The sequence below is a fragment of the Nicotiana tabacum genome, chromosome 22 (genome assembly GCF_000715075.1).
Source record: "Nicotiana tabacum cultivar K326 chromosome 22, ASM71507v2, whole genome shotgun sequence".
In the NCBI taxonomy this organism is placed as follows: domain Eukaryota; kingdom Viridiplantae; phylum Streptophyta; class Magnoliopsida; order Solanales; family Solanaceae; genus Nicotiana; species Nicotiana tabacum.
Window position 1 is genome coordinate 57411187 of NC_134101.1, and position 72089 is coordinate 57483275.

Sequence of the window (72089 nt, forward strand, 5' to 3'; positions counted from 1 at the left end):
GTGGAAAGGAACTCCTGGTCATTCAGCCAGCAGGGTTATTTTTTATATGAAAGCTCGGCGTATGGTAGAGAAAGGGTGTCTAGCCTATTTGGCTTATATTCGCGATCCAGTGCAGATGTTCCTTCTATGAACTCAGTACCAGTTGTTCGTGAATTTCCAGAAGTATTTCCTACAGATTTGTCGGGGATGCCACCCGATAGAGATATTGATTTCTGTATTGATTTGGCTACGGGCACTCAGCCCATTTCTATTCCACCATACCGTATAGCCCTGCCAGAGTTGAAAGAATTAAAAGAGCAGTTACAAGACTTGCTTGATCAGGGATTTATTAGACCCAGTGTCTTACCGTGGGGTGTACCAATATTATTTGAAAAGAAGAAAGATGGCTCTATGCGGATGTGTATAGACTATCGGCATTTGAACAAGGCCACTATCAAAAACAAATATTCGTTGCCAAGAATTGATGACTTATTTGATCAGCTTCAGGGTGCCAAGTTATTTTCGAAGATCGATTTGAGGTCTGGTTACCATCAGTTGAAGATTAGGGCATCTGATGTCCCTAAAATAGCTTTTTGAACGCTGTATGGGCATTACGAATTCCTAGTGATGTCATTTGGGTTGACAAATGCCCCAGCAGCATTTATGGATTTGATGAATCGGGAGTTCAAGCCTTATTTGGATTCTTTTGTGGTTGTATTCATTGATGATATCTTTATTTACTCCAGTAGTTGAGAGGAACATGAGCAACATCTTCGAAGTGTGCTTCACACCTTGAAGAATAATCAGTAATATGCCAAGTTTTCAAAATGTGAGTTTTGGTTAGACTCAGTTGCCTTTTTGGGGCATGTTGTATCGGCAGAAGGCATAAAGGTGGATCCTAAGAAGATTGAGGCTGTTTAGAATTGGCCTAGACCTACTTCAGTCATAGAGATCCGGAATTTCCTAGGTCTAGCGGGTTATTATCGCCGGTTCGTATAAGGGTTTTCATCTATAGCAAGTCCATTGACCAGATTGACCCAGAAAGGTGTCCCATTCAGATGGTCAGACGAGTGTGAGTTGAGCTTTCAGAAGCTCAAGACCGCTTTGACTACGGCGCCAGTGTTGTTATTACCCACAGGTTCAGGATCGTATACGGTATATTGTGACACATCTCACATTGGGCTTGGTGCAGTATTAATGCAAGATGGCAAGGTAATTGCATATGCGTCGCGGCAGTTGAAAGTTCACGAGAAGAATTATCATGTTCATGACTTAAAATTAGAAGCCATTGTTCATGCACTGAAGATTTGGAGGCATTACCTCTACGGTGTATCGTGTGAGGTATTTACTGATCATCGTAGCCTTCATTATCTGTTCAAACAAAAGGATCTTAATTTGAGGCAGAGAAGATGGTTGGAGTTGTTGAAAGACTATGGTATCACTATTTTGTATCACCCGAAAAGGCCAATGTGGTGGCCAATGAGTATGGGCAGTCTTGCGTATATTCGGGTTGGTGAGAGGCCATTAGCTACAGATGTTCGGACTTTGGCTAATCAATTCATGAGGTTAGATGTTTCAGAACCCAGTCGGGTTCTAGCTTGCATAGTCGCTCGGTCTTCTTTATATGAGCGCATCAGAGAGAGGTAGTATGATGATCCTCATTTACTTGTCCTTAAGGACACCGTGCGGCATAGTGATGCCAAACAGGTTGTTGTGGGGGAAGATGGGGTTCTGTGAATGCAGGATCGTATTTGTGTGACTAATGTGGATGGGATTCGTGAATTAATTCTTGAAGAAGCACACAGTTCCAGGTATTCTATTCATCCAGGTACTGCCAAAATATATCAAGATTTGCGGCAACATTATTGGTGGAGGAGAATGAAAAAGGATATAGTTGCATATGTAGCTCGATGTCTGAATTATCAGCAAGTTAAGTATGAGCATTAGAGACCTGGTGGTTTGCTTCAGAAGTTAGAAATTCCTGAATGGAAGTAGGAGCGTATCACTATGGATTTTGTTGTTGGGCTCCCACGGACTCAGAGAAAATTTGACGTAGTTTGGGTCATTATGGATAGGTTGACCAAGTCAGCACATTTCATTCCAGGGGTTGTTACCTATTCTTCAGAGAGGTTAGCTGAAATTTATATTCGTGAGATTGCCCGCCTTCACGGTGTGCCCGTGTCTATTATTTCAGATCGAGGTACGCAGTTTACCTCATATTTCTGGAGGGCTGTATAGCGTGAGTTAGGCACGCGGGTGGAGTTGAGTACAACATTTCATCCACAGACAGACGGACAGTCAGAGCGCACTATTCATATATTGGAAGATATGCTTCACACTTATGTTATAGACTTTGGAGGTTCTTGGGGTCATTTCTTGCCACTTGCGGAGTTTGCTTATAATAATAGCTACCAGTCGAGCATTCAGATGGCTCCATATGAGGCATTATACGGAAGGCGATGCCGATCGCCAGTTGGTTGGTTTGAATCGGGAGAGGCTCGGTTGTTGGGTACAAATTTGGTACAGGATGCCTTGGATAAGGTCAAGATTATTCGGGATCGACTTCGCACAGCTCAGTCTAGGCAAAAGAGTTATGCCGACCGTAAAGTTTGTGATATTGCATTCATGGTTGGAGAAAGAATATTTCTCCGGGTTTCACCTATGAAAGGTGTAATGAGGTTCGGAAAGAAGGGCAAGTTGAGCCCTAGGTATATTGGACCCTTTGAAATTTTGAATGGGTGGGTGAAGTAGCCTACAAGCTTGCATTACCACCTAGTTTATCAGCGGTTCATCCGGTGTTCCATGTGTCTATGTTCTGGAAATATGATGGTGATCCGTCCCATGTGTTAGATTTCAGCGCAGTCCAATTGGACAAAGATTTGACTTACGAGGAAGGGCCGGTGGCTATTCTAGCCCGACAGGTCCGACAGTTGAGGTCTAAGAGTTATCCTTCAGTTCGGGTGCAATGGAGAGGTCAGTCGGTAGAGGCATCTACCTGGGAGTTCGAGTCGAACATGCAGAGTAAATATCCACACCTTTTCTCCAGCTCGGGTACTTTTTCTAACTCCGTTCGAGGACGAACGTTTGTTTTAGAGGTGGAGAATGTGATGACCCAATATCATCTTTAAATTTAATAAGTAATTCTATGTTCTAAGACCTCAAAAAGCACCATTTTTTATTTCTCGACTTGCGTGCGCAGTCCGAAAAATTTTCCGAAATATTTTCATGTGAAAAATGGATTAAAATGTGATATAGAGCTTTAAAACTCAACTGAATTGACTTTGTTCAACATTTTTAGCAAACTGACCCGGATCAGTGTTTTGATAGTTCCGGTAGCTCCGTATCATAATTTGGGACTTGGGCGTATGTCCGAAATTTAATTTGGAGGTCCCTAGATCAAGTTATGACCATTTAACGGAACTAGCAATTTAAAGGCTAAAGATTCTAAGTTTGACCACGGGGTTGATTTTTTGATATCAGAGTCGGAATTCGATTCTGAAAATTTGAACAGCTCTGTTATGTCATTTATGACTTGTGTGCCAAATTTGAAGTCATTCTGGATTCATTTAATATGTTTTGGCACGAGATTTGCAAATTGAAAAGTTTAAAACTCAAAGTTGAATCGGGGTGTGAATTGTAATTCTGTCACGACCCAAACTTTCCCACCGACGGGACCGTGATGGCGCCTAACATTTCACTTGCTACGCAAGACAAGGTTAGAAAATCGTTAAACCAATTACTTATTTCCATTCAGTAAATAACAATAACTAACTAAGATGAAATATAATAAGTGCGGAATATCGTAACACTATATTAATTACTACCACCCGAATTTGGAGTCATAATTCACGAGCATTCTAGAATTTACTACAAGTAATAGTCTGAAAGAAATACAACTGTCTGAATGAAAGAAAAAAGTAGGACATAAAAAGATAGATAGGGACGTCAAGGTCTGTGAACGCCGACAGATCTATCTTGAGTCTCCGAACAGCGGACCAATAGCAAATCTCGATCAACCTGAGCCGGTATCCAAATCTGCACAAAAAGTGCAGAGTGCAGTATCAGTATAACCGACCCCATGTACTGGTAAGTGTCGAGCCTAACCTCGAAGAAGTAGTGACGAGGCTAAGGCAAGGCACCTATAAATCAACATGTACAATTCAACAGTGTATACACAAATAACAGGAATGAAGAACTAAACAGGAAATGTCGAGAGGGAAAATATACTGAGGGGAATACAAGATATAGAACTACAACAGAATGATCACCGGAGCAGTCAATATACCATGAATCAACAGAAATAGTGAATACAGTAAGGAAAAATGCATGACATCACCCTTCGTGGTTTTACTCTCAATCTCACCATAAAATTAATAGAAATGGCACGGCATCACCCTTCGTGCTTTTACTCTCATATCATGGCACGACATCACCCTTCGTACATTAACACTCACAATATGGCACGGCATCACCCTTCGTGCATTAACACTCACAATATGGCACGACATCACCCTTCATTCATTAATACTCACAATATGGCACGACATCACCTTTCGTGCATTAACACTCACAATATGGCACGGCATCACCCTTAGTACATTAACAGTCTCCCATAATGCAATGCATAAATATCAACAGGGAGATAGAATAACAAGTACAAACTTTACCTCAATATTTGGTTCCATAACATCAATCTCAACTTAGAAATAAAAACTCAATTATCACCTGAAAATCCGTAAACATGATAAGAACAACAAATTGAACAACACTGATATGACGCATCACAATTAGGCATATGAATGAGACAATATAAGTAAAACTGAGAAACATGGAAAACATGTAAATTTGGCGGTGCATAAGTACTCGTCACCTCACATATACGTTGTTCACATGAATTTCACTTAGCAAGTAATCTATTCAAAAATGACTCAATAATATCAAATATTGCTAAAGGAATCAATTATATTGCATAAATTAAAATTTTTATTTTTTTCTCCAAAAAGTCGAAAAATCAACCCATGGCCCGCTTGGTCAAAACCCGAGGTTCGGACCAAAATCTTTTGACTCATTCAGCCCCGAGCCCGAATATATAATTAGTTTTGGAATCCGACCTCAAAGTAAGGTCTGAATTCCCAAATTCCTGAAATCCCTATTTTCTACCCTAACCCCTAATTCTACGATGAAAACTCTAGATTTTAGGTTGAAAATTCAAGAAATGTAATGGGTAATTGAAAGAAAATGGTTTAGAATCACTTACCAACAATCTAGGGAAGGAATGGCTCTTGAAAAGTCGCCCTTCACCGTTTGATTTTTGAGAAAAATGAATTTTTGGCAAAAATTTCGTTTTGGATTCTGTTAAGTGCTGGGTGACAGTGTTTATCGCGTTCGCGAGGCAGTGCTCGCGTTCTCGTAGGCTACCCTTACCTGGTCTTCGCGTTCGTGAGACACTGCTCGCGTTCGCGATGAAGAAAAGGCTGACTCCCCTTTCCCAGTGCCTAACACTACGCGTTCGCGATGGGCTTGTCGCGTTCGCGAAGGGTAATGCCCCCCATCGCTTCACGATCGCGACCAAGCCTTCACGTTCACGAAGAAGAAATCCTCAGCTGCCCAGTTTACTCTTCGTGTTCGAGAGTACCTTCGCGAACGCGAAGAAGGCCATGCCAGAACACATATTCTGCAGAAAAACCAGATTTCCAAAGTCCAAAACATCCCGTGGCCTATAAGAAACTCACCCGAGCCCTCGGGGCTCCAAAACAAACATGCACCCAAGTCTGAAAACATCATACGAACTTGCTCGCGCAATCAAATCGCCAAAATAACACCTAGAACTCTAAATTTAGCACCAATTCAAATGAAATTCTCAAGAACACTTTAAAACTTCTAATTTCTCAACTGGAAGTCCGAATCACGTCAAATCAACTCTATTTCTCACCAAATTTCACACACGTCTTAAATATCATAATGAACCTGTACCGGACTCCAGAACCAAAATACAGACCCGATACTAACAATGCCAAATACCAATCAATTCATAAAAACAAATAATTTTCAAACTTTTAATTTTCATCAAAAATTCATAACTCAAGCTAGGGACCTCCAAATTCGATTCCGGGCATACGCCCAGGTCCCATAATTCGATACGGACCTACCAGGACCGTCAAATCACGGATCCCGGCCCGTTTACCAAAAATGTTGATCGAAGTCAATTAAAATCAACTTTTAAGGTAAAATTCTTATTTTCATTAGTTTTCAACATAAAAGCTTTTCGGAAACCTGCGCGGACTGCGCACGTAAATCGAGAAGGGTAAAAATGAGTTTTTTAAGGCTTAAGAGCGTAGATTCGGGTTTTAAAACATAAGATGATCTTTTGGGTCATCACATTCTCTACCTCTAAAACAACCGTTCGTCCTCGAACGGACATAGAAAAATACCCGGGCTGGTGAAAGGTGGGGGTATCTACTCCGCATATCGGACTCGGACTCTCAAGTAGCTACCTCAATAGGCTGACCTCTCCACTGCACTCGAACTGAAGGGTAACTCTTTGACCTCAACTGACGAACTTGCCGGTCTAGAATGGCCACCGACTCCTCCTCGTAAGTCAAATCCTTGTCCAACTGGACAGAACTGAAATCTAACACGTGGGACGGGTCACCATGATATTTTCGGAGCATAGACACATGGAATATCGGATGAACTGAGGATAACCCCGGAGGCAACGCAAGTCTATAAGCTACATCCCCCACTCTCTAGAGGATCTCAAATGGCCCGATATACCTAGGGCTCAACTTGCCCTTCTTCCCAAATCTCATAATACCTTTCATGGGAGATACCCGAAGCAATATACTTTCTCCAACCATGAATGCAATATCGCGAACTTTACTGTTAGCATAACTCTTTTGCGTGGACTGAGCTATGCGAAGTCGATCCTGAATAATCTTGACCTTATCCAAGGCATCCTGTACTAAGTCTGTACCCAACAGCCGAGCCTCTCCCGGCTTGAACCACCCAACAGGCGACCGACACCGCCTACCATATAATGCCTCATAGGGAGCCATCTGAATGCTCGACTGGTAGTTGTTATTGTTGGCGAACTCTGCAAGGGGTAAGAACTGATCCCACGATCCTTCGAAGTCTATAACACAAGTGCGGAGCATATCCTCCAAGATTTAAATAGTACGCTCGGGCTGCCCGTCCATCTGAGGATGGAATGTTGTGCTCAACTCAACCCGCATACCCAACTCGCGCTGTACTGCCCTCCAAAAGTGTGAGGTAAACTGTGTACCTCGATCAGAAATGATAGACACGGTCACACCGTGAAGACGGACGATCTCACCAATATAAATCTCTGCTAACCGCTCTGAGGAATAAGTAACTGCCACAGGAATGAAGTGCGCTTCTGTCCACAATAACCCAAACTGCATCGAACTTCCTCTGAGTCCGTGGGAGTCCAACAACAAAATCCATAGTGATACGCTCCCACTTCCACTCAGGAATATCTAACCTCTGTAGTAAACCACCAGGTCTCTGATGCTCACACTTTACCTGCTGGCAATTTAGGCACCGAGCTACATAGGAAACTATATCTTTTTTCATTCTCCTCCACCAATAATGTTGCCGCAAATCTTGATATATTTTGGCGGTACCTGGATGAATAGAATACCTAGAATTGTGTGCTTCTTCAAGAATTAATTCACGAAGTTCATCCACATTAGACATACAAATATGACCCTGCATCCTCAAAACTCCGTCATCTCCAACAGTAACCTGCTTGGCACCACCGTGCCGCACTGTGTCTCTAAGGATAAGTAAATAAGGATCGTCATCCTGCTAATCTCTGATGCGCTCAAATAAAGAAGACCGAGCAACTGTACAAGCTAGAACTCGGCTAGGCTTAGAAACATCTAACCTCACGAACTGGTTGGCCAAGGCCTGAACATCCAATGCAAGCGGTCTCTCACCAACTGGAATATACGCAAGGCTGCCCATACTGACTGACTTTCTACTCAAAGCATCAACCACCACATTGGCCTTCCCGGGATGATACAATATGGTGATATTATAGCCTTTCAATAGCTCCAGCCACATCCTCTGCCTCAAATTGAGTTCCTTCTGCTTGAACAAATACTGCAAGTTCCAATGATCAGTGAATACCTCACATGGCACACCGTAAAGATAGTGCCTCCAAATCTTCAACGCGTGAACAATGGTTGCCAGCTCTAGATCATGAACAAGGTAATTCTTCTCGTGAACCTTCAGCTGCCATGAACCATATGCAATAACATTGCCACCATGCATCAATACCGCACCCAGACCAATACGAGATGTGTCACAATATACTGTATAAGATCCTGTACTTGTGGGTAACAACAATACCGGTGACGTAGTCAAAGCTGTCTTGAGCTTCTGAAAGCTCGCTTCCCACTCGTCTGACCACCTGAATGGGGACAGATCTCAAATCAATCTTTGAAAATACCTTGGCACCCTAAAGTTGGTCAAATAAATCATCAATTCTCGGCAATGCATATTTGTTCTTGATGGTGACTTTGTTCAAATGCCGATAATCTATACACATCCTCATCGATCCATCTTTCTTCTTCACAAACAACATAGGTGCACCCCAGGGTGAGACACTAGGTCTAATGAAGCCCTTATCAAGCAAATCTTGCAACTACTCCTTCAATTCTTTCAACTCTGGCGGGGCCATATGGTATGGCGGAATGGAAATGGGCTGAGTGCCCGAAGCCAAATCAATGTAGAAATCAATATCCCCGTCAGTGGCATCCCCGGCAGGTCTGCATGAAACACCTCTGAAAACTCACGAACAACCGACACTGAATCCATGGAAGGAACCTCCGTACTAGAATCGCGGACATAAGCCAAATAAGCTAGAAACCCCTTCTCGACCATATGCCGAGCCTTCACATAAGAGATAACCCTGCTGGCAGAATGGCCAAGATTCCCTCTACACTCTAATCGAGGCAACCCCTGCAAGGCTAAGGTCACCGTCTTGGCGTGAAAATCTAATATAGCATGATAAGGTGACAGCCAATCCATACCCAGTATGACATCAAAATCAACCATGTCGAGAAGTAGAAGATCTACATGAGTCTCAAGACTCCCAATGGTGACCATACATGAACGATAAACATGATCTACAACAATAGCATCTCCAACTGGTGTGGACACATACACATGAGCACTCAAAGAATCGCGGGGCACAACCAAATAGGAAGCAAAATAGGAGTAAATAGATCCCGGATCAAATAGAACTGAAGCTTCTCTATTGCAAACTGAAACAGTACCTGTGATAACAGCGTCAGATGGCTCAGCCTCAGGCCTGACTGGGAAAGCATAACACCGGGGCTGGGCCCTACCACCCTGAACTACGTCCCTAGGACGGCCTCTAACTCGGTGGTCTCCTCCTCTAACGGCCTGACCTCCACCTCTAACTGTCTGGCCCCTACCTCTGGCTGTTTGACCCCTACCTCTGGCAAGCTGAGTAGGTGGTGCAGCAACTGGTACCGGAACCATGGCACGAGAACTTTGATGCTGTGAGTCGCCCGTTGCCCGAGGGAAAAATCTAGCAATGTGCCTCGGATCACCACAAGTATAACATAACCTCGGCTGTTGTGACTGTTGACCCTAAAACTGACCCTGTCGACCTGAATAACCACCTTGATAACTCTGGAGTGGAGGTGCACTAATAGGAGCTGGTGGTGCACTGTAGGCTAGCTATTCGGAATAATGCATCTGAGGGCCGCGACCACCTGAGGCACCGTGGGATGCCTGGAGCGCTGAATGAAACGGCCTGGGAGGATGGCCTCTACCAAAAGTACTCCTGCCTCTATATGAGGCACCGCTGAACTCACCAGAATGACGAGGCCTCTTGTCAGATCCATGACCTCCCTAAGTAAGAATTATCTCGACTCGTCTGGCGACATTAGCAGCCGCCTGAAAAGAAATCTCACTCCCAGTCTCATTAGCCATCTGCAATCTGATAGGCTGAGCAAGTCTATCAATAAACCTCCTCTCTCTCTCTCTCTCTGTGTGGGAAGCAGAATAATGGCATGACGGGCCAAATCCATAAAACGAGTCTCATACTGAGTAACAGTCATACTGCCCTGCTGGAGACGCTCAAACTAACGGCGACGCTCCTCTCTCAATGTGATAGGCAGAAACTTCTCTATGAAGAGCTGAGAGAACTGGTCCCAAGTAAGAGTAGGCGACCCAGCTGGTCTGGTCAACAAGTAATCTCTCCACCATTTCTTGGCGGAACCAGTCATCTGAAATGCAGCAAAATCGACCCCATTGGTCTCCACTATACCCATGTTCCGTAGAACCTCGTGACAGCTGTCAAGATACTCCCGGGGGTCCTCTGATTGAGCACCACTAAAGTGAACAGGAAAGAGCTTGGTAAACCTGTCCAATATCCATAAAGCCTCAGAAGTCATAGCTGGCCCATCTCCAACCTGTACCGCAATAACTGGCTGAACTAATCCGATTGGCTGAGCTGCTAGAGCCTGATACTGGGGAGCTATCTACTCTGGAGCGGGAGTGGTAGGAGTCTGGGCTCCTCCTCCAGCTTGAGAGACTGTTGGTGCCATGGGAAATGCTCCAGTCTGGGCCACACTCTCCATATAGCCCACCAAACAGACCAAAGCATCTTGAAGTACTAGGGTAGCAATGAACCGCTCCGGAACCTGAGCTGGTCCGATAGGAACAGTCTGGGCTGGAACCTCCTCGTGTATCTCTATCTGAGGCTCCACTGCTGGGGCTGCTGCTCGGGCCCTAGGCTGAGCCCTGCCCCTGCCTCGGCCTCTGGCACGGCCTCGGCCTCGACCTCTGCCCCGCGTAGGAGCTATCACTGGAGGCTCTGGCTGCTGCTCAGCTGAGGAAGCGGTACGTGTTCTCGCCATCTGCGGGAGAATAAGAGTAGAAGAGTTCAATCAGTATTGAGAAAGCAAAACCGCACGACAAAGAAGAATAGAAGTAAAACTTGTTCCTAAACTTCATAGCCTCTGGAAGATAAGCACAGACGTCTCCGTACCGATCCTCCAGACTTTACTAAGCTTGCTCGTGAATCGTGAGATCTAGGAAACCTAGTGCTTTGATACCAACTGTCACGACCCAAAATTTCCCACCGACGGGACCGTGATGGCGCCTAACATTTCACTTGCTAGGCAAGCCAACGTTAGAAAATCGTGAAACCATCCTTATTTCCATTCAGTAAATAACAATAACTAACTAAGATGAAATATAATAAGTGTGGAATATCATAACACTGTATTAATTACTACCACCCGGATCTGGAGTCACAATTCATGAGCATTCTAGAATTTACTACAAGTAATAATCTGAAAGAAATACAACTTTCTGAATGAAAGAAAACGGTAGGACGTAAAAAGATAGACGGGGATTTCAAGGTCTGTGAACGCCGATAAATCTACCTTGAGTCTCCGAACATCGGACCAATAGCAAATCTCGATCAACCTGAGCCGGTATCCAAATCTACATAGAAAGTGCAGAGTGCAGCATCAGTACAACCGACCCCATGTACTGGTAAGTGTCGAGCCTAACCTCGACGAAGTAGTGACAAGGCTAAGGCAAGGCACCTACAAATCAACCTGTACAATTTAACAGTGTATATGCAAATAACAGAAATGAAGAACTAAATAGGAAATGTCGGGAGGGGAAACATACTGAGGGGAATACAAGATAAAGAACTACAACAGAATGATCACCAGAGCAGTCAATATACCATGAATAGACATGAATAGAGAATACAGTAAGGAAAAATGCACGACATCACCCTTCGTGCTTTTACTCTCAATCTCACCATAAAATTAATAGAAACGACACGGCATCACCCTTCGTGCTTTTACTCTCATATCATGGCACGACATCACCCTTCGTGCATTAACACTCACAATATGGCACGACATCACCCTTCGTGCATTAATACTCACAATATGGCACGACATCATCCTTCGTGCATTAATACTCACAATATAGCACGGCATCACCCTTCGTGCATTAACACTCACAATATGGCATGGCATCACCCTTAGTTCATTAAAAGTCTCCCTTACCATAATGCAATGCATAAATATCAAAGGGAGATAGAATAACAAGTACAAACCTTACCTCAACATTTGGTTCCATAACAGCAATCTCAACTTTGAAATAAAAACTCAATTATCACCAGAAAATCCGTAAACATGATAAGAACAATAAATTGAACAACACTGATATAACACATCACAATTAGGCTTAGGAATGAGACAATATAAGTAAAACTGAGAAACATGGAAAACAGGTAAATTTGGCGGCGCATAAGTACTCGTCACCTCATATATACGCCGCTCACATGAAATTCACTTAGCAAGTAATCTAAGGATTCCTAATTCCTTCAAGTCAGGGTTAGACACAACACTTACCTCGCTCCGAAGGCCACTTAATTCTCAATCACAACTTTTCCTTTGGAATTCACCTCCAAACCACTTGTATCTATTCAAAAATGACTCAATAATATCAAATATTGTTAAAGGAATCAATTATATTGCATAAATTAATTTTTCCAATTTTTTCTCCAAAAAGTCAAAAAATTGACCCCGAGCCCGCTTGGTCAAAACACAAGGTTCGGACGAAAATCTTTTTACCCATTCACCCCCAAGCCCGAATATGTAATTAGTTTTGAAATCCGACCTCAAATTGAGGTCTAAATCCCCAAATTCCGAAATCCCTATTTTCTAACCTAACCCCTAATTCTACCATAAAAACTCTAGATTTTAGGTTGAAAATTCAAGAAATGTAATGGGTAATTGAAAGAAAATAGTTTAGAATCACTTACCAATAATTTGGGGAAGGAATGACTCTTGAAAAATTACCCCTCACCGTTTGGGATTTGAGAAAAATGAGTTTTTGGAAAAAATCCCGTTTTGGATTCTGTTAAGTGCTGGGCGATAGTGTTCATCGCGTTCGCGAGGCAGTGCTCGCGTTCGCGAAGGCTACCCTTCCCTGGTCTTCGTGTTCGCGAGACATTGCTCGCGTTCGTGATGAAGAAAAGGATGACTCCCCCTCCCCAGTGCCTAACACTACGCGTTCGCGATGGGCTTGTCGCGTTCGCGAAGGGTAACGCCCCTCATCGCTTCGTGTTCGCGACCAAGCCTTTCGCGTTCGTGAAGAAGAAATCCTCAGCTACCCAGTTTACTCTTCGCGTTCGCGAGAGTACCTTCACGAACGCGAAGAAGGACATGCCAGAACACAGATTCTGCAGAAAAACCAGATTTCCAAAGTCCAAAACATCCCGTGGCCTATCCGAAACTCACCCGAGCCCTCGGGGCTCCAAACCAAACATGCACACAAGTCTAAATGTATCATACGAACTTGCTCGCATGATCAAATCACCAAAATAACACCTAGAACTCTAAATTTAGCACCAATTCAAATGAAATTCTCAAGAACACTTTAAAACTTCTAATTTCTCAACTGAACGTCTGAATCACGTCAAATCAACTCCATTTCTCACCAAATTTCACAGACATGTCTTAAATATCATAATAAACCCGAACCAGGCTCCGGAACCAAAATACGGACCCGATACTAATAATGCCAAATATCAATCAATTCTTAAAACAAATAATTTTCATCAAAATATCATAACTCAAGCTAGGGACCTCCAAATTCGATTTCGGGCATACGCCCAGGTCCCATAATTCTATACGGACCTACCGGGACCATCAAAGCACGGATCCGGGCCTGTTTACCAAAAATATTGACCAAAATCAACTTTTAAGGCAATAATTCTTATTTTTATTAGTTTTCAACATAAAATCTTTTCGAAAACCTGCCCGGATTATGCACGCAAATCGAGGAGGGTAAAAATGAGATTTTTAAGGCTTAAGAGCGCAGATTCGAGTTCTAAAACATAAGATGACCTTTTGGGTCATCACAAATTCCAGCGTTGTTTGACGTGATACGAGACCCTGAATAAGTCCGTATTATGTTATTGGACTTGTTGGTATATTCGTACGGGGTCCCGAGTACCCCAAAAGTGGTACGGATTGAAATCAGATCAAGAATTGGACTTAAGCAAGATCTGCATTTTTGCCTTCTGTTATAATCGCACCTGCGGATTTTTGACCGCAGGTGCGAGCTCGTAGAAGCGAGACTTCCATCGCAGATGCGGGACTGGGTTGGGCTGGGGTCTTCGCAGGTGCGGCCTTTTTGCGCAAAAGCGGATGTCGCAGGTGTAACAGGGGTGTCCGCAAATGCGGAACTTCACCTGGCAGCCTGACATCGAAAATGCGAGCTTTGTCTCGCAAATGCGAGTCCACAAATGCGGAACTTTTATCCGCAGATGCGAAATGATTGGGCAGAGCCCATAAATTCGGAAGTCGCCATTTTTACTCATTTTTTTAAGTTTCAAGTCTCGTATTTGGGCGATTTCAAGGGAAATTTTCACGACTTTGAATTGGGTAAGTGTTCTTTAACCAAAAGTAATTATATTTCACAAATTCATGTCTATATTCATCATTTATTTCGGATTTAGTTGGAAGAAATTGGACTTTTTATAAAATCTTTAAAAAACGAAAATTTAAGATTTGAAGGTCCATTTGATATCCGAATTGGATAATTTCTATATGGTTGGACTCGTCTCGGAATGAGTGTTCGGATTTCGTAACTTTTTCGAGATTTGAGACGTGGGTCCCACTGCCGAATATTTTAATGAATTTCATATTTTTATCCAAAAAATTAGTAAATTCATATGGAATTAATTCCTATTATTTGTATTGAATATATCAAATTATTTGTGAATAGATTTGAAGCTTTCAGAGACAAATTTAAAAGGAAAAGTTGTGGTTGAATAATTGATTGGAATTTGCAAAGCGAGGTAAGTGTCGTGGTTAACCTTGACTTGAGGGAATAGAACCCTTAAATTATTTATTATGTGAATTGCATGTGAACGACGTATAGGCGAGGTGACGAGTGTCTATACATCGTCAAATTAATTGTTTGCTTGCTTACCTGAAAAATCATAAATTATTTTAAATCATAAATTAATTATTATAATAATTATTTCTCTCCTATTCTTTGTCAAATATTAATTCTTGAATTCCTGCATTAATTGTTACATGCTATTTGAATTATGTGTTTTAGTTGTTATTCGACATTTAGCATATTAAACTGCCTATTTTCTCCCTGATTTCCATGATAATTTGCTATTTGTCATTGTTTGTTTCATGATTAAATCATAATTATTGTATGCTTGTTGTCTTATAATTTTATATTAATTGTTACATTTATTGGGAAAATTTTTTCTATAAGAATTGGTAAATGAATATGTTGGAGGAGCGGGTTGCACGCCGCAACAGGATTGATTATAATGAATATATTGGAGGATCGGGTTGCAGCCACAATAGAATTAATTATAACGAATATATTGGAGGATCGGGTTGCATGCCACAACAGACTTATTCAAAGTCCATATTGGAGGATCGGGTTGCACGCCACAACAGAGGATCGGGTTGCACGCCGCAACAGACTTATTAAAAGTCCATATTGGAGGATCGGGTTGCATGCCGCAACAGATTGCCTTGGTCCAAAGCACGATATTGTGCTATTGGGGGATCGGGTTGTACGCCGCAACAGACTTGATTAAAATGAATATATCGGAGGAGCGGGTTGCACGCCGCAACAGAACCGAGTGTGAATATATTGTGAGAGTGGGTTGCACGCTGCAACAGAACTGAATGTGAATATATTGTGAGAGCGGGTTGCACGCTACAACAGAATTGAATGTGAATATATTGTGAAAGTGGGTTGCACGCTGCAACAGAATTGATGGAAATGATAATTGGTTATGACTGCTGAGTAGGCTTCAACTATTATAAATGTGTTACCTTATTTATTTCTATTATTGTTGTTGTTACTAATATTGCGTACAGGTAATGTAGGTGACCCGCCTTAGCCTCGTCACTACTTCGTCGAGGTTAGGTTCAGCACTTACCAGTACATGGGGTCGGTTGTACTGATACTACACTCTGCACTTCTTGTGCCGATTTTAGAGTTGGTCCCAGCGGCGTACTGTAGACTTGCTCGGATTTCAGCTACCAGAGGAGACTTGAGGTATAACTGCATGGCGTCCGCAGTTCTGAAGTCCCCGTCTATTTTACTTTAGCTGTATGTTTATTTCGAGACAGCTTTATTTTATTCAGACCTTTATTTGTATTATTCTAAAAGCTCGTGCACTTGTGACACCAATTTTGGGATGGTATTTAGACACCGTTGTATTTATGGATTATTTCACTATATTTCAAACTTTGCTTCTGCTTTTATTTTCTTGATTATTAATAATGTAAAGAGTGTTTAAAAATTGATTAATATTATTCTAACGTTGGCTTGCCTAGCAAATGAAATGTTAGGCGCCATCACGGTTCGAATATAGGAATTTCGGGTCGTGACAAGATTTTAGATTCTTTGAATATACCAAAATTGATAGTAAAATTTAACATATCCACATAAAAGAATTTAATTTAATAAAAGGGTCATTAAATGTTACCTATAATATTAAATTTTATGTAATTTATTTGTCTGTGTATTTATTCAATATGTGATGAGTGATAGTGGTATATATGAGTGTAGTGCTATCATATATGTAGTATCTTTACGGTATGATAAGGTATCGTATATATGTATTTGTTTATTTGTGTGTGCATATCTTATTAAATACACAATGTTTTAAGAGTATTTTCTAGGTTTATGTTTGTTTTATACGTGATATAATAATGGTATATACATGTGGAATACATAGATACACAGTATTATAATATATAATTATGTATAAACATACATCTACACAATATAATAATGATATTTAATAGTGTATAAATTATCATGATGTTCTAGAATATTTAATATATATCTTATCATATTAGTTCCTCTTTATTGTGCTTCAAGCCTTCTAGCCAAGTTGAAGCAGAAAAAGAAGAAGAAAAGGTCTTCCAAAACATTCCATGGCAGTGTAAAGACCAAAAAGATGGTGGAGTGTAACAGGGCTAATAGGCAAAGGTGAATCTTTTTTTCGAAAAGAAAGGAAAGATTGTTTCTAAATTTAGGAGATTTTTAGGGATGTGATAGATTTGGTCAAACTTTCAAGTTTAAATTTAAAATTAAATATGCTAAAATGGTTAAAAAGATATGTTATATTTGGAATAAACAAAATGTACTATTATTAATGAAAATACTTTTTTAAAAAGTAAGCTAATTGTATGCTATTTGTTTCCATGAAAGGTTTGGACTAATTAAAAATGATTTGCTTCAGTTTAATGTTAAATGGGATTAAGACGTTTGATAATAAGATAAACTTTTATGTGTATATATCTTAATATAAATTATTAATTAATGATAAATAAATTAGAAATAAAAAGAATCATGGTAATTATAAATATGATTTTAGTCTCCAAATGGACCTATGATTCTTTTGCGATAATAATCCTTATAAAAGATCTTATAGGTAAGGAGCTTCTTTTCTACTACTTGATAACGCCGCATTAGGGTTCTTCTTCTTCTTCCATCACAAATACAATGCCTAGCAACATCCAAAAATCATTATTAGATGAACCAATTTCTAGGCCAGAATTTTTTCCACGGTCACTTGATTTCCTTCTATATGTTGGAGCTTTTTCCTTGATTGCCTTCACCTTCCTCATGTTCTTCTTTTCGACCAAATCCATTCACACGATCCAACAACCTCAGTTCAACGTAGTCTCCATATCATTCTCTCCTTTTAATAATGCTTCAAACTATGTTATAGACTGGAACATCACCCTTTCCATCAATAACACTAATGAGGCGATTTTCACGTACGAAAACACTCAAGCTTGGCTTTATCACAAGGATGAATTATTTTCTGTTGGTCGTATGGAACCATTAATTTTTCAAGGTTCAAAGGAGCAAACTTTGGTGCAATTAAGGCTAACTACTTATGATCATGATGGTTGGCTAAGTAAAGGAATTGAAGGAGAATTTGAAAGAAATAAGGCAGTGGCTTTTGATTTGTTGTTGCAATCCAATGTTAGGCATAACCCTAAATTACTGTTTCGAGGCAATCCTAAGTTGTTGTTTTGGAGGAGTCCCCTTCTAGTGGTAGGTTGCAATGATTTGACAGTTGATTCGTTTAATAAGACCAATTGGATAATGACAGGTAAGGGAGGAAATTGCACTCAAGATTTATTTTGTTGATGTCCTAGAAATTGTTCCTCCCTTTTGTTTTAGTTTGTTTATATTTTTGATGTTATTGGGAATGTATTAGTGCTTTTTCCCTTTTTAAACTTTATGATCTTGGTCGGGTGGTATGGACTACATCAACAATAAAAACTTCAATCCGAAGCTAATTGATTTTTCTAAGGCCAAAATTGATATTTTCTGGTAGATTATGGATAGAAGAAAAAGAATTTGATATTGGTGATGATGTGATATGAGGAAACACCACATACATGCCGGAATACAAAACATAGTTTTTATCTTTATTTGACTTCGGTGGCCATTACATAGTACGCCTAAGTCTTAAGATTATAATCCTAAAATTGTTAGTACTAGTTTTTAGATACATTCTCATCATCACACTGAATTCCAATAAAAGCATGCTATTCTTTTGGGCCCTCAAGTACTTAACCATAGAGGATGTTTGATTATCGGGAACTGTCGGGATGGCAATGGGGCGATGCGGATTACATACTTTGCAGACTGGGCAGGGCAGGGATGTACTTATGCGGGTGCGAGGTAGGACGGGGCGAAACTTCAGTTTTTCTAAAACTATGCGAGGCGGGTGCGGGGTGGGTTATACCTCAATGCAATCTATCTCTTCTTGACTTTATCAAAAATCATGTCCTAATTATTTTATGAAACTGAGTATCTGTCCGGATTGATAGTGAATTTTCTTTTGAGTCTACAATTTTTTAATTGACAATAAAATTGGTCTTTTTTATCTTCAGGCATTTGGAAAATCTATGTGTAAGTATTTTTTTATAATTTATTTTGACATCATATGTCGTAAAACAATTAGTCATATATGATTAAACTAAAAATACTTTGTTCCATCAGACATGATAAAAACGGGATGAGGTCTAATTTTTTGTTTTTTTTTTGTTTTCGTTTTTTAAATTAGATAACAAAAGCAGTTTATTACAAATCGAACAAGAAACTCACGATAAAGACGAATTTGTTGTGATTCAGTGATGATTTTAATCAGTTGAATCTACTTCCAAAATCTATCTAAATATTTTTAAATTTATGAATTGGCAAATAACAAAGTAAAGGAAAAAAAAGTGTATGCAGAGCGGGGCAGGTTGAAATCATAGAAATATGCCATGAGGGGCGGATTAAATTTTTTGAGAGTGCTTAAAGCTAAACCCGCACTGCTCCGCTCCGTTTGCCATTCCTATGGGAAAGTGAAGGAGAATAACTTTAACTAGTGTTTTGTGTGCTTTGTTGACTAAAGAGAAATTGATCCCACACTTCCATAAATTTGTCAGAGAATAGAGATGCCGCCTCATTTTCCAGAAAACGAGTTCACAAAACCAGTCTTGCCAAACTATTAGACATGTAGGAAAATCTGTAAAAATTGCATCGGCTCCGTATTTGATCGCCCTTTTTTAACTTATACCTGTTTTATTTTTTCGTTTGTATTCGTATTCATTTTTTTGTTAAAAGTATTTTAAAAGACGATTTTGCCCTTTTTAATAAAAGACTATTGACAAACTGTAGGACAAAAAGTTAAGCATGTTTAGACTGAAGTTTTAGCAAATAAACTAAAAAATTTTAGCTTATTTAGACTGAAGTTTCGGATAAAACTCAGGACAAAATTGTAGACTGCGTTACAAAACTTCAGCATGTTTTGGTATGAAGTTTTAGCAAATGAACTAAATAACTCCAGGATGCATTAGCAAAAACTCTTTAGAAAATTACATATTGCAAATCAAAAACTTAAGCATGTTTAGACTAAATTTTAGCAAATGAACTAAATAACTTCAGCATGTTTTGTCTGAAGTTTTAGCAAATGAACTAAATAACTTCAGCATGCATTAGCAAAAACTCATTAGAAAATTACATACTACAAGACAAAAACTTAAGCATGTTTAGTTTGAAATTTTAGCAAATGAACTAAAAAACTTAAGCATGTTTCGTATGATTTTTCAGCAAATGATCTAAATAACTTAAGCATGTTTAGTCTGAAGTTTTAGCAAATGAACGAAATAACTTCAGCATGTTTAGACTGAAGTTTCGGATAAAATTCATGATAAAACTGTAGACTGCAGGATAAATAATTTCAGCATGCATTAGCATGAAGTTTTAGCTTCAATGTGAAACAACTTCATGCTATATTAGCATGAAGTTTTAGATTCAAGGTGAAACAACTTCATGCAAGTGTGATTCTGAACATAAATCTGGACAAGTTTATGATTTTTCTATAAAGTTGTTGAGAGGAGAGGAGGAGATCGTTTTATACCTTTTGCCAGAGGTTTATTGTCATATTATTATGGATTTTTTGTGAGATGGCTACCAAATCAATAGTTTTAAAAAATAGGGTACAGGTTAAAAGGTGACACAAATATAGGGTACGGTTGCAAATCCCCCTATACGAGGGTATAATATAAATATGTGTTTGGATTTATATTTACTGAGATTTTATAAATTAGAAATGAAGAAAATACGTGCAATCATAAATATGGTTATAGTCCTCAAATACACCTATGATTTTTTTTTTTGTGATAGTCCTCTTAAAGGGGATAGATCTAATAGAGGAGCTTCTTTTCTTCTTCTTGACAACGCCATTTAGGGATTTTCTTCTTCTTCTCGTCTTCTTCTCCCATCACCAATACAATGTCTAAGAACATCCAAAAACCATTGCTAGATAAACCAATCTCTTCTAAGCCACGAAAGGGTCCATTTTTTTTTTTTGCTTTATAGTCTTCGTCTTCCTTATCATGCTCTTTACTACCATATCCACTATAATATACAGATCACCTCAGATTCGAGTAGTCTCCATATCATTCTCTCCTTTTAATAATGCTTCTTCTCGTGATTCAAACTATATTTTAGATTGGAACGTCACCCTCTACATCAAGAAACCTAATGAGGATACAATTGTCACGTACGAAGAAATTCGAGCTTGGCTTTATCACAAGGATGATCTAGTTTCTGTTGGTCGTATGGAATCATTAATTTTTCAAGGTTCAAATGAGCAAACTTTGGTGCCAATAAGGCTAACTACTTATGATCAAGATGGATGGCTAAGTAAAGAAATTGAAGGAGAATTTGAAAGAAACGAGGTGATTTTTTATTTATTGTTGAAATTCATATTTAGGATTAACCCTAATTTACGGTTCGACGATAGTTCCCGTATAGTGGTGGAATGCGAAAATTTGATGCTTGATTCATTTAATAAGACCAATGGAATAATGACAGGTAAGGGAGGAAATTGTACTCAAAAGTCTTCCGAACGAGCATTCTAACAAAATGTTAGACTAATTTCAGGTTTGACGCAACCAAATTGGTTGAGGAAAAGAACTCCTAGCGCCAAAAACTCCCGCTCTCAAAAGCGGAGACCGAAGAACTGACTTTTGTTTTAGTTTAGTTTATTATTTGGTATTGGGAATGCGTTAGTGCTTTTTCCTTTTTAAATTTTGTGTATGTTATGGTGTGATATAGTCTATGTCAATAATAGAAAAGTACTTTTGAATAAGCTAATCATGGTATAGACTAGGTCTATTAACTCTGTGTTTATTATTTATTATTTACTTCTTTGGATTGATCATAATTGCATTATGAGTTTGGCACATTATACATTCAATTTATCCAATGTACGTTTTCAGCAACTTAAACAAAATTCTATACCATGTATCTGGCAGAATTTAAAAAAAAAAAAAAGAGATTATCTTTATTTAACTGCGTGGCCATTACATAGTAACTAGTAGTAAGTCTTAAGATTATATTCCTCAAGTTGTTGTTAGTTTTTAGATACGTTCTTCATCATCACATTGAATTCCAATAAAAGCATGCTATTCTTTGGTGCCCTCAAGTACTTAACCATAGAACAATTATTTGCTTCCTCAATTGAAAGGCTAAAGGCCCTTACCTGTTGGACAAGTGGCAACTCGATCCACAATCTCAGAATTAATATGAAAGGCTAATTTTTTTGGTGAGTTGATGTAATTGTTGTACATAATGACTGGATGGTGTAGGCACCACAGTCCAATTTTTCAAGGCAAATGGCCTCATTTGTAAACTCTATTTGCCTTGGTTATATGATATACATCCAATGGGTTGGGTGTTAAAGTAAAAAAGCCCCTAAACCCTAAAAGAAAAAGGAAAAAACCAAAATTGCACAAGAATAATGTTGCTGAGGATATGTTTTGATTATCGGGTCATTGAAAGAGAATAATTTTAACTAGTGTTTTCTGTGCTTGGTTGACAAAAGAGAAATTGATCCCACTTAATTAATTTGTCAGAGAATAGAGACGCTACATTTCCAGAAAACGATTTCGCGAAACCAGTTTTGCCAAACTAATAGACATGTAGGAAAAATCTTAACTGGTTAACCAACTAGGGGCTGATCTTCATCGAAGAATTACATTATGTAAATATGATAAAAACAATTTTTTTTGCCTATATATAAATTATTAAATTTTCTTGATACGAGAGTTGGGGATTACAATAAAAGAATAGTTAATGAAGAAATTATTTAGTGGATATATCTTTTTTGATAAATATTTGATTTATTGGATTAAAAATGAGATATACGGTGAAATAAAAAATATATTATTTGATTTTACATTATATAAACTTCAAATGATTTTCTAATGGAGTATTTATTTTAACGTCAAATGAGATTAGAACACCTAATAAAGTGTGCGCAAAATGTGTAGAAATTATAAATTTCAAAAGAATGATGGTTATAAGAAATAAAGACATTATGTGTAATTATAAACTTTTTTTTTTCTTAAAAGGGATATCTTCTAGGTAAGGTGCGTTTCTTGACAACGCCGCATTAGGGATTTTCTTCTTCTTCTTCTTCCATCACAAATACAATGTCTAAGAACATCCAAACCCATTGTTAGATAAACCAATCTCTAAGCCACAACGTGATCCGTCACTAAAAAAAATCTTTGAATGTGTTGCAATTTCTTGCTTAATAGGATTATCTTCTTCGTCTACCTCATCATCTTCTTTTCTATCATAACCACTACAATATACCAAGAACCTCAGTTTCACGTAGTCTCCATCTCATTCTCTCCTTTTAATAATCCTTTTTTCTCGTGATTCAAATTATGTTATAGATTGGAACATCACCCTCTCCATCAATAACCCTAATGAGGGTAAAATTTTCACGTATGAAGAAACTCGAGCTTGGCTTTATCACAAGGATAGATTATTTTCTATCGGTCGTTGTAACGATCCGACTGGTCATTTTGAGCTCTAACGCGTTGTTCGGCAGTTGGAGGCCTTGAGTAGCTTCACTTCATATATTATGATTTGTACGCGTAGTCGGAATTTGAAGAATTAAATCAAACACACAGTTTGTAGGATCATTGTATATGTTTCACTAGTCAAGTAGTTCAATCACATGTTAATACACGAATTAAACTATAAAGTTCACAGTCTATGATCGTACCTTGTTACAGAGATTCGTTCCAACTGTTTCGCAGAAGAAATCGTCACAAGATCTGCACAGTAATTCTTTAGAATTTTGAGAGACAAGAAAGATATATTTTTCTGTTGAAGGAGGAGAGAATTCAATACTAGAATTCTCACGCATATTCCTCCTTTTATTGAACAGATACGACATAACGGTTTAAGGAGTCCTAACCATTGTGTCTCTTCTTTGTTTTTTGTTTGTTTTCTCACTCACACATAGTGGGCCAACTCTCACTCATATTCTGTAACTTTCATACATAACAACTAGACTGTGTGACCGGTGCATAATTCGAGAGTTTCACTGCTATACATCTGTTAGGAATATATAGCTTCTCAATTTAATGGAATTTGGAGTAGATATAGTATGTAGTACCCTAGACCATTTATCACATTCATATCCCACAATCTCTTTTGTCTTAATTTGAGTTCATCATTATGTTTCTGCCCAAAGAACAAACATAATGGATCGATCAAGAACACAATTAATGTGATAATACTTAGTGATCTTCCTCATCTCATGAATCTCTCAATCTCAATCTGATATGCTTTTCTAGAGATATTCCGCCAGACCGAATCAAACATGATCTCTTGGCAACACTATAAGATTGCAAACACCAAACTAAATCTTAAGAAACTGGTCAAAGTCATTAGGGTACGATGTGAAAATTACTAATAATTTTCAGGATTTCACACGATAGCAAGCAGAGATTAAAACTTGTATCGTCCTTATAGGTCATTTTATATATACGTGGCATGAATCACGTATCACAGTATTGACTCCTTTCCCATGGAGCGTATGTCTTTTACAAATTCAATACTGTGCAGATGATAGTTCAGACAACTCATGTCTAACTTTGAGTTCATAAATCTACTCTTTATTTTATCAATCTATCATAACTCATATCTGGCATTAAGACAGACTATAATAACTTAATCACACATGATTAACCATAAATTCAAAAACGACATTCATATTATAAACATCAAGCTTTCTATTATTATGGCTTCTGATAATAATAAGTTTATAATTGTTTCATCTCTATTAGTCACTTGATAACAGAGGCGATTTCCTGTGTGAATAGGCAAATTAGTTTATCTGTCCGATATACTTTTTATATAAAAATATGTACTCAACATAAAAAAATATTATATGTATATGAATCAACAAGAATGAATAATTAGGCATCACTAATATAAACTTTAATAATGTAGTTTTACAAGAACATTTAAAAAAAAATATATATATATGAATACATTAGCATCTACGCAAACCTAATGAATTCACATGTCTTTCATAAGCATCACATGCTACAGGTTTTGTTAATGGGTCTGCTACCATATGGTGCGTAGAGATGTACTTTATGCTTACTTCTTTGTTTACAACCATGTCTTTGACAAAATTATACTTAATATCAATATGTTTCGTCATCTCATGGTACTTAGGATCCTTAGTGTAGGCTGTCACACCCCTTTTTTACCCCCCCTAAAATGATAAAGATAATGTGTGTTGGATTGTGGGTTAAAGAGTTTTTTCAATTAAAGTGACAATTTGAAATAGGGATTATTTTATTGTTCAGAGTCGCCACTTGGAATTGATTTTTGGGTGTTCCAAGTCACCTTTTATTTGAATCCCTAATCAAAAGAAAATTTGACTATTTTATTATTGGTCTGCGAAAACAAAGTCCGGGTAAGGAATTCTGTTGACCGGGGAGAAGGTGTAAGGCATTCCCCGAGTTCCGTGGTTCTAGCACGGTCGCTTTATTGACTACAACTTGGCTTGAATTAATTTTGGATAAACTCTGATTTATTGGTTTCCATGTTTTATATATGTACGCTTTTATTGCTTGATTAGATTTATGAAAATTATCTTAAAACGAACCATGTGTGTGTGAATCTGTTTTATTTAGTGTGTTAAATTCATGTCACGCGTACTTGTCCGATTAATAACACACTATTTATTAAGATTGTTTCGCTCAAAGTTGCGCGAACGCATACTTCGGTTTTAATTTGGGAATCATGGTCATGTCACGCGAAAGTATACATAATCATGATGATTAGATTAAAAGCGCGCCTAAAAGTATACTAGCGGTGTTCATTATGGATTATTTTTGAACTAATTTTAGATTATTGCGAACACAATTAATTTTTTTTTTAAAATTAAATATAGCATAAAATATCAATGATTAAACATGTAGCGTCGAAGAAGAATCTAACAAATATAATAACAAAGACTAATAGAATTTAAACCTACATCTCTTTTTACCGTATCATTGCACGTTTGTTTTTTCAATGGTCTTGCACTTCAATATAGCACCAAATAAACGGATTAAATATCAAGGAAACAAGCAACGGGATTACAAAGATATACTAACACCAAAGAAAACTAAACAGATCTAGCAAAGTTGAAAAGACAAAATAAAGTTGCAAATGAAAGAAAATGGACCTTTTACAGCTTTCAATTTATCAAAAAGCCTCATGTCGGTTTACAAAGAAAATCAGGCCGACGAAGCTAAACACGAACAGACCGTACCGGAAACCAGGTCAGAACCTTCAAACCTTCACCCCTTCGAACAACGACTTCCGACGATCATCATGAATGCGCCGGTGTTCTCTGTTTCGATGTTGAGCAAGGGACTGTTTTTTAGTAAACTTGGCAGCTGTGTTTTACCGCTTTTGATGGTTGTTTTGAGGAAGAAAAAAAGTATTTTCGGGGCTGATTTTCAGCAGTAACACAACTGAGTTTTGGGGTATTTTTTGGGTGATTTGAGGCTGGTTTCAAGACAGTTTTGCAGCTGTTTGTTAGAGGAAAAGGAGCTGGTTGGAGATGGTATAATTACGACGAAGACAAGGCTATTTCTGGGGTGTTTTGAGACTGTTTGCGGAGCTGTTTGGTGGAGGTTTTCAGCTCGTTTTTGGGGGCTGTTTTTGATGCTTTTTGAGCAGATTTTGTGGCTTTTTAGCTTCTGTTTTGAACTGATTTTTGCTGGGGCTTTGATGTGGAAACAGAGCTGGTTTATGGACTGTTTTTGGATTGGATTTTGAGTGAGAAAACAGTGCGTTTTAGCTCCGTTTTTTGGTGGATTTGGACTGATTTTAAGAGCTGTTTTGTTGCCTTTTTGGGGCTGAAATTTCCAGCTGCGATTCGTCGCTTTTTGGCTATTTTTGTAGCAAATTTTTGCTGGAAAAGGGCTGTTTTTCAGGTGCTTTTGGAGCCGTTTTGGAGTGATTTTCGGCTATTTTTCAGCTGGGTTTTTGGAGGTCCTTTTCTTTTTGTTTTTCTTGCTGGAATTTTTATGCTTTTTCTTATAGGAAGAAAAGGATTTAACTCTCCTCTTTTTGGGGCTCCTTTTGTCCGTTTTTCATGAGGAAGAAAAGAGTTAGGGGTTGTGAGTGGGGGACAAAGTGTGGAGGACAAAGTGTGGGAGACAAACATGGGGGGCAAGCGTGGGGGACAAGGAAAAGTGGAGTGAGAACACGCATGGGGGACAAAGAGTGGGGACACGCGTGGGAAGATGGGAGCGGGAAATATTCAAGCATGGTAAAAAATTAGGTGCTCACAGCATGCCCCTCTTTGCTTGGAAACATTAAAAGTTTTCAGGCAAAGATAAAGTGAGTCGTGTGACTAAGTTTTGACCATATCGTTATTCATAAGAGGAAGAAAATAAAAGAAAAAGGTGGAACCAAGTCCTGATTTTGGACAGCCTACATATCCCGGGTTATAAGGGAATCAGGTTGCGTGTAGTTCAAGAAAAATGATGGAGTGATGAGTTGGAGAGTCGAGTGAGGTTCCGTCGAGGCTCCTGTCTGTGGTCTTGCAATTACATCAAAATTGAAAGAAACTAAACAAGCCTATCAACTATGAGTTACAAGATTCCTATCTATAAGTCTTTTGAAGCTTGATCTTGAATCTTGACTGGTTGTTCATGCAAGCTCTGATCTGAACCTTGATGCTTGCTAGCTGTAAGTGCTAGTTCATTCTTCTACGGCTTCTTTTGAGCAAAACGGGAAATGTGAAGCTCGTAACTCCAGTCATGTCTTGAGTAGTCCATATCCTTTCCATCTGCTTCTTCATTTGGATTCACTTCTTTTCCTTTTCTTTTCTTTATTCTGGATTGAGACTTTTTCTTTTGTTCATCTCGAACACTGTGCCTCGTGGTAAAACCTACTCAGACATCACAACAAACAAACAAACAAAATTTTTCTGCCCCAGTTTTCACTAGGAAAATTTCGTGAGTTATTGTAACAAAAATTCTAAACTACTTCTTTATTGAAAGAAATAAAAGAACATGAATGGTGTACCCTGCATTTAAGCTCAAATCAACTAGGGAATGAAGTATCCTATATTGGAGAACACAGCTAGGGATTAGTGTAACCTATACTGGTAAGGAGATCGGGGATTGGTGTACCCTATACTGAAAAGGAAATATAACCAGGGGTTGGTGCCATGTATTACTGAAAAGGAAATGTAACCAGGGGTTGGTGCCCTGTATTACTTGGGAAAAAGAATGTTGAATCCCCTTGGTGAAAAAGTTTTACCTGGTTAAACTATGAAAAACAAAACTAGACAAAGAGTACTTCCACCCGGAACTATGAGATGGATCCCCCTAGGCGAAAAGGTTCTACCTGGGTTAAGCTATGAAAAGCAAGCTTAGGCGAAAAATACTTCTACCCGAAAATATGAGTTGGATCCCCATAGGCGAAAAGGCTCTACCTGGGTTAAGCTACGAAAAATAACCTGGGCGAAGAGTACTTCTACCCGGAACTATGAGCTAGATCCCCCTAGGCAAAAAGGTTCTACCTGGGTTAAACTACAGAAAACAACGTAGGCGAAGAGTACTTCTACCCGAAACTATGAGCTGGATCCCCCTAGGTGAAAAGGTTCTACCTGGATTAAGCTACAAAAAATAACTTGAGCGAAGAGTACTTCTACCCGGAACTATGTGCTGGATCCCCCTAGGCAAAAAGGTTCTACCTGGGTTAAGCAACGAAAAACAACCTGGGCGAAAAGTACTTCTACCCGGAACTGTGAGCTGGATCCCCCTAAGCAAAAAGGTTCTACCTGGGTTAAGCTACGTAAAACATCCTGAGCAAAGAGTACTTCTACCCGGAACTGTGAGCTGGATCCCCCTAGGCAAAAAGGTTCTACCTGGGTTAAACTACGAAAAATAACGTAGGCGAAGAGTACTTCTACCCGAAACTATGAGCTGGATCCCCCTAGGTGAAAAGGTTCTACCTGGGTTAAGCTACGAAAAGTAACCTGAGCGAAGAGTACTTCTACCCGGAACTATGAGCTGGATCCCCCTAGGCGAAATGGTTCTACCTGAGTTAAGCTACGTAAAACATCCTGAGCGAAGAGTACTTCTACCCGGAACTATGAACTGGATCCCCCTAGGCGAAAAGGTTCTACCTGGGTTAAGCTACGAAAATAACCTGAGCGAAGAGTACTTCTACCCGGAACTATGAGCTGGATCCCTCTAGGCGAAATGGTTCTACCTGAGTTAAGCTACGTAAAACATCCTGAGCGAAAAGTACTTCTACCCGAAACTATGAGCTGGATCCCCCTAGGCAAAATGGTTCTACCCGAGTTAAGCTACGTAAAACAACCTGAGCGAAGAGTACTTCTACCCGGAACTATGAACTGGATCCCCTAGGCGAAATGGTTCTACCTGAGTTAAGCTACGTAAAACATCCTGAGCGAAGAGTACTTCTACCCGGAACTATGAACTGGATCCCCCTAGGCGAAAAGGTTCTACCTGGGTTAAGCTACGAAAAGTAACCCTCGGCAAAAAGTACTTCTACCCGGAACTATGAGCTGGATCCCCCTAGGTGAAAAGGTTCTACCTGGGTTGAGCTACGTAAAACTACTTGGGCAAAGAGTACTTCTACCCAAACTATGAGTTGAATCCCCCGAGGCGAAAAGGTTCTACCTGGGTTAAGCTACGAAAACCAATCCTGGACGAATAGTATTTCTACCCGAAAACTATGAGCTGGATCCCCCTTGGCGAAAATGTTCTACCTGGGTTAAGCTACGAAAAACAACCTGGGTGAAGAGTATTTCTACTCGAACTATGAGCTGGATCCCCCTTGGCAAAAATGTTCTACCTGGGTTAAGCTACAAAAGACAGCCTGGGCAAAAAGTACTTCTACCCGGAACTATGAGCTGGATCCCCCTAGGTGAAAAGGTTCTACCTGGGTTAAGCTACAAAAACCAATCCTGGGCGAATAGTATTTCTACCCGAAAACTATGAGCTAGATCCCCCTAGGAGAAAATGTTCTACCTGGGTTAAGCTACCTAAAACACCCTGAGCGAAGAGTACTTCTACCCGAAACTATAAGCTGGATCCCCTTAGGAGAAAAGGTTCTACCTGGGTTAAGCTACTTAAAACAGCCTGAGCGAAGAGTACCTGTTCCGCTGAACCATGAGCTAGATCCCTTAGGCTAAAAGGTTCTACCTTGGTTAAGCTACGAAAAAAACAACCTGGGCGAAGAGTACTTCTACCTGAAACTATTAGCTGGATCCCCCTAGGCAAAATATTTCTACCTGGGTTAAGCTACGAAAATGATCTGTATGAACAATAGTGATGCATGCTGAAAATAAAAGAAAATGGAGATTTTGCGAAAACTTACCTTTGGTGACATTCGTCTTTTAGGAATCGACATTCTGCACTGCTTTGTTCCTGCTGCAAACAAAGAAAATATTTGTGAGTTTTTAAAGTGGTGGTCGGTTTGTGGCCTTGATTCCCTTAGTAGTTTGAATTCACCCCTCCGCTGTCGAAGAACTGATTTTGTCAATGTGATACCGAGGTTCCCGAATACTCTGTATCGCTTTCTAGAGACATTGTCTTTCTGACGTTTCCCCTGGTTGTTTCATACCCGGATGTCCATGGTACCGCTAATCCTTGTCCCTAAGGCAAGGCAATTTTTCTTTAAAATCAAACTTAGTTGTCTTTCACCTAGAACCAATGTTTGTCTGTAGTGCTTATCAACTTTTCCCATGAAGCAAGTCTTGCTTAAGCGACCTTTTCAGTTTCTTTGAGACACTTTGTCCGCCTTATCAAAAGAGATCACATATGGATTCCTGCCTTCATCAATGCCGTATATGCTCCAAATTATGCTTGGTATTACGGGGAAACTGTAGCCATTTTTGCAGCCATTTTTGCTTTGCTTTGGATGCAAGATTAGACCGGAAGGGAATCTAGAAAAAATTATGGAAAAGAATAGAAGAGCAATTGGAAATGAAAAAGGAATTGTGTCTAAATAAAAGGTGTCCCTTTCGGGGAAAGAAATAAGGAGACATATCTGGAGATATGTGCCGATTTCAATGAATCATGACATGCATTTTGGACTGGACGCCTGATCTGTCTGAGCTGTCTAATTCACAAAATACATCGTAAACGCTCATCTTGCAACTGTCTTAGTTGTGCTCATGCCGGAGCATCGAAGACCCTCATTCGGCTAGTAGCGCCCTTTATGGGTTTTCGCTAACTGACCTCTCTCATTTCTCTAATCAATGTCGCCTTACAGTGCCCATATGGGTTTTCACCGATAAGACTCTCTCTCTTTTTCTTTTTTTTTTTCTTTTTTTATTATTATTATTATTTTTATTTTATTTTTTTATTTTTTAGATACGGCACGCGGAAGGTTGGCCAATGCCCCTGGCAAGGGGACTTCAAGTATTCTCAAAGATCGATCAGAAGTTCTTAACAAGAAAAGGCAAAAGGAAACTTGAACTGAATTACAACCTTTGGAACTGTTTCTTCAGGAAAAAACTGTAAGATAAAAACAAACTTCTGCCCCAGTTTTGGAGTATTGGGAATATGGATTTTTGTTGCAATGGGACCGAACCCAGGGTAAGGCTGCCTACGTATCCTTTCGGAATCAGGTCGGACGTAGTTCAATGCACTTTGTTTTGATTTTCTTTTGTTGTTGTTGTTGTTGTTGTTTTTTTTTTTTCCATTTTCTTTTCTCTTTTTTTTCATAAAAACTTCTAGGATCCAAAGAGGGTAATCAAAGAAAAGTAACCGGCTCAAGAGGGTTTGCAAAGGTTTGATGGAGTTTGGGTGGCAAGAATGAAAGCCTTCGTCATCCCAATCAGAGAACATTAAAGATGCGTAAAAAGGGTCAAACATAATACCTTTTGGCAGTGTCTGTATAGAAAGTTGTCTCGGAGACATTTCCTTCGATATCTCCCAAATACAACGCTTCCTTTTGGCAGTAATCTTGTTACAATGTATGAACCAGTCCAATCTGGAGCCAATTTATTTTTTGGCTTCTTCATGATGCTAGAGGATACGTCTTAGGACGAGTTGCCCCACTTCGAACTTTTCGGGCCGCACTTTCTTGTTGTAGGCACGAGCCATTCTTTGTTAGTACAACTGCCCGTGAAAAACTGCGGCTATACGTTTTTCATCAATCATAGTCAATTGTTCCAAGCCAGTTCTTGACCTAATCTTTATCCTTAATCTCGGTTTCAACAATGATCCAAAGAGAGGGAATTTTAACTTCTTCCGATTTCATTTGGACTTGGCTTAGGCCTAGTGTTCTAATTCTTTGTTTATTTTCTCACAAGCCTTATCTTTAACACATTCTGCTTCTTGATTCATTATTTCGAGATCTGACGACGTTTTAGGATCTAGGCATGAAGTCCGCAAGCATGTCATGTTATTAAAATCAGCACTAACACAACTTCAAAAAGAGAATAAGAAAGGTGACAAGATTAAGAAAAGAGAACATTCCTAGGCAATGAAATATTAATTTCATTTAATTGATTTTTTTGATTTTTTTTTTCGTTTTGAATTTAAAAGATAGAAGGGGTTTCATCGGAAAGTAAGACAATAATGTAAAATATCCGGATTACACCCTGAAATAATCTGGACGCAAAAAAGATAACAAGACTGGCTACCGAGTCTCCCGTCTGATGGGGGACTTTCAGGTTTGGCTATCATTTTTTTGCTTTTCTTTTGACTCGGCAATGGATGCAATGGCTTTCAATGCCGGATCAAATTCCTCATCTTTAGGGATCATTCCAACTACTGGCTCATTGGTGTGAACATGCAAAGGATTGTTCATCATATTAAGGGCATCTTCATCCCTAAGCATTATTGCCTTGACCTCGATGAGGTCTTCCACTGCTCTCTTAAGATTTAGAGAGGGGGACTCTGGTCTTGGCCGGTTCGGGACCACTGGCTGCAACAGACCTAGCCTGACTAGCTTTTGGAACAAGCTCGAGTATGATTCACCAATAGGGGTGAACTGATTCTTTCTGAAAGGCTCTCTTGGGCAAGGATTGTATTGGGGATCATTTGGTTGGGGAATTATATGGAACTTGGTAAGAACGGGCATTTCTGGAAAGTGAATCTCGGTTTTGTGTATAATGTAGTGGCCGTATGTAAGGTTGCGCGTTCATCACTGCATGGGGAGGCGGTGTAACGACATGTGATGTGGCTTTAAAGGTAGCATAACTCAAGATTCGACCCGTTTTTTTTAAAATCATTTTCGATCATCTCCCCAATTTTGATAGCCTCGACGAACAGATTACCCATAGCGGACATCATGTTCTAGAAGTAGTCCGCCTCTTGGGCCTATTGGAAGACCGTAACTATTTCTGCTTCGTCCATATGAGTCTTTACGATGGCGGCTTGTTCGCGCCATTTGACAGCATATTCACGAAAATATTTCGCCGTTTTCTTTGTCAAACTGGACATGTAGTTCTTTTTCTTTTTCTTTTTTGGATTTTTACTATTGTTTTTTTTTTCTTGCTTTTTGTTTTCTTTGTTATTTGATGCAATGATCGAATCTGATGGGGATTACCTACGTATCATGACACCGCATGAATCAGATCTTGCGTAGTTCAGGAAGATTGGGAATAAACTGGCCCATTTTTATATTTTTTATTTATAAAGATTTTTAAATATATTTTTTAAGTTTTATTTTCTTTTTATGGAATTTTGAATTTTTTTTTTTTAAAAAAAAAGGCATTCTGAAGAAGGAAGAAAATATTTTGGATTTTGATTTTAAGATTCTTTTTGTTCTTTTTTTTTTTTTTCAAATGAAAGGCTTCGGAAAAGAAGGAAAACTTTTTTGGATTAATTTTTTTTTTTGAATTTTCTAAGGAAAGAATTCTAGAGAGGGAATCAAGGAAAGGGAAACTACTTTTGATTTTTTTATTTATTTTTAAATTGAGGCCGAAACCGATGAGTTTGCCTACGTATCTCATATTCGGTGAGAATCAGACCTGCGTAGTTCGGTGGATCAGAAATAAAATAGATAAACTAACTCTTTTTATTTTTCATATACAATTAATCCGACAAAATCTCCTAGCAAAGAAAATATATTCAAATTTTTTTTTCGATTTTTTTGTTTTGTTTTGGAATTGGTGAAAGAAAAACTTCTAAAAAAGAAAAAAAAATTGAATTTTGAAATTTTTTAAAAAAAATTTCAAAAGAAAGAAAATATTTTTTTGGATTTTGGGAGAAAGACTTTTTTTTTTAAAAAAGAAAATATTTTTGGATTTTTTGTCTAAAAAAAATGAAACTTCTAAAGAAGCAATTAAAGGAAAATATCTTTTTGGATTTTTGAAAATTGGGGGCCGGAACCGATGAGGTTTGCCTACGTATCTCACATCCGGTGAGAATCAGACCCGCGTAGTTCGATTAAAATTGACTATGTACTTTTTTTTTATATGAAAATTAATCTTTAAGAACCATATGCACTAAACCACATTATTTTTTTCTCTCTTCGTTCAACCGATATATGCTAAAGTCAGTCGACAGGCAAGCCTCCCAAATAATGCAACAAGTAGCACATAACATGACATAATGGTCTCCACAAGGTACCTGTCCTAAAACAGAACTTGGCCCATGAGTCGAGCGCTGCTAAGTCAAATGCACATGATGCAAATAAAGCGTAGCCTACTAGGGATATTCATTATTTGTGGCTTGTTCTTCTAAGTTTGTAAATCCTAAAGGAGATGGTATCTAGACCTGGCTTACCCGGGCGGATAACCCGAGCCGAGGAGCGTCAAGCATTACCAGTAGTAGAACAGCACTGGCTAGCTAACGGCTCTCTCGCCTAAACATGTGTGACTAAATCCTTCACCAGAAGCTGGTAGGCTAACTGGCTTTATCTCAAGACAGAAATTTTATGATGCGGGTAGGCAAACACAACATAACTAATTATCAGAAGACTCAGTGGGGTGCAAGAGAGGATACAATTTATATGTACAGTTCAACAATATCAAGATAGTAAAAAGTGGACAAGTAGCACATTAGTCACAAATAAATCACAATATATTCAAAAATTAATAAAGCCAAATAAAGTCAATGTACAAGCTCGAATTCTTGAACTCCCCAGCAGAGTCACTAGAGCTGTCACACCCCTTTTTTACCCCCCTAAAATGATAAAGATAATGTGTGTTGGATTGTGGGTTAAAGAATTTTTTCAATTAAAGTGACAATTTGAAATAGGGATTATTTTATTGTTCAGAGTCGCCACTTGAAATTGATTTTTGGGTGTTCCAAGTCACCTTTTATTTGAATCCCTAATCAAAGGAAGATTTGTCTCTTTTATTATTGGTCTGCGAAAATAGTCCGGATAAGGAATTCTGTTGACCGGGGAGAAGGTGTAAGGCATTCCTCGAGTTCCGTGGTTCTAGCACGGTCGCTTTATTGACTACAACTTGGCTTGAATTAATTTTGGATAAACTCTGATTTATTGGTTTCCATGTTTTATATATGTACGCTTTTATTGCTTGATTAGATTTATGAAAATTATCTTAAAACGAACCATGTGTGTGTGAATCTGTTTTATTTAGTGTGTTAAATTCATGTCACGCGTACTTGTCCGATTAATAACACACTATTTATTAAGATTGTTTCGCTCAAAGTTGCGCGAACGCATACTTCGGTTTTAATTTGGGAATCATGGTCATGTCACGCGAAAGTATACATAATCATGATGATTAGATTAAAAGCGTGCCTAAAAGTATACTAGCGGTGTTCATTATGGATTATTTTTGAACTAATTTTAGATTATTGCGAACACAATCAATTTTTTTTTTAAAATTAAATATAGCATAAAATATCAATGATTAAACATGTAGCGTCGAAGAAGAATCTAACAAATATAATAACAAAGACTAATAGAATTTAAACCTACATCTCTTTTTACCGTATCATTGCACGTTTGTTTTTTCAATGGTCTTGCACTTCAATATAGCACCAAATAAACGGATTAAATATCAAGGAAACAAGCAACGGGATTACGAAGATATACTAACACCAAAGAAAACTAAACAGATCTAGCAAAGTTGAAAAGACAAAATAAAGTTGCAAATGAAAGAAAATGGACCTTTTACAGCTTTCAATTTATCAAAAAGCCTCATGTCGGTTTACAAAGAAAATCAGGCCGACGAAGCTAAACACAAACAGACCGTACCGGAAACCAGGTCAGAACCTTCGAACCTTCACCCCTTCGAACAACGACTTCCGACGATCATAATGAATGCGCCGGTGTTCTCTGTTTCGATGTTGAGCAAGGGACTATTTTTGAGTGAACTTGGCAGCTGTGTTTTACCGCATTTGATGGTTGTTTTGAGGAAGAAAAAAAGTATTTTCGGGGCTGATTTTCAGCAGTAACACAACTGAATTTTGGGGTATTTTTTGGGTGATTTGAGGCTGGTTTCAAGACAGTTTTGCAGCTGTTTGTTAGAGGAAAAGGAGCTGGTTGGAGATGGTATAATTACGACGAAGACAAGGCTATTTCTGGGGTGTTTTGAGACTGTTTGCGGAGTTGTTTGGTGGAAGTTTTCAGCTCGTTTTTGGGGGCTGTTTTTGATGCTTTTTGAGCAGATTTTGTGGCTTTTTAGCTTCTGTTTTGAACTGATTTTTGCTGGGGTTTTGATGTGGAAACAGAGCTGGTTTATGGACTGTTTTTGGATTGGATTTTGAGTGAGAAAACAGTGCGTTTCAGCTCCGTTTTTGGTGGATTTGGACTGATTTTAAGAGCTGTTTTGTTGCCTTTTTGGGGCTGAAATTTCCAGCTGCGATTCGTCGCTTTTTGGCTATTTTTGTAGCAAATTTTTGCTGGAAAAGGGCTGTTTATCAGGTGCTTTTGGAGCCGTTTTGGAGTGATTTTCGGCTATTTTTCAGCTGAATTTTTGGAGGTCCTTTTCTTTTTATTTTTCTTGCTGGAATTTTTATGCTTTTTCTTATAGGAAGAAAAGGATTTAACTCTCCTCTTTTTGGGGCTCCTTTTGTCCGTTTTTCATGAGGAAGAAAAGAGTTAGGGGTTGTGAGTGGGGGACAAAGTGTGGGGGACAAAGTGTGGGAGACAAATATGGGGGGCAAGCGTGGGGGACAAGAAAAGGTAGAGTGGGAACACGCATGGGGGACAAAGAGTGGGGACACGCGTGGGAAGATGGGAGCGAGAAATATTCAAGCACGGTAAAAAATTAGGTGCTCACATAGGCTATTGCAGCTTGACTATCACAATTGATGGTTACTGATTCAACAACATTGTTATATACACCCAAGTGGACTATAAAACGTTTAAGCCAAATAGCTTCTTGCACAGCTGCTGAAAGTACTATAAATTCAGCTTCCATTGTAGATAAGGCTATGCATGATTGTTTCTTACTACTCCATGATACGACTCCATTGTTAAGTAAGAATGTGTATCCGGAAGTAGATTTTCTCTCATCTAAATCTCCTCCCCAATCAGCATCAGTGTAACCTTTGAGTTGCAGATCAGTTTCTTGCTAACACAAGGAATAGTCGATTGTGCCTTTAAGATATCTTAATATCCTTTTAACTGCTTTCCAATGTTGTTGTCCTGGATCAGATTGATATCTGCTAACCAACCCAATAACATAACATATATCGGGTCTAGTACACATCATAGCATACATTAGACAACCAATTGCATTGGCATAAGGAATTCTTCTCATTTGTTCTTTCTCTTCTGGAGCCTGAGGACACATCCTCCGGCTTAAAGCTTCACCTCTAGAAATATGAGTGTTTATGGGTTTGCAGTCTTGCATATTAAAACGTTCAAGAACTTTCTTAATATAAGGTTCTTGTGAAAGAGACAACAATCTCTTTGAACTATCTCTTGAAATCTTAACTTCAAGAATGTATGATGTGTCACCCATATCCTTCATCTCAAAAGTAGAAGATAACCACTTTTTTTTATCTCTTTTACATACTCGATGTCACTTGCAACTATAAGTATGTCGCCTACATACAGTGATAAGACTACAAACTTATCTTTGGATCTTTTAATGTACACACAATGATCTTCGTGGACCATAGTGAAATCATATTATACGATCGCAATATGAAAACCTAAATATCATCATTTAGAAGATTGCTTAAGGCCGTAAATCGATCTACGAAGTCGGCATACTTTATGCTCTTCATCTTTTTTCACGAAACCTAGAGGTTGTTCCATATAAATTTTCTCTTCTAGTTCTCCAATAAGAAATGTCATTTTTATATCCATTTGATGCAATTCAAAATCCAAATTAGCCACTATTGACAAAATTAGCCTTATTGAAGTAAACCTCACAATAGATGAAAACGTTTCTTCATAATCGATTCCTTCCTGTTGTGTATACCCCTTAGCTACTAGGCTAGCTTTATATCTTTCGATACTACTGTCAGCCTTACGTTTGATTTTAAGAACCCACTTGTTCCCAATTGCTTTACGGCCTATAGGTATATCAACTAATTCCCACACTTGGTTTGATTTCATTGACTCCATATCATCCTCCATTGATTTTAATCATTTATCTTTTGCGGGACATGTAAGAGCCTCATTTATATTTTGTGGTTCTTCTTCGTCTTGTGGAGTAACCATAAATGGTTCCCCTTTGATCGCAAATCGATGACGGAGAATATGTTGACGACTCGTTCATCGAGGCTGAGGTTGATAAATTGATCTATTAATTGGTAAGTTACTCCCGTTGGGACCAGCAATATCAAATTCATTCAAGTATGATGGTGTATTAGTAGCAATTGGAACATATCCATTATCATCAGAGTAACTCTCATCCAAAATTATTTGAGTGTTAACAGCGGAAGCTATCTGGTCCGGAGTTTCATAACGAGATAAGTCCTGAACTATCTCGTCGTGCTTAGGAAAATCATTCTCTAAAAATGAAACATCACGTGATTCATTTTTTGTCAACTTGCCATTACCTTGTTCACCTATGAACACATAACCCTTCGATTGTTCAGAGTATCGTATAAAGATACATTTTCTTCCCCTTGGACCTAATTTTCCATATAAAGGAAAAATATTATGAATAAAAGCAGCACAACCCCAAGGCTTTAAAATGCTTAAATCGGGTTTTTGATTTGTCCATAACTCATATGGTGTAGATGTAACTAACTTAGAAGGGACATGATTAAGTACAAATGCAGCAGTGAGCAAAGCATCACCCCAATAGGTGATAGGCAATTTTGCTTGTGCCATCATTGACCTAACCATTCCTAACAAGGTTTTATTTCGTTGTTCTACAACACCATTTTATTGTGGAGTGTAGAGAATAATCAATTGCCTTTGAATTCCTTTTTCATCACACAATTGTTTGAACTAATCAGACAAGTATTTTCTTCCTCGATCGGTTCTCAAAGCTTTGATTTTTCTATCTAGTTGATTCTCAACCAAATTCATAAACTTGACAAAGCAACTCAAAGCTTCAGATTTATGAGAAATTAAATAGATATAACCATATCAACTAAAATCATCGATAAATATGATAAAATAAATAGCACCGTGTCTTGCCCTTGCATTCATTGGACCACAAATGTCAGAATGAATTAACTGCAATGGAGTTTCGGTTCTATTACCTTTTCTAGATGCTTTTCTTGCAGATTTTCTAGTTAGGCAATACTCGCAAGTAGACAAATCTACTTTTTCTATAGAGCCAAGAATACCTTCTTTGGCTCAGCGATTCATTCTTTGCTGACCAATATGTCCAAGCCTAGTATGCCATATATTTACATCATTATCACAGATAAAAGTTGATGTAAATAAGGAAAAACTAATATTATTATTATTGAGACTCGGAACAATATCCATTACAATAAAACCATTACATAAATAACCAATGCCACATTTATTCTTGGCCAAATACAAATCAAGACCATGTTCATGAAAGACTAAATGAAATCCTAGACTAATCAACACAGTAACTGAAACCAAATTTCAACGAATGATGGAGCAAATAGTACATCATGGAGAAACAAAGTTTGGCCACCACGCATATCAAGTTTGCAGGTACCAATTCCTTTAACCTTCTCTTTGGAGTTATTCCCTACATAAATCCATTTTGCTACTTTTGGAATTCGCCGAAATTCCACGAAAGCATCTCTTTTTGTTGCTACATGGTCGGTGGCTCCTGAGTCTACAATCCACACAGTATGTGATTCAGTTAGATAAACAGAACAAGAAATATTTACATCACTATATAAATTCTAAATAAGGTTATGTACCTTTTTAGGCTCATGACAATCATGAGCAAAATGTCCCTTGTTCTTACAGTTATGGCATTTCAACTTTGCCATATTCAGTTTCTTCTTTGGTTTGGGAACCGAAACATCATTCTTCCCTTGTTGATTAGTCTTAGGCTTCTTCCAGGCTTGTCCCCTCCCCTTCTTTCGGAAAAATCCATCATACTTACGTTTTTTGCTTTTTCCAGAAGTTGGATCAGAACTAGCCACATATGCACTTGTAGTAGCTTTGTCCACTCCGAGGCGCTCTTCCTCGAGTTTCAAATGACGCTTAGCATCTTCCATAGTTTTGATGCTAATGTTATGGGTCAAGTGTATCTTCATATTCTCCCAAATTTGTGGCAAGGAACGAATCACATCTTGGACTTGTTGCTCTTCGGTCAACACATGACCAGCATCTTTTAGTTCATTTACCATATTTAACATATGGCGGAGATGTTTACGCATGGTATGATCAGGACGTTTCTTATAAGAGTCAAACTTAATAGTAAGTGCCCTCAGCTTAGCAATAGAAGTATGACCAAATTTTTCCTTCAATGCAGATCACGTCCTTAGCATTGTCATACTTGCGAAATTCTCTCATGATATCATCATCCATACTGCTCAACAATGTTATGCGAGCAAGATAATTTTTCTTTTTTCAAGCTTGATATGCCTCAAGATCTCTCTCATGTTTGGGTGTGTCGCCACTTTCAGGAGGCGTCATAGACACATTAAGAGCCTCAAGAGCCTCTTGCTCTTCCAGGACATACTGGATTTTCATGCTCCAGATCTCATAATTATCGCCATTTAGCTTATCGCCCTTGTTAAGCTCAGCAACGATAGATTTCACAGCAGTAGACATACTGATTTAAACAAGTATAAAGTATTATGAGACAACTATGTGTTTTTATTTTTTAAAAAATAAATTCATATACATTAACTATGTTAATATTTACTTCACATTAGATTCAGATTCGAAAGTTCACTAAGTTCCCAATCATCATCTGAATTCTCATATGTTGTAAACCTAACATAATTAATCATCTAAGCAAGCTTATCTTAAATCACATAAATTCAAGACAAATATAGAATTATTCAATAACATAAAATATTAAATTGTTAATTCATACAAGTATACATACAAGTTAGTTAGATATAGACAACTATTATACAAATTAGATACATATTATCACATTAATTGCCGCTTATGAACAGGAATGGATGAAATAAAAAAATTATGCAAGTCATCAGGCAGTAATATTTTCGCTCTTGGGACTATTGGTTTGACCAAATTTATTCTATTATTGTTTCTCATAGGCAGTTCAAGGGAACGACACATAGTCTTCTGAACCTTCAAATCTATGTACTTATACACAAAATCTTGAACCGTCTTCCTATAAGATCCTTTTAACTTGTGGTCAACTTCTTGCCATGATTTATCAAGCAATTCTTTATGGAAGTTATAATGATATGGTAATGCAGACCATAAAGCCCTATACTTCGCTTCATCACTTAATAGACCACCAACCCAAACAACGTCTTGAATTAACTTATTAATTCTAGTAATATGTTTCACAAAACTTGAAACATCATCATCTTGTCCATTAGATTTCAGCGACAGATTGATCAAATTATCAATCATAACCTTCACCCTTCTTCTTTGATCCTTTGTGAAAACTCGTTTGGGTGTCCTTATCATCACCATAATTTTCTGTTGCATGTACAGAAAATATTAGAATCACCATAAATATACATATACATACATGTATATGTCTTTATATATTATATATATGCACAAAATGCATACATTAAAATGGTGACTGTACATGTATTCGTTTAAGTTAATGTTATATTAAATTTTAAACCAATGTCAATGAATAGACACATAGTCTACCATATCCAAAAAGCAAGCAACTGACAGGAAAAACAAAAAAAAATATCTTTGCTCAACTGTTATTTAACAAAAATAAATTATCTGTAATTAGTTGCCAGATAACTACCATTAAAGTTTAAACTATAAATTTTGTGACATGAAAAATTGTAAGTCACACGTTTAAACCCTTATACTTAAACCAAAGTACTGTACAAGAAACAAATTCTTCACGGTGTGCAGTTTGAATTGATTGATAACCAAGAAAACTGGATAGGTATTGCCAACAGATGGCAAATCTTCAATCCATTTATAATAAACTAATGTCATACTACACTGATGTGTTCTTTACTGAACAAAAAAAAATTTGCAACACTTAACTTTATAACCAATTTACATTGTAATGTAAATCCATTTTCAAATAAAAAAAAGTTCTAAAATAATCAAAAAATTTGGCGACAACGTAGTCCCAAACAGCACCAAAAAAATAATAATACTTGCAATAGATTGATTCATCAAAGTAAGGAATTACTTCCTTTATTCTCAGGATTACCAAACAGAAACCAGTCATAATCTTTTATGGGTTTCACTTCAATTAAGATGAAAACAAATTTCATCGTAGTGACGCATCAACGAGTTTTGTAAAAAAAAAAAATATTTACTGTGCGTATCTACAACAACAGGTAGTCCCAAAATAGAATCAAATAATGACAAAAAACAATGAGGACAGAACGTCGCTTTCAATTTTCACATTGAAAAAAAAATAGAACATACGATTATGAAACTGACTAGAAAATAAGTAACATAGGCTCTGATACCAATGAATAATTAAATCAAACACATAGTTTGAATGATCATTGTATATGTTTCACTAGTTAAATATTCCAATCACATGTTAATACACAAATTAAACTATAAAGTTCACATACCTTGTTATAAAGATTCGTTCCAATTGTTTCGCAGAAGAAATCTTCACAAGATCTTCATAGTAATTCTTTAGAATTTTGAGAGACAAGAAAGAGTATGTTCAAACATTCAGTAGAAACTCCTCTCTCGATTAAGTCTCAACCTTACGATATGAACTAAGTTAAGCTTGGTGAAGATATGTAAGAATTCGTAGTGGATTGATACTTAGGAGAACCTCTTTTGATTATCCTCTTAACTAGGTCTAAACATTAATTCAACTAACCTCATTCGATTACTAACAAGCATCAATGAATTCAACCAATAAGATAATGCAAAATATCATAAATTATGCCTCTTTCGATTACATAAACAAGTGAATATATATGCAACAATAAAAATACCCAAAATATTTCAATACATAAAACTAGAGTTAATATCCACAAACAATTCTCAAAATACCAAATCCATCAATCCCTAAGGAAGAATTACTCCATGGATATAGAGAAATTCATCACAATTAAGTTTAAGTCAAAGGAAAATATAAAACATCCAAACCCTTGTCTTGAGTGAGGATGAATGGTGAAATTCTTGTGTTCTTGCTTCTCCCTCTTTTCCTTAGGTTCCTTAGGTGTAAATTATGTCAAAAGTCCTCAAAATATCATTTTTCTACGTATATATACCAAGTAGGGTCGGGCCCAAACAAATACACCTTCTCCTACGCGAAAAAGGATACTTTTTCGGAGTTGGGCGTACACGGCCGCATACCTGGAAGTGTGCCCGCGCACTTGACCGAGCACTTTTCACATTGTTCTGCCCCATATGCGCGGTCAGTATGCGGATGCGCACTTGCCGCGCACTTTTCACCCTGTTCTGTTAGGAATATGAAAATACGTAAAACATGAAAGTAGTAGCCCTATGAATTAGCTTTCCAACAATATATTGTGGAGCCCAAATGGAGTTTCGGGCGAAACGTTATTTGCGTTTTACTAGACACTGTACAATATGCTTGCTCGATTCTTCGTTCGTTCTTAACTATCATCTGTTGATCCCCGAACACGATCCCGGCTTAATTTCTTGGGCTTTTACTCAGATTTCAAAGCTCTAAATCACTTTAATTTATTCCATAACATCTACATAGCTTGGAATCACTCCTACTAGGCATAAAACACACAATTAGTGCAAAATACTAGCTATTAAAGCTCAAACTCAACTAAAGTGCAGTAAATTGGAATGTAATAATCGACTAAAATATGATACTATAGCCTACCATCAACACCCCACACTTAAACCATTACTCGTGCTCGAGCAATCAAACCACACTTTATATAGACACAACCTTACTAAGCAACTCTCCTAACTCATCACACCAAGAATATTTAAAATAGACTAAGCACAATAGTGTAACATATTCACCTCATGATTTGATTCACAAGTATCACGTATTATTCAAAGCTCACTCACTTACTCTAACATAGAGGTCAATGACATAACCTTTCCGTCATGAATCATGTACCCTCACACAACAATAGAGAGTAGTCCACACACAATAAAAATTAAGAACAATCAGGAACTCAAGATAGAAAGAATTCACTCACTCTCAGAAATGACATTCATGTGCCATAAAAGATGCACCATAGGCTTGTCCGTAGTGTACTACTCTAATAATTGAGCTCATTTAGTCAAGGATCAAGTAGGACTTTTAGCGGGTTGTAATGTAGGCTGCGGGATGAGTAGGATACATTTAGATATAAGAGTGACTACACCTCCTTAAGCACTTTAATACATACATTTCATTGTTCAAACCCCATACTTATGTCAAACCATACTCCACCTTGACATCAACATGTATTTACTCCCCAAATTATTTAAACACCATTACATCAAGAGTTACCACTTATCAATGAATCTCGTTCACAACAATACAAATATTTTTTTTATTTTTATTTTTCAATTCAAATGGCTCTTATTTTTTTTAATTCATTGCACCTTTCTCCTTATTTCAATAGTTCCACTCAAAAGCCAAACCAACCACCCCACACTTCAACTTTTACAAAGTTCATAATAATTTCAAATGCTCACGAAAGGTAATTGGTTCAAAAAGATGATCAAATCAAACAACTGGGTAAGGCTTGTAATGTGGTTGCCAAAGAAATAGGATTACATGCTCAATGGAGTTAACTACGATTACATAAAAATTTTGTGGGTAAACACATATATATGGCTCAACAAATAAACGCCTATATCGCTTTCAAGACTGAACAAAACTACTATTTCGCTTTGCAAATACATGGGGCAAGTTCTAGACATCAAATGCAATGCACAAAATCATACAAACCTCACACACACATGGCACATAACTCACTCAAGATTGGATTCATCAAGAAACTCTAGTCAAAGTAGTTAAGCAAAGTTAAGATCATACGCTTTAAGGTACTTACACAAGAGTCAAAAACTGAGCCTAAGCGTCACAACCGAAGCACTCACTCTTCTCAAGGTATGATCGAGTCAAGAGATATTGCTTTCATTTCAAATCATAGCACAAGGTTTCCTACTGCTATTAAAATAAAAACTAACTACACCCGGTTCAACCAAAATCCTTGAAAAAGAACCGCATCATAAAAAAAATCAAGGAGGAATTATTACACTACCTACCAAAAGAAAATCTTTTGTATTTTTCTTTCGACTTTAATCCCTCAAGAAACTCGTCGAATGATATCCATCGTCGGGATAAATCAAAAATTTTAAAATTTTTATGTTTTTTGTTTCAATTTTTTCTCTATCTCTACTACTCAAACTAACGAAAGAAAACTAAAACTAATATATATACAAACATACATACATACATACAACATATCCCTCACCCCACACTTTAAGTTTTGGTATGTCCCCATGACACATAATTAAAAAGCATAAGGTAAAGAAGACTTCCCTGAATTTTTTTCTTTTCCGAGAACTTATGAACTCCACCCCTAATTCTGAATTCATTCCTCGTTTTCGCTCCTTGAGATTCTTTATGGAGCTCATTAAGACAAATTCTTCTAAGTATACCTGCAAGACCCGCTCTTTTCTTTCTTTCTTGTCCTCATCTTGAGCGTTGAATTGCTTGTTCATGATGATCCTTAACATGTTCCTGCATTCTTTCATAGGATTAATCAATACATATTCCTGTAGATCCTTGAAAATAAAATCCACATGATCAAGGTTAGAATAAGAAAACAAGGATGAAAGGTCAAGTGAATATTCCTCTGGTATGTCCAAGACCATTTGTTTTTCATTCTCTTCTACTACATGTTGCAAATGTGGAAAGGTGGATGGGGGTTTGAACTCTTCTTTCGTTGCTTCACACTCAACCACAACCTTATTTTTGATCATCTCGATTTAATCAGAGTCATCTTGAATAGTGGGAAGCTCTCTCTGTGGATGCTCATCCTCTTGGTTAGGCTCATTCTCACAGGGTATCTCCTCCATATATTCACCATCACAACGCAATGAGCTTCCTGACAGTGTACTTACCAATTGCCTTACTAGCGTTGTTAGTTGTTAATGACTTCATCATCTTGTGTAAATCTCTCTACCGGCTTATTTATGAACTTATACACAAGCTCTTCCAAACTATCATTCTCCCCGTGAGGTGGTTGTCTCACTTCACTTCCATTCAAGTTATAATAAGGGTATTCATCCCAACCAGAGTCATGACACGACCCAAAATCCATTAAAGGTCATGATGGGTGCCGGACACCGCTGTCAGGTAAGCCAACACTAAATACTTAATTTAGTTCTCATTTAATATTTTTAAAATCATAATTTCCTTCAGTTAAATAATAAAAGATGAACTTTACCGAGTAAATAATAATATTTTTAACAATTTTAATACTGAACAATCCATAATCATCCCAAAATCCGATGTCACAAGTGCATGAGCATCAACTAGGAATAAAATACAATACAACATCTGTCCGGAATATAAATTTGGACGGGAAAGAAAATATAAATACTCTGAAGGAGACTCTGTTGGCTGCGGATGGTAACATAAGATGCAGCTCACCCAAATCCCCATAGCAACTGCGCCACTGCGCCCACAAGGCCACTAGACATATATGCACCTGCACAATAAAATGTGCAGCAAGTATAGTATGAGTACGTAATTCAACGCGTACCCAGTAAGTATCCAGTCTAACCTCGAAGAAGTAGTGACGAGAAGTCGACTCCAATACTTACTATGGGCCCACAATAACATACCAATGATATAGTAAATCGTGGATTTTATAAAACGGCTGTAAACTTAATAACATGAAGTAAGTGAACAATTCTTTTGCTAATAGGAGACTTCCAGGTTTATTTTTCATCATTTATCATTTGTATCTCAGGCCAATAAAGCAAACTCAATTATTATAGATTTCAGAGCAACCAATTAAATCATGCGCAATCATGTTGAGGTCGTACGACCCGATCCAACATAAATATTTAAATTGTGCACTGCCGAGGGTCGAACAGCACGAACCATAGATGCATCTATTTAACCTGTCGAGGCGTTCGGCCCGCTCCACAAAAAAGAAAATATAATTTAAAACAACCAAATTCAAGATTTATTAAGGGCAACTATTCAAGAAAAATATAAATTCTCATTTATGGTCAAGAAGAATGAAGTTTAACCTTTAAAGTTCCTTTACCAAGTTTCGATATGATTTAAGCAATTTAAATTAACAAGTAGGATGCAAGCATCATAATTATAATATGATCTGGGTCCTAGACTACCCGGACATAAGCATATTAGTAGTTACGCACGGACTCTCGTTACCCCGTACGTACGTAGCCCCCACAAATAGAAGCACATATTGAATTATTTCACCTATGGGGTTAATTCCCTCTTACAAGGTTAGAAAGGAGGCTTACCTCACTCCGAAATTCCATAACCGGCTCTCAAGCCCTTCCAACAACTCAAACCGATGCTCATCGCTCCAAAACTAGTCAATAAATGTGCAAACCCATAAATATATACTCTATTACTTATTATAATTCAATTTACAACAATTTCCAACTCCACTCGAAAAGTCGATAAAAATCACCCTCACGCTCACGTGCCCGGATTTCGAAAATTTTTGAAGATAAACATTACCCATAACCCCACGAACTCAAATATATAATTTATTCTCAATTTTATTCCCAATTTCGTGGTCAAAATCCAAAAACATTAAATTTCTAGATTTTCTACCAAAACCCTAATTTTCTACTAATTTTCATGTCTAAATCCATATATAAACCATGTATTTAACTCACAATGTGCGGGAATTACTTACCTCATAATAGATGATGAAATCTCCTCTTCAAAAGCTCCAAAAATCGCCCAACCAAAATGAAATGTGGAGGAAAATGGCCAAATCCCGTATTTAAAACTTCACTGCCCAGGTCCGCCCTTCTTCGCGATCGCGGAAACACCCTCGCGATCGCGAAGGCCAAAAGCCATCCGCCCAGATAAACCTTCTTTGCATCCGCATTCCACAGGACACGTTCGCGAAGCCTTCCGCCCTTACTGCTTCCCGATCGCGCACCCAGCCTTGCGTTCGCGTAGGCAAAACAACCTCAGGCCTAGATCCTCACTTCCTTCTACGCGTTCGCGGCTGCCCAATCGCATTCGCGTAGGTCCATCAAGCCCTTCACCGTGTTCGCATCTCCCCCATCGCGTTCGTGATGGGAAAAATCCAGCAGCCCCCAAAAATCTCCTTCGCGAACGCATGAGTTAATTCGCGTTCGCGAAGAAGGAAACCAGATAGCAGCAACAACAGCAGGAATTCATTCCGTTTTGGTCCGAAATACACCCGAGGCATCCGAGACCCCATCCAATCACCCAAACCAGTCCCATAACATAACACAAACTTGCTCGAGGCCTCAAATCACATCAAAGAATATCGAAATCATGAATCGCACCCCAATTCGAGCTTAATGAACTTTAGAACTTCAAACTTCCACATTCGATGCCGAAACCTATCAAAATCACGTCCGATTGATCTCAAATTTTGCACACACGTCACATTCGACATTATGGACCTATTTCAACTTTCAGAATCGGAATCTGACCCCGATATCAAAAAGTCCACTCCCGGTCAAACTTTCCAAAAACCTTCAAATTTCTATTTTTCGCCAAATGACCCCGAAACGACCTACGGACCTCTAAATCCACTTCCGGACGCGCCCCTAAGTCCAGAATCACCATAGGGATTTATTCCCAGGCTCAGAATCCCAATCAAACATCGATAACATTGAAATGCACTTCAACCCAAATTTATGAAATCCTTCCAAAATGTCAGCTTTTCACAATAGGCGCTGAAACGCTCCCGGGTCATCCAAAATCCGATTCGAATATACGCCCAAATCCAAAATCATCATACGAACCTGTTGGAACCTTCAAATCCCGATTCCGAGGTCGTTTACTCAAAAATCACAACTTAGTAAATTCTTCCAACTTAAAACTTCCGAAATGAGAATTTTCTTGCTAAATCAACTCCGGATTCCAGAAATTCAATTCCGACCATAGGTACAAGTCATAATACCTGAAGTGTAGCTACTCAAGGCCTCAAACCTCCTAACGACACGATAGGGCTCAAAACGACCGGTCGGGTCGTTCCATTCTCTCCCACTTAAACATACGTTCGTCCTCGAACGTGCTAAGGATTGCTCTGGAGTTGTCTGAAATCACTGTTTAATACCTCGTGCACCTACCCGTGCTACCACAACTCAGTTGAGCACATTAGCTCAAGAAAATCTGAAGATCCTCCCCATTATTTAGGCAAATAAGCCTTAGAGCCAAATTCCAACATCTGAAATCCTCTCCCAGGTCTGTTTCCAACATACGAACACCGTATCCATTAGTACGCGATGTACCAATACATGATTGCATACCTTTGCTGAATTCACACCATGTACCGCATAATTCATGTTGATTTACAAGCTCAGAATCCCAATCAAACATCGATAACATTGAAATGCACTTCAACCCAAATTTATGAAATCCTTCCAAAATGCCAGCTTTTCACAATAGGCGTTGAAACACTCCCGGGTCATCCAAAATCTGATTCGAACATACGCCCAAATCCAAAATCATCATACGAACCTGTTGGAACCTTCAAATCCCGATTCCGAGGTCGTTTACTCAAAAATCACAACTTAGTAAATTCTTCCAACTTAAAACTTCCGAAATGAGAATTTTCTTGCTAAATCAACTCCGGATTCCCGAAATTCAATTCCGACCATAGGTACAAGTCATAATACCTGAAAGTGTAGCTACACGAGTATTTTTTGTAATTTTTAAAGACTTTAAATCAATTCATTTCTGCATTTTTATTATATAAATATCTAATAATTACCCTCCAAATTATTTTTATGATGATTTAATCAACTAAACTTATAATTTATACCAATATGAGATTTTAAATATTTTCAAGGCATTTCTTATAATTACATTTGTATTTTTCAGGGCTAAATTACACATTTTACAATAATAGCTCATATGCATGTATAATTACATTATTTATGTAGAAAATAATTTTTTATATTTTTATAATGTTAAATAATTGTTTTTTATCATTTTCATGCATAAATAATATTTTTGTTATTTATTTATTATTTTTTATAAATTATTTATTTGTTAAAATTGGGTATTTAAAACCTACCCCTAATTTCATCCTAATTTCGAACCTAAACTACCCCAGCCCCAGCCCAATAATACCTGAGCCCAAACCAAATGACTCCCCAGCCCAACCAATTAATTAACCCGACCCAACCCTTCTCAAATCCTAGCCGTTGATAAAAAATGATCAACGGGTCACAATGCCTTCCCCCTTTCCTTATATCACTCGACCCCAAACCCTAGCTCCATTCCCTCTAAACACGCCGCCTCTCCACTCTCTCCTCTCTGAGGAACCCTAACTCGCCGCCTCTCGTAAACCCATCTCCTAATCCCTCTTCTTATGGGATTTTCTTCCCATTCACTTACCATATTCGTATATTTCCATTACTGGGTGATTCTCCACGGTATTACCTAGTGCTTGCATAAAAATAGCAAGTAATCTTACTTTGATTCTGTCCGATTGACTTCCACCTCTTGAATCTGGATAATATTCCGTCCACACACCTTTATTCTATACCGTGTGAGCCTGATTTGTTCATATTCCGCTGATTCGTATATAACCCTAAAGCTAGGGTTTACATATTTTCTTTGATTCGAACCAAAATTGGTTCAAGCCTTTGATTTTAAGTGTTATCTCGTCTATATTCTCCCTATTATGTGTAAATTTGTTTGTCTCTGCCGATTTTGTTTTTACTTACCCTAAAATTAGGGTTTCAGATTCTTTTAAATCGAACCAAATCTAGTTTGATTCTTGGATTTTGAATAGTATTCCTGTCTATGTTAATCTTATTTTATGCAGCATGTGATTTTATTTCTGCCGATTTGTGTACTTTACCTTAAATTAGGGTTTTAAATTTTCTCCTTTCCTTACTGATTTTGAGTGCTTTCCTTTCTAGTGTTTGACTGAAGATTTTCCATGTTTATGTGTTCAATTCCTACACTATATAAACCCCTCCCCATTCCCCTTTGAGACAGATTGGAATCGTTAATGTTTACTAAACAAAACTGAATTTATTGCTCTTTGTTATCTAAATACTCTTGTTCTATATTCTGGTTCCTGGCCGGCTGAAAGCCAAGGCCAGAAATTTTGCGTTCTTACTACTGTGGATTTTGTTTTTTTTTTTGGTTTTCGCTTAACTGGTGAGTTGCTGAACTTTTGTCACTTCATTCCTATTTACCTGCCATTTGCATATGTTTTCGATTCTGAAGATTCTGGGCTGTTCTTGTATGCAATCCTGATTACTTTACTTTAATTTTTGGTCTCTCTAATATTTACTTCATTATGTTGGTAATCTGAAACATGCCTAAGCCTAATTCGAGTAATCAAGATTCTCTTAATTTAGTTTAGCCAATGTGTTACTGCTTGACATCTCTTTGGTGTTTAATCATGCTTAAGGTTGTCCATTCTGTTATTCGAATATGCTCCATATGCATAATTTGAACTTCCTTTAGATTAACTGGTCTATTAGGTCATATTTGAATGCTTACACTTACTGTATGACATGAGTTTATCTTCCCTTTCTGTTCTGAATCTCTATAATGGAAATCTTGCATAGGTAGTATGTTTTAATTCTGTGTCAAAATCATGTTCTATCAATCATGACTAGTTCTCAGTTAATATACCCTTTAGCATGTTTTGGCTCACTTGATCCACCAGTATGTTGTCATAATTTGTGCTTCCCTACTATGTCTAAATGTTGTTCTGCTACCTGATGTGAAGTTAACATGGCTATCTTGTGACACTAGCATCTGTACTTAACATAATTTGGACCTTTTCCCTGTTATGAGTCTGTGCATTCCAATCCTGCAAACTTGTTTGTTAATGTGTAACTACTTATGCACTAGGTGTTGAACTTGTTCTTCTAAATCTTGCTAAATGTGTTCTTAAAACCTAAAGCATGTTTGATTATTTGCTTTATGTGCCCAACTTGACTATTTTTGTACCCTTCAGTTCTGTCCCTCAGCTAATGTCCACTCTCCCTTATTATCACTTATGTTATTCTGAACTCCCTATTCCTAGCCGGCTGAAAGCCAAGGCTATCAAGGCTCTTGTTACTGACCTCCCTAGTGTGAGCACTGCTCAGGGTTCATTTGAGACACTTGTGAACTCTTACACACTAGGATTTGGTCCCTAATCTTTCCTCTGAACTGCCTCTGTTAAACTCCCTAGTGTGAGAACTGCCATGGGTTCTTGAAGCCCTTGGGAACTCTGACACACTAGGGACTTGGTTCTATATGCTCAACTCTGTTTTGTGCCCACTGGTGAACCACTCAATTCCTGACTGCCTTATGTCCATGAAGATGTAATTTTGGGTTGTTATGAACTATGAGAATGAAGGCCCGGCCTGGCCAGGTGTATTTTTGGGCCTGCTGTAGGCTCCCTATAGCTATTCTACTTTGTAATTTATTCTATTCATTCTAGGTCTGTAATAATTCTTGTAATGACACTTTGGGATATTAGTAAAAGTGGGAAAGGGGTTTTATCTTACACTTACATTAAAACGGGTAGAAATCCTGCCTATAGGTTCGTTACTTATCTAAAATGTGTTATTATGCTCAAACATGTTCAGTCGTCATGTGTTAGAAATCATGCCTATAGGTATTCTATTTTTCTCAAAACGTGTCACTTTTCAGTTATTATAGAAATCTTGCCTATAGGTATCCTATTATGCTCAAACATGTTCTATTATTATGTGTTAGCAATCTTGCCTATAGGTTCTTCATTTGGTTCAAATGTGTTCTACTTCTGCTTGCTAGAAATCATGCCTATAGGATATTGAATGATGAATGTCTCAATGTGCGCATAGGACTCTGTTTACATGCGGCTTAATCTACAGATTTAGATGTCATGCCTATAGGATCTAAAAATTAGTTTGAATTATAGAAATCATGTCTATCGGGTCTGAATCAGTCTTAATTACCGCCTTGCTCATTTCTTCAACACTGTGCTAATCATCACTATCAGATACCATGCCTATAGGACTCGATTAAGTAGTTCTGAACATATTCTTGTGATTGGCATTGTCAGTTGCTGCGAGAATCACTTAGGCATTATGACTATATATTTAATCTCTTATGCTTGTAATCAGTAGGCAACTACGTAGGATGTAAGAAATTGTATTAAAAGGAAAAGGCTTGTAAAACTCCTTGCTTATGAAATCCGGAATCACATAGAGATCCTGCCTATAGGATTCTGCAAACTTATTAAAATCTGCAACTGTCAATATGAATCAGTTTGCGTGCGTTTGTTGTTTAAGTACAGAGGCTAACTTGAGCCCTTATTTGCTTATACGTGAAAGTTCAAATTGTTTTGCATGTCGTCTAGTCTTTTCTCCTTTTGAGCAACCTAAGTTAAAGTCTAGAACCACTCTGAGATAGAGGTCCAAATGCCTCCTGGACCATAGGCATGGGACGGGTAGTGCACGCATAGGGCACGATTTAGAATCAACTAGTGCGTTTTAGGTAAACAACTTAAAGATAGTAATCGGGTAGCAGAAGATGATTGTCTGTGCCCGCTGAATAATACGAGTAACACCCCACCTCGAGGGAGTTACGAAGTATTATTTATGTTTCACGAGGTGATCCTTTAGGCTAAAACAATTAGGACCCCCCCTCCCCCCCACCTTTGTTTAAAAGTTAATAATTTTTATTTGCCCAATTTTTGTCTCTTCTCCTTATTTAGACTAATTCATATAATTCGAGTTCGGCTGGGATCCACCGTTGTGGACCTCGAAGAGTGCCTAACAACTTCTCCTCAAGGTAATTTGAGCCCTTACCCGATCTATGGGTTGACTGTCAAGCTGGTATGTATTCTTCTTATGGTTCGTATTTTGAATAGCCTCACTCTGTTTCTAGTCCGTACAGGTATGAGGATTCATATGGGCACAATCTTGACTCTGGTTGGGATGAATACCCTTATTATAACTTGAATGGAAGTGAAGTGAGACAACTACCTCAAGTGAAGAATGATAGTTTGGAAGAGCTTGTGTATAAGTTCATAAATAAGTCGGTAGAGAGATTTACACAAGATGATGAAGCCATTAACAACCTAACAACGCAATTGAGGCAATTGGTAAGTACACTGTCAGGAAGCTCATTGCGTTGTGATGGTTAATATATGGAGGAGATACCCTGTGAGAATGAGCCTACCCAAGAGGATGAGCATCCACGGAGAGAGCTTTTCACTATTCAAGATGACTCCAATTCAACTGAGATGATCGAAAATAAGGCTGTGGTTGAGTGTGAAGCAACGGAAGAAGAGTTCAAACCCCCATCCACCTTTCCACATCCGCAACATGTAGTAGAAGAGAATGAGAAACAAATGATCTTGGACATACCAGAGGAATATTCACTTGACCTTTCGTCCTTGTTTTCTTATTCTAACCTTGATCATGTGGATTTTATTTTTGGGGATTTACAGGAATATGTATTGAATGATCCTGTGAAAGAATGCAGGAACAAGTTGAGGATGATCATGAATGAGCAATTCACCGCTCAAGATGAGAACAAGAAAGAAAGAAAGAAAGAAAAGAGCGGGTCTTGCAGGTATACTTAGAAGAATTTGTCTTAATGAGCTCCATAAAGAATCCCAAGGAGCAAAAATGAGGAATGAATTCAGAATTAGGGGTGGAGTTCATAAGTTCTCGGAAAAGAAGAAAATTCAGGGAAGTCTTCTTTACCTTATGCTTTTTAATTATGTGTCATGAGGACATGCCACAACTTAAAGTGTGGGGTGGGGGATATGTTGTATGTATGTATGTATGTATATTAGTTTTAGTTTTCTTTTGTTAGTTTGAGTAGTAGAGATAGAGAAAAAAATTGAAAAAAAAATCATAAAAATTTTAAAATTTTTGATTTATCCCGACGATGGCTATCATTCGACGGGTTTCTTGAGGGATTAAAGTCGAAAGAAAAATACAAAAGATTTTCTTTTGGTAGGTAGTGTAATAATTCCCCCTTGATTTTTTTTATGACGCGGTTCTTTTCCAAGGATTTTGGTTGAACCGGGTGTAGTTAGTTTTTATTTTAATAGCAGTAGGAAACCTTGTGCTATGATTTGAAATGAAAGCAATATCTCTTGACACGATCATGCCTTGAGAAGAGTGAGTGCTTTGGTTGTGACGCTTAGGCTCAGTTTTTGACTCTTGTGAAAGTACCTTAAAGTGTATGATCTTAACTTTGGTTAACTACTTTGACTAAAGTATCTTGATGAATCTAATCTTGAATGAATTATGTGTCATGTGTGTGTAAGGTTTGTATGATTCTGTGCATTGTATTTGTTGTCTAAAACTTGCCCCGTGTGTTTGCAAAGCAAAATAGTAGTTTTGTTCAGTCTTGGAAGTGATATAGGTGTTTCTTTGTTGAGCCAGATATATGTGTTTACCCACCAAATTGTTATGTAATCATAGTTAACCCCATTGAGCCTGTAATCCTATTTCTTTGGTAACCACATTACAAGCCTTACACAGTTGTTTGAATTGATCATCTATTTGAACCAATTACCTCTCATGAGCATTTGAAATTATTATAAACTTTGTAAAAGTTAAAGTATGGGGTGGTTGGTTTGGCTTTTGAGTGAAACTATTGAAATAAGGAGAAAGGTGCAATGAATTGAAAAAAATAAGAGCCACTTGAATTGAAAAATAAAAAAAAAAAGTTGTTGTATTGTTGTGAACGAGATTCATTGATAAGTGGTAACTCTTGATGTAATGGTACTTAAATAATTTGGGGAGTTAATGCATGTTGATGTCAAGGTGGAGTATGGTTTGATATAAGTGTGGAGTTTGAACAATGAAATGTATGTAATAACGTGCTTAGGGAGGTGTAGTCACTCTTATATCTAAAAGTATCCTACCCGTCCCGCAGCCTACATTACAACCCGCTAAAAGTCCTACTTGATCCTTGACTGAATGAGCTCAATTAGTAGAGTAGTACACTACGGACAAGCCTATGGTGCATCTTTTGTGGCACATGAATGTCGTTTCTGGGAGTGAATGAATTCTTTCTGTCTTGAGTTCCTCATTGTTCTTAATTTTTATTGTGTGTGGAACTACTCTCTATTGTTGTGTGAGAGCACATGATTCATGAAGGAAAGGTAATGTCATTGACCTCTATGTTAGAGTAAGTGAGTGAGTTATGAATAATGCGTGGTACTTGTGAGTCAAATCTTGAGGTGAAAATGTTATACTATTGTGCTTAGTCTATTTTAAATATTCTTGGTGTGTCGAGTTAGGAGAGTTGCTTAGTAAGGTTGTGTCTATATAAAGTGTGGTTTGATTGCTCGAGCACGAGCAATGGTTTACATGTGTGGTGTTGATGGTAGGCTATAATCTCATGTTTTAATCGATTATTACATTCCAATTTACTGTACTTTAGTTGAGTTTGAGCTTTATCGGTAGTGTTTTGCACTAATTGTGTGTTTTATGTCTTGTAGGAGTGATTCCGAACTATGTAGATGTTATAAAATGAATTCAAGTGATTTGGATCTTTGAAGTCTGAGTAAAAGCTTAAGTAATTAAGTCGGGATCGTGTTCGGGGATCAACGGATAATAGTTAAGAACGAATGAAGAATCGAGTAGTCATATTGCGCAGTGTCTAGTAAAATGCACATAACTATTCACTCGGAACTCCGTTTGGGCTTTACAATATATTGTTGGAAAGCTTATTCAAAGGGATACAAATTTCATGTTTTACGTGTTCTCACATTCCCAACAAAACAGGGTGAAAAGTACACGGAAAGTATGCATCTGCGCACTGACCGCGCATATGGGGCAGAACAGTGTGAAAAGTGCTCGGTCAAGTGCGCGGGCACACTTCCAGATGCGCGGCCGCGCACGTCCAACTCCGAAAAAGTGTCCTTTTTCGCATAGGAGAAGGTGTATTTGTGTGTGTGTGTGTGTATATATATATATATATAGAAAAATAGTATTTTGAGGACTTTTGACATAATTTACACCTAAGGAAGCTAAGGAGAAGAAGGAGAAGCAAGAGCACAAGGATTTCACACTCAAGACAAGGGTTTCGATGTTTTATGTTTTCCTTTGACTTAAACTTAATTGTGATAAATTTCTCCATATCCATAAAGTAATTCTTCCTTAGGGATTAATGGATTTGGTATTTTGAGAATTGTTTGTGGATATTAACTCTAATTTTATGTATTGAAGCGTTTTGGGTATTTTTATTGTTGCATATATATTCACTTATTTATGTAATCGAAAGAGGAATAATTTGTGATATTTTGCATTATCTTATTGGTTGAATTCATTGATGCTTGTTAGTAATTGAAAGAGGCTAGATGAATTAATGTTTAGACCTAGTTAAGAGGATAATCGAAAGAGGTTCTCCTAAGTATCAATCCACTACGAATTCTTGCATATCTTCACTAAACTTAACTTAGTTCATATCGTAAGGTTGAGACTTAATCAAGAGAGGAGCTTCTACTAAATGTTTGAACATAATAGAATGAATTCGAGAGACTCACTTGAACCGTAGAAGTGAAGTAACTAGAGTTAATTTCCAAACAAGTATCTTGCACCTATCCAATCAATCCTTATTTTCTCCCATTGATATCGTCTTTGCTTACTTTTATTGCGATTGTCATTAACCAATAGTTTAGACTTTTAGTTAATTTTAGTTTTAATCACACAAATCTAAATTTGCGATCATCTTAGATAGCAATTAACCTAGAAGCTACGAAAATACTATTTAAATCAAATCCCTTTGGATACGATATTTTTATACTATATTCGACTAGCGAGCATAATTTTGTGTTGTGTTTTTAGTTCGTCAACCTCGGCATAATCGTGCGTTATATCGCTAACAGTCTGAATATTCACGAGGTTCTTCCTTCCACTCATGCCTTGCATCTTATATGGTACTTCCTTATCTGTTTGATATTGGCACTTGATATTTGTGAGCTGTTGAGATAGAATACGAGATTGAGAAATTGATATCGTTAGAAAGAAATTTTGGAAGATTCTGCTAGTTACAGTTTTACGTCACTACTACTGTTGTGCTTCTTATCTGTTTATGATTTACCATGTTGATTTATTGGACCACTAGTAAGTGTCGATGTCAAACCCTTGTCACTACTTCTACAGGGTTAGGCTAGATACTTACAAGGTACACGTTGATTTACGTACTCATGTTGCACTTCTGCACTAAATGTGCAGGATCTGACAGATTCATTTGGTGATCATCTTGGCGCGCAGGCACAGCTATTGAGGAGACTTTATGTGAGTTGCATTCCAGGCCACACATCGCAGTCCACATAGTCTCCATCATACTATTTATTTTATCCTGTCTTATTTATATTCTGGACAGATGTATTATTATTATTGTACTCCTTAGTAAATGCCCATACACTTGTGACACCGAGTTTTAGGGGTGTTCTAGAACTTGTTATGGATTATTTTACACTGATTCACTTTCACTTATTATTTTAACGAAATTGTATGTAACTACGATTTATTTTAATGCACTAACCTCGTTATCCAAGAAAGACTTATGATTTTAAAAATGATAAAATGAATAATTAAGTGTTGTCAAGCCTAACGGCGATGTTGGGCATAATCACGATTTATAGTGGATTTTGGGTCGTGACAATCGTATGAAATCATTAATTATTCAAGGTTCAAATGCGAAAACGTTGGTGACAATAAAACTAACTACTTATGATCAGGATGGCCGGACAAGTAAAGGAATTAAAGGAGAATTTGAAAGAAACAAGAAGGTGGCTTTTGATTTGTTGTTGCGATTCAAGTTTAGGGTTAACCCTAATGTATATGGTTCGATGAGCATAGTTCCCATCTAGTGGTACATTGCAGGGTTGATTCATTTAACAAGACAAATGGGATAATGACAGGTAAGGGAGGAAATTGCAGTCACAAGTTATTTTTCAGGGCAGATCATAACAAAATGTTAGACTAATCTCAGGGGTGAAACAACCAAATTAGTTAATCAAAAGAAAGTCCCAACAATCAAATATTTTCCGCCCCAAAAGTGGAGACTGAAGGACCGACTTTTGTTATAGACTAAATGGAATCCACTGGGTTGTTGTCGTCGTCGTTCATTTTTTAAGGTATTTGGTATGTATTAGTGCTTTTTCCTGTTTAAACTTTGTGCTTGTGGTCGTGTGGTATGGACTCATGATCAACAATAAAAACTTCAATCCGAAGCTGATCATGGTATAGATTAATTCTCTTTTTAATTTTTAGTTCTTTGCATGGCGGCTCAACAGATCTCGGGGTCTAAGGCGAAACCATATTCGGAGGCCCTTAATCCCAGTATAATTCCACTAGTGGGATCTGGGGAGGGTAGTTTGTACGCAGACCTTACCCCTACCCTGGAGTAGAGAGGTTATTTCCGATAGACCCTCGGCTCCCTACCTCCAAGAACTCCCCATCTTACTCTTGGGGTGACTCGAACTCACAACCTCTTGGTTGGAAGTGGAGGGTGCTCACCACTAGAGCAACCCACTCTTGTCAAATATACTAATTAATGAGGGAAGAAAATTATCATAATTTATAAATTTATTGTATAAAATAACCTCAATCAAGTAACAAAAAATATATTGTAATACTTTTTTTATTCTAATTATTTATATAAATTATATAATATATAATAGTAACAATAATAATAAGAATTTAAAATAAATTTGGGGGCCTAAGGCAATGACCTCACTGCCCAAAGCCTTAGAGCCGCCCCTGGTTCTTTGTATGAATGAGTTTGGCATATTATACATTCAATTTGTCCAATATAATACTGTATTTTCTGCAGCTTAAATAAATTTCTACACCACATATATTCAACGGACACCTTCATAAATTTCTACACCACATGTTAGGCGTGGTTTATGTAGAATTTTGGTCTTACTAAGGCACCTCTTCCATTCATGAACTTTAGGAACAAAATGTTGAGTGCTTATATTGGTACGTAACTATGATGTTGTGTTCTCTGATTCCCTTTTCAACTCAATCAGCATAGCGCATACTCCAATCTACTTGTAAGTCAAAAATATTTGTATTCCATAACTTTTAAGTTTTGAGCTCTTAGGTTCAAATATTCTTAAGGATGCTTATTTTATTGGAGGCTAATGACTAAAGTACTAATACAAAGAATAAAGGAGAAAATATTATCTCCCTTATGCATCACGTACCATATATCGAACGTTACTGGTCGATTAACTAATCTTTGTCGTGGTAGCCAACATAGTCTTAAGAATATCCTCAAATTATTATCAACTAGTATACTTGTTCGCGCTTCGCGCGATTGTAGAAATTTTTTAAACTTACTTAATATTAATATCATAATTAAAAAATTATTTTTTATTAAGCATTCCTTTGTGATTCTGGTAATACTCTATGTGAAATTCTTTGACAGAACAACATATCTGAGAAACATTCAAAATTAAATATAACACATACATTTAAATATGTATATTTAAACTTAAACAAAAAACAATAAAAAATAAAAAAAAATTATGAAAAATTGAAAAAGAAAGTAATGTAAACATATGGGCAATGCAAACCTAGGATGTCGCCCACTTTTTTCTTAGTCCTGTAAAGCCTATATCTCTTAGTATTTATTTCTTAATATGAATTTTTAACAGTTATGTTTCATAAGGAGACATTTTCTCATTTGTGTCAAATCAAAATTAAAGAAAAAATGTAAAAGGAAAAAGAAAAGAAGAAGGAATTGAAGAAGGAAAGAAATGGAAAATAAGAAAAGAAGAGAACTAACATACATTTGGGGACATTATCGCATGAACACCGCTTAGTGTACTATTAATTTTATAGGTACTTGAAATTAAAATGCCACCAACCTGAACATAAGTGCCAAAGGTTTACATGGCCACCTTGTTATCCTTTAGTCCGAACTTTGATTCGAGTTCATTTATTATCAAAGACAATATAATTATTCTGGGCGACATCGCGTACTTTACTAAATACGCTAAATAATTGAGGTCGTAGCGTATTGATTGTTACTCATCAAATTTTGCTCTCTAATAGAATGCACACTCGTGACCACATTAAATTGCATTAGGAGAAAATCACCAAAGAATAATCACATAGGCTAAGTCTTAAGAATCTGAATGAAACATGAGAAACCTTTTCCAGAATATACTTTTTTTAAAGGTTTCAATGCAAGGCAAATATATAGAATAAGAACTTCCGCCAATTCTAGATTGGACATCCTACGCTTATTTTAAGCATTGTTTAACACATAAGATACTGCAAACACATTAATAAATCTACTAATTAAAATGTATTGTTTTGGTTTCTTCCTTCTTCTTTCCTTTCTTTTTTTGATTTGGTTGTAAAGGAAGTTATCTGTGAACAAATAATATAGAGATAAAGTTATCTCTTTAAGGGGCTCGATCTCCTTACTTTGGGTGGTCTTTGTCAAGAAATTAAGGACATTCCTTTTGAAATTAAGGACATCCCTTAGGAATTTGGATTGAGTTGTAAAGATGAGAAAGCTCCATCTTTTCTTCACCCAACTTCCTTTTAAAAATTGCATATTTTTATTGATCGGGGAATAGTTACGTTCTCAACTACTAATCTCTGAAGCATCCCGATCGATTCCATCAATCAACCTTTTTTTTAGATCGGAATTGTTGAGTCACATAGTAAAACCCACGAAGGAAGAAAAAAAACTATATAACACTTGACTATTTCATTATGGCAAGATAAAATGACACACCCTTTATGGGGTGTCAAGCCATCCACATTGCATTGCCAGTTGGTAGTATTTGTTGGTCTCATGAAGCCATCATAAAAAACAGTAGATAATGGCTACAATTGCAAGCCGTTAGCTAGATGGCAGATTGTTTCATTAGATGGAAACAACATGCTGTTAAGCATGAACATGTATGTTGTGGATAAAATAGACGTGCACTTACATTTTGCTGGTGAGGAAGAAGAACAAAAGGACTGATTAAATTAACAAATGAGAAAAATAAAGGAATTTGATCAAGCCACATGCAAGGTTTCATACAAAAATTTCCACGAATTTAATAAAAAATAACACAAACACTTTATGTGCTCAACTTTATGAGAAAAAAGCGAAAGAAGATGATAGTAGTAGATACCTAAGAATTTTCGATCTTTATAGGTGCTCTCCTCCAAAAGCTTATTTTGCTCTAAAATAGTCCCTGCAATATCATCTTCAGATCAGACGTTTGCTAGGCTTAAGCCATCTCACGAAAAGAAGAAATCAATTTCTCTAACTCAAGCACCACTTCCACGCTATGTCCAGGTATGCTCTCAAAAGCATTGTATTATGGGCAAGCTAGAGTTAAACATTAGAAGACTATGTCTACCTAATTTAAGTTTTCAAGGAAGATACAAGCAGCAAAAACAGTGTAACAGCGAAGCAAGAATCACATATCTTAGTACTTCCTAATTATCAAGACATATTTTTCAATTCACAGATAGAATAACATATAATCTCAATGTCAATTGTCAAATTATATTCCCCTTCCAATTCCTAAATGCTTAGATTACCTACAGTTATCGTACTTCGGCCACAAGGAACAACTTGCGGAATGCATAGTTGAACATAATCCGAAGATATTTATTTGAAACCATAGTATAACAACATCAACTTCGAATCGCAAAATATGTTTGGAAGCCTTACAATCTATCTGTCAAAGCAGTCGAAGTTCAATCAACTGAGGGCACAATTCAATGAGTGCCAGCATGCATGGAAAATGTAGTTGATCGCAAATATAACACAATAAAGAATTGGGGGTTATGGACTTGAAAAGTCATAACCCGAATGAAGAGGTGGGAATTAAACCGGAAAGATGGAATTTGTAACTCATCAAATAATTGGTATGAAAAATCATAAACCCCAATAAAGAGGTGTGAGTTATGGATGTGGACATTTTAAAAAATAAGATAAATGTAAAAATGGAGAAAAAATTCAAATAAAGGAGAAAAAAGATAACTAAGATTTTTATACTATGGAAGATGCCACATCACCTTCATTATGCCCTGCTTTATATAGATATATAGATTGTTACGTACATTCCTCATAATCACAATGAACCAATAAAAGCATGTTATGAGGTCTTTGGTGATTCCTCATATAATTAACCGTAGGGAACGAATAGAACAATTATTACATCTCTGTTACTGTTTACCCGTAAAATGGTACACTTGAATTTATACGTGGTTTCTAGATAAGTGAATTAATTTGATCTGAAATAAATAAATAATCGAAGAATTACGCAATACTTAGCCTTAGGATATAGACGAAACAACAGAAGCAACAATTCCGGGCACAATAACAAAGAAAATCAAGAAATAAGAAGATAAGATTGGATTGAGCTTTGTATAGAGTATAGCATAAGTTTGCCAGAAAATTCGTGACCTTTACAATGACAACTGAGCTCACTATTTATACCTATGAAGAAGGTCCTAGGATCGTGCCTTTCTATGAAGAAGGTCCTAGGGTCGTGCCCTTCTTTAATGTCAATTATGAGGGGCATTGATGAAGATATAACGGTAAACATAAATGCCAAATTCCTTGTAACGGGTAACTGCTCTTAATGCCATGAAATATTCTCTATTAAATGCTACCAGGAGAAGAGCATTTATCACATCTTTATGAACGTTACTCTTTCCGGTGACAAACGAAACAGTTGCCTTCGGTCTTTAACCATCCCCCTGTCTTGGGTTCCACATGTCCCTTTCTCGGACGGCCACGTGTCATAGCATATTTTACCCTATACAGATAGTCCCCCTGCTTTTCGGTGACATGACTTTGTGTTATCAGAAAGTTGGTAGAAATACTCTTTTGGCGGGAATTACTATAATTCCCTCTGAAAGCTTCTGACGGTTGATTAGACGCATGTTTATCCGCATTTAATGCTCCGAACATGCGTCGTCCCATGATTCAGGAAACGTTTGCCGATTATCGAGGTAATCATGGTCATGAATTTAGCTGCCAAAACGTTTACTTATACGTATCACTTTCCTCTCTTATACTTCATAATTTTTCAAGCTTCCTTAATCTAACTCGCATCTTGCTCTTCATCTTTTCTCTAATTCTCTTCAAACGAAAAACCTTCTCCTTCTTTCATACAATGGCTTCTTCTTCAAAACGTACCGGTTTTTCAAAAAACAAGAACAAGGCTGAAGACTCTGCTCCTCCAACAGTGGGCTCTATCATCCCTAGAAGTCTTATTATCACAAAAGACTTTGAAGAGATTCCCTACTGCTAACTCTCGTACATGGGCCGTTAGCAAGTATCCTTCTTCCATACGTCCTTCAAGCATTCCTGCTGTGAAGGAAGACTACTGCTGCCATGGCTTGGAAATTATTGCTCCTGATCTATCAGAGTGAGTCACCCTACCCAAGGAGGGCTTAACATATGTTTACATGTATCCCTTTATTTTGGGTGCGTTCTCTTTGAGTGGAGAGCTTGACTCCGTGATTGTGGAGTTTTGCCTCAGCTACCAAGTGTGTTTGGCATAAGTAAGCCCTTCTGTGTGGAGGACAGTTGCTTGCCTTCGGCGTTTGAGCCAGGAAACTGGAGAGAAGCTAACCTTAGCTCATATGATGAATCTCTATTCTCCCAAGATCTTCTGCGGGAGAATGATAAACCTCTGCAAGCGTGGCCACCATACTTTGTTATCTAGCATGGATGATGATGCTGAAAGCCAAACTGGTGAAAATGTTGAGCCATCGGTGGGTTCGTCTACTTATACTAGGGGAGCGGACACTTCTCTTCCTCCTGGTTCCCGAGATACTGCAGTTTAGCTTTTCTTTTCTTTTTCTAGTTCTCGTACCTATGCCATTTTGACATGTTTTTGTAAATAAAAATATCTTTTGCTCAAGTATTGTTTGAGTCTTCTTCTCGTTAGAATATTTATGCAAGTCTTTAATCTTTGCATTTTCTTTAAGAATTTTGCGCAAACTTTTTTGCGTCTTATTATGTGAAACTTTTGGGTGTATTCTCCCCGAAAGTATTTTTTGCTCTGGGCATCAGTCCTTTTTCGTGAGGGCTTTGATATGTTTTTGCGTAAGTTTATTTTTTGCGTCTTTTCGTATACGATTTCGGGTGTATGTTTTCCCGAAGGCATTTTTTATTCCGGGCATAAATTCTTTCGAAACCAACCTTTTAACGTGAGGATTTTTATAAGATATGGCCCTCTTATGTTTACGGTGTTCTTGAAGAGGACCTCTTCTGTTCATTACGGCACTAGCATTTGAAGTACTTATTTAACTTTCAAATGACAAAGTTAATTCATCGTTCAGACAATAAACAAGATAAAAAGAAAAGGATTTCATTTTATTCCTTCTATTTTCCAAAAATACATAAGCATTTGCTATGCTGAAAAAAAATTGCCATTACTTGTAGCTAACTTATACAACTTGTTTCTATAGGGCTGACCGCGCAATCCGCGGTCCCGATGATGTAATTATATTTTTGGTTTTTCGTTTCCCGGTCGACGTAGCGATCAGTGTTGCCGTATCCTCATATCATTCCCCCAGTGTTCGAATGCGAAGAGTGCGAATTGGAACACTGGAGGTCTTGTATCTTCGAAGATTCCATTAATGCATTGCTAGATAATCCTTAACTTGGTAACATACTTTACTTCCCCTTAGGAACTTATGCTATCGAGCGAAAGACTATCTAACAACCCTCTAGTGGTTTGTATTTGTGAACGATCGGGTAACCTTTGCTCAATAGCAAACTTAACTTTCCGATGGGAATCTGCTATAAAGCAAAAAATTATCTAACTATCCCTAAGTGGATCTTTGCTTCTGTGCCTTGCTATTAAAGGTCTTATTGCTCCTGTCTTCGTAGTATGCTTTATGTTACTGCCTCGTTAAAAACCTTGCCAGAAAAATCCAATTGGGACAAAAACTGAATAAAGGGGAAAAAAAAAGTGCAGCACATACTTTCTGATCGGATAATGTTCATCAGCAATAATATCTTTTGAGGTGTACCACGTTCCAATTGCTGGTCAACTTTTCTCCATTTTGGTCTTCTAACTCGTATGTACCTTTTCCGGTGATAGCCAAAACCTAGTAGGGGCCTTCCCACGTTGGACCTAGCTTCCCCGCGTTGAGCTCCCGGTTGTTGTGAGTTACTTTCCTTAGGACCAAGTCTCCTACTTTGAAATAGCAGAGGTTGGCTATTCGATTATAATACCGCTCAATTCTCTTCTTTTGAGCTATCATTCTTACATGCGCCAAGTCCCTGCGTTCATCGAGCAGTTCCAAGTTGACTAACATTGCTTCGTTGTTTGATTCTTCACCTGTCTGGAAGTATCTCAAGGTGGGTTCCCCTACTTCCACCGGGATTAAAGCTTTTACACCGTACACGAGGGAAAAAGGAGTTTCCCCTATGCTCGACTTGGTTGTAGTTCGGTATGCCCATAGAACTCCGGGTAATTCCTCAGGCCAGTTTCCTTTAGCCGCTTCCAACTTTTTCTTGAGGTTTTGAATAATCACTTTGTTCGTCGACTTCGCTTGACCGTTTGCACTCGGATGATAAGGTGAAGATGTGATCCTCTTTATTTTTAAATCTTGGAGGAACTTTGTAATTTTTGCGCCAATAAATTATGGTCCATTATCGCATGCTATCTCTTTTGGTATTCCGAACCTGCAAATTATATTTTCCCACAAAAATCCGTCACTTTGCGTTCTCCGATTTTCTGATAAGGACCTGCTTCCACCCACTTAGAAAAATAATCAGTCAAACTTAAAAGAAATCTTACCTTTCCTGGAGCCGGTGATAGTGGTCTGACGATGTCCATCCCCCATTTCATGAACGGCCAAGGAGATAGGACCGAATGTAAGGGTTCTGCCGGTTGATGCACTAGTGGCACGTAGCGTTGACACTTATCAAATTTTCGTACGAAATCCTTGGCGTTTTGTTCCATGCGGGGCCAATAATATCCTACCCTTACCAACTTCAGCACCAAGGAATTTGCGCCCGAGTGGTTTCTGCATATCCTTCTGTGCACCTCTCTCATGACATAGTTAGCTTCGGACGCTCTTAAGCATCGGGCCAGCAGGCCTTGAAAAGATTATTTATACAATTGGCCTCCCTTGAAGCTATATCGCGCTGCTTTGGCGCACAGTGCCCGGGATATTTTGGGGTCTTCAAGTAGCTTCCCATGTTCGAGATAATCGATAATTTCATTCCTCTAGTCCCAGACCAAATTAGTTGAATTTACCTCATAGTAAACATCTGTATCCAGGATTGAGTTCATCAGTTGTACTACCGTCCTAGACTCTGATCCCTTTATTTATGTTGATGATCCTAGGTTTGCTAATGCATCTGCTTCTGCGTTTTCTTTCCTTGGGATATGAGTAATTGACCACTCTCGGAATCGCGACACCAGAGCTTGAACCTTTACCACGTATTGTTGCATGCACTCCTGTTTGGTCTCAAAGATCCAGTAGACCTGATTTACCACCAGTTGTGAGTCGCATTTGATTTTAATGACCTCGGAGTTAAGTCCCCAAGCCAACTCGAGTCCTGCAATCAAAGCTTTATACTTTGCTTCATTATTAGTTAAATGGACCGTCCCGATGGCTTGCCTTAAGGTTTCCCACGAATGCATGATTAAGACTATATCGAGCCCGGACCCGTTTACGTTGGAAGCTCCATTCGTAAATAAGGTCCAAACCCCTGATGTCGATTCCGACACCATTACTGCTTCCTTGGTTACTAGAGGCAATAATCACGAACTGAAATCGAACACGAAGTCAGCCAAGACTTGCGACTTAATTGTAGTCCTCGGCTTATACTCTATGTCGAATTCACTCATTTCGACGGATCATTTGTCCAATCTACCCGAGAGCTCGAGTTTATGGAGGATGTTCTGCAAAGGGAAAGTAGACACCACGGCTATCGGGTGGCATTGGAAGTATGGCCTCAGCATCCGAGCAGCGACTACGAGAGCTAAGGCCATTTTTTCCCAATATAGGTAACGCGTTTCTGCTCCTGTTAAAATTTTACTAACATAATAAATAAGAGATTGCGTACCTTTATCCTCTCGGACTAAAACCGCACTTACTGCAACTTCCGAGACCGCGAGGTAAACTAATAACGTTTCCATTTCTTTTGGTTTTGAAAGCAATGGAGGGCTTGACAAGTAATTCTTTAAATCCCTCAAATCCTGATGGCACTCCGAGGTCCATTCGAAACTATTTTTCTTTTTGAGTAGTGCGAAGAAATGATGACACTTTTCTCACGATCGGGAAATGAATCTGCTCGAAGCTGTCAATATCCCCGTAAGCCTTTGGACTTCCTTCACGTTTGATAATTGGTCCGGGATATCTTCTATGGCCTTGATCTTATCGGGGTTTACCTCAATCCCCCTTCGGGATACCAGAAATCCCAGAAACTTACCAGAGCTGACCCCGAACGCGCATTTCTCGGGATTAAGTTTCATATTATACTTCCTTAGGATGTCGAAAGTTTTTTGCAGATATTGAAGATGATCACCTGCATTTGAAGACTTAAGGAGCATATCATCTATATAAACTTCCATAGTTTTTCCTATTTGATTTTCAAACATCTTGTTCGCGAGCCGCTGATAAGTGACTCTAGCGTTTTTCAACCCGAAAGGCATCACATTGTAACAATATATACCGAAATTCGTTATAAACGAAGTTTTTTCTTGATTTTTCGGGTTCATCTTAATTTAGTTGTACCCGGAATAAGCATCGAGGAAACTCATTAATTCGTGTCCGGCCGTGGCATCAATCATTTGGTCGATGTTTTGCAGTGGGAACGAGTCTTTCGGGTACGCTTTGTTAAGATCTTTATAATCTACACACATGCGAAACTTATTATTTTTCTTAGGAACCACTACTACATTAGCTAGTCAGTCTGGATATCTTACCTCTCGGATCGAACCGATATAAAGTAAGCGGGTTACCTCTTCTTTGACGAATTTATTTCTGGCTTCGGCGATCGGGTGCTTCTTTTGTCTTACCGGAGGTATGTTAGGATCCAAGCTTAACTTGTTTACGGCTACCTCTGTCGGGAAGCCTGTCATATCTTCATGCGACCATGCAAAACAATCGGCGTTAGATTTAAGGAATTTAGTGAAATCGGACCTGAGTTTTAGGTGCAGTCCTGTCCCAAGTGGAATTTCCTTTCTAGGAATTCTTCGAAAAATGCCACTTGCTCCAGCTCTTATGCTGTGGACTTCGTTGCATCGGTCTCTTCTAGAACTTGGAAATATCTCGGCACCTAATAATTTTCCGACGCCTGGCTAACTTCATCTAGTTCAGGAGTAGGTGTCGATCCCTGTAATTGCTATGCCACGTGTTCCTTTCTTTCACTACTGGAGACCAAAATTGCATTCATCTCCCTTGCCGCCGGTTGGTCACCCCTTATCTGCTTAATTCCCCCCGGGCGTTGGAAACTTCAGCAATTGATAGTACGTTGATAGTACAACTTTCATCTCGTGCAACCATGGCCTTCCCAGAATGATGTTGTATCCTATATCACCATCTACCACTTCGAAAAGAGTTGTTTTCATTACTCATTCAGGATTTGTGAGCAATAAAATTTCTCCCCGAGTTGTCACACTTGCGAGGTTGAATCCAGCGAGGAGCTTTGTGGCCGGAATAATGCTTCTGGTGAGTTTAGCTTGCTCCAATACCCTCCATTGTATGATATTAGCCGAACTCCCTGGATCCACTAAAACACGTTTAATCTTAAAATCTAGCACATTTAAAGAAATTACCAGTGCGTCGTTGTGTGGTAGCAGCAATCCGTCTGCGTCCTCCTCCGTAAAAGTGATATTATCTTCCCGAAGCTGTTTGCTATGCGTTATTGATACTTTCGTCTTCTTTGATGCTGAAAAGGTGAACTCATTAATCTCGTTCCCTCCGAAGATCATGTTGATTGTTTGACGCGGAGGATCTTCTCCTGCTTTCGAGGGATCCGTGTTGTTTCAGTTACGACCATAATTGTTCTTAGCTCGCTCGCTCAAGAATTCTCTGAGGTGACCATTCTTCAGTAATGTTGCCACTTCTTTTCGGAGATGTCGGCAGTCCCATGTCCGGTGGCCATTCATCCCGTGGTATTCACACCATAAATTGGGATCCCTCTTGCTGGAATCAGATCTCTTCGATTTTGGGAACCGTGCTTCTTTGATGTTTCTCATGGCCAATACCAACTCCATTATATTGATGTTGAAGTTGTATTCTGATAATTTGGGGTAAGAAGGATCCCGCGATCCTGCCACTTCTTTATCCTGTAGTGATCGATTATTCCAACCGCGATCAGTCCTCCTATCAACGGTGAACCTGCCCGCTGTCAAGAAACTTCTGTTGCGGCCTTCAGTTCGTTGGTAGGGAAAAAACCGGCCTCTCTAAGTCTGCCTGTCCGCGTCATAATCATCCTTTAATTTTCCCTATTTTTTTCTCGTCCTTTGGTCAACGACGAAAAACAAATCTGATCATCTTCGATCCTTATTTTTGATTCGTACTGATTGTAGACATCCACCTAGGTCGTTGCTTGAAACGCGAGTAGACTTTCCTTCAATTTCTGGGAAGCGTCTGAACTTCTCGGATTCAATCCCTTTCTCCTAGAGTTGTCACACTTACGAGGTTAACGAGAGCAACATTCTCTCCTTCTGGAATCGGGTAACGAACTCTCGTAGCAGCTCAGACTCTCCTTGCACAATCCTGAATATGTAGGCCTTTCGGGCCTGTACTTTTCTTGCCTCGGCATGAGCCTTGATGAAAGAATCCGCAAGCATTTCAAAGAAATCTATGAAATGCTTGGCTAACAGCGAATACCATGTCAAGACTCCCCTCGTGAGGGTTTCTCCATATTTCTTCAGTAGTATAGATTCAATTTCGTGAGGGGCTAAATTATTTCCCTTTATCGCCGTTGTGTAGGTAGTTATATGCTCCTGGGGTCTGAAGTTCCGTCATACTTTGGCACTTTAGGCATTTTGAACTGCTTCGGAATTAACTCTGGTGCCGCACTTGGCTTGTACGACAATTGACTATACTTTTTCGAGTCCGGACCTTTCAACATTGGTGGCGCGCCGGGAACTGGTCCATGCGGGTGTTCACTTCACTCATGAACCGTAAAAGTTCATTCTTGAAAGGATCATTCTCGTTGTTGAGGCTAGATCTGTTCCCCCCGCCCCATCGGAGCCAATTTTACCCCTAGGAGTGTTGTTGTCGATCATCCGCGTCGTTTGATTCGTGGGAACCCCGGGAGGAATCGAATCTCGTCTGTTTGCATTATTTGAAGCTACCAACAACGCTTGCTTCAACTCCGTCATAACTTTATCCCGTCGCGTGAGATGGCCTAAAAGGATCGCTTGTTGCTCTTGCAAGACCCTTACCGCGTCGACGACATGCTCCTCATCAGCGTCATCGGGAGTGGTCCCCCGAACATGTCGAGGATACTGCCTGTCATGCACTGGTGTAGCGTCATTCCCCTCATTATGGGATATCGCTGATTGAGTCCTCGGAATGAGGTTGATCCCCTCGAATCTCGGGGTTGTGCATGTCGT